Source organism: Adelges cooleyi, unplaced genomic scaffold (genome assembly GCF_023614345.1).
Source record: "Adelges cooleyi isolate 19-005CV unplaced genomic scaffold, UGA_ACOO_1.1 ACOO_flye_CR_arks_rails_tigmint_CR_PRNA_21, whole genome shotgun sequence".
In the NCBI taxonomy this organism is placed as follows: Eukaryota; Metazoa; Arthropoda; class Insecta; order Hemiptera; family Adelgidae; genus Adelges; species Adelges cooleyi.
In genome coordinates, this window is record NW_026095871.1 from 5668433 (window position 1) to 5737162 (window position 68730).

At 33.5% G+C, this 68730-nt stretch overlaps 1 protein-coding gene across 1 annotated transcript; it reads left to right on the forward strand.

Annotated features, from left to right (window-relative positions):
* Positions 1-52468: 52468 nt before the first annotated feature.
* LOC126834774 (transcriptional repressor scratch 1) lies at positions 52469-60734 on the forward strand. Its single transcript, XM_050566939.1, has 2 exons — positions 52469-53133; positions 59172-60734. The coding sequence occupies exons 1-2, from the start codon at positions 52857-52859 to the stop codon at positions 60392-60394; spliced, it is 1500 nt and encodes a 499-aa protein (XP_050422896.1). The 5' UTR covers positions 52469-52856; the 3' UTR covers positions 60395-60734.
* The last annotated feature ends 7996 nt before the right edge of the window (positions 60735-68730 follow it).

Here is a 68730-nt window from a genome sequence, read left to right on the forward strand (position 1 = left end):
GTAAAAAAACTTATGTTACACATTAATCTCAATATAACTATAATTTTTCACAAATCTGTAATATCATATTATAAAACAATATATTTATGAAACATATATTGTCCTTTTATTACTTTAGGAAAATCCAAATAGCATTTTGTTTTCTTGCTAAAGTGAAATAATAATACATTTATATTTAATTGTTTTTCAGCCGATATTAAAGCAACTTAGACAAAGAAAATGTGTTTTTTGGTTATTAAATAAAAACGAAAATTTAATTTTATACGTCTACTCTATGTAAGTTGAAAAAAACAGTCACTACAAATCACTTTAAAGATTTGGGTTTCGTATATGATATCACGAAATAGAGACTATAAGTTAGATTATACATACCGTTTTAAAAAAATAATGTTCACATTCTTATATTCACAGAAAAACTATAGTCTAATATTTTACATTTTTTCTAGTAGCACTAGAATGTATAATCCAATAACATTCTAAATGATAAAATATATTTTGTAATGTAAGCGACTCTATATTGTTTAATTACATACAAAATACGTTATAAATAATTATTTTACTTTAATCTCATTATAAAACTAAATTATTCATAATTGTACAGTTCCTATTGAATATAATTAATATTGTTTATCTAGGTCATGGAATATAAGTAATAAATATTATATAACCTTATATGGTATTATATGTGTACACTGAAGAAATCATGAGTAATATTTAAGTTGTTTATACAAGGACCAATTACGTCTGTAACCTAGATTATATCGTATATAAGACATAGTATTAAGGTGTTGGATTTACCATTCTATTACGGCTGCTGTTATAATTGAAACGTACGTTGTATATATATATTATTCTCTATACTGTGTGTGTTTTTTATATTTAATAATATTGTGTTAAACATATTATTGTTGTGTTTTATTTTCTACTAAAATACTAACTTCCACCAAGATATACAGGCGTATATCGCAATAGGTTATTGGCCCAGACACATAGTCTCAGGCACAACACTGAAGCATCAGAAGGCTAAGTATTTTATGTAGTTAAAATTCACTTATTCCAATTGTTCAGTAAGTACTATTTTTAAGTACGTTATCTTTTAACTATGGACGAGTCACTGAAGATTACAAAGCTGAGTAACTCGGAAGGCTGGACACTTTGGAAATTTCAAATGAAGGTAATAATTAATTCATTTGAGATAAACGGTATAATTACAGGAGATTATAAAAAGCCAGTATATACAATAGCAACCTCCGAGAAAGAAGAGGATGCCAAGAAAAGGTTTCAGTTAGAACGAATAGCGTGGTCAAGGGCTGATAGTAAATGTCAAAGATTAATCGTCACGTCATTGGAAAATGGACCGTTACAATATTTGCTAAATTGTAGTACAGCATATGATATGTGGAACAAATTATTAAGTATCTACGAGCAAAAATCTGAAGCAGGTATACATTTATTACAAAATAAATTTTTCAGTTATGTAAAAGAGCCTACAGATGACATTTCGAGGCATATCAGTAAACTACAGAATCTTCAAAACCAACTCGCTCTATCGGGAGAGAAAATCTCTGACAATATGTTGCTAACTAAAATTCTTATGACTTTACCGCCATCTTATAAACATTTTTACAGTGCATGGGACAGTGTACCTCAAGCAAGTAAAAATTTAAATGAACTTACATCTCGGTTGTTAATAGAAGAATCGAGAATGTCTCAAGGAGGTTCAGAAGTTGAAGCAGAGGAATCCAATGCTTTGACTGTCAAAAGATTTCAAAAGAAATTTTTTAAGAAGAATGGTGGTAATGTTGGTAATGAACGTAATTTTAGTAATAATAATACTAAAAAGATAGGTCCCTGTTTTTGGTGCAAGAAACTAGGTCATCTCAAGAAAGACTGCAAGAAGTATCAAAAGTACCAGAAGGATCAGGGTGAGGCGAAATCAGATTCGCCAAGTACAAGTTTAACAGGTCAAGCGTTCTATAGTGAATCTTTGGTTACTGATCGCAAAGAGAATCAATGGTATTTGGATTCAGGAGCTACTGAACACATGACAAGCAACAGAGAGTGGTTTGTGAACTATAAAAAATTCAGGTCGCCAGTGGAAATAAGGATTGGCGATGGTACAAATTTACAGGCAGAAGGTTCGGGTAATATAAACATAATATGTTATGTGGGAAATAACATGAATACAAATTATTAGTCTAATGTGTTATATGTACCAAATTTAAAGTATAATTTATTTAGTACGGGCAAAGCATTAGATAAAGGTTTGAAAATGGAATCAGATAGTAAAAAGTGTATTTTTTTGAAAAACAATAAGGTCGTTTGCACTGGTGAACGCAAAAACGGGTTATACAATATGAACATTGAGATTGTACAGCAAATAGCCGACGATATGACATTGACCGAACAAGGTAACGGACAAATGGAAGTGAATGCGGCAATCGCGGATTCCATTCAACTTTGGCATGAACGACTAGGGCATCAATGTAAACAGTACGTAAAATCTTGTTTGCTAAAACATAATATAAATGTAAGCGGTGATTGGAACCAGTTTTTTTGCGGTGATTGTGTTATTGGGAAGCAAACGAGAAAGCCATTTAAGAGTCGTTCGACTACATCGGGTAAAACTGGAGAGTTAATTTATGCAGATTTATGCGGACCGATGGTAAATAAGTCTCTGGGCAAATCCCAATATTTTTTATTGTTCAAGGATGATTACACACATTATCGGACGGTCTTTTACTTGAAAAATAAAAATGAGGTCAAAAATAAATTAGAGTTATTTATAAGATCTGTTAAAAATGATTCTGGGAATAAAGTAAAAGCTTTAAGAAGTGATAATGGTTTAGAGTTTGTTTCTAAGGAAGTAACAAGTATTTCGCAGAAATATGGCATTCGACATAAAAAAACAATAGCGTACACACCAGAGCAAAATTCTGGGGCGGAACGTGAAATGAGAACTATTGTGGAAGCAGCACGAACATTACTTCATTCAAAGAAGATGGACTTATCATTTTGGGCAGAAGCAGTTAATACATCAGTGTATGTACTCAATCTTACTGGTAAGAGTACTGTCGAAGGTAAAAGTCCATATGAGCTTTATTTTAACAAAGAACCAGATATAAGGCATTTAAGGGTATTTGGAACAGAAATGTATGTTCATATTCCAAAGGCCAAGAGACGAAAATGGGACGCTAAAAGTAAATTGTGTATTTTTGTCGGGTATTCTTTAGATAAACGTGGGTATAGGGCTTATTGTCCAAAAACTAAAACTATAAGAGATTATAGAGATGTTGTGTTTAAAAAGGAAATAAATACTAATGAATTAACATTTAGCGAAAGTGTAAGTCAAGATTATAATGTCGACGAGGAAACACCTCAGGCGGTAGAGGTACAACCAGAAAAACAACTCGAAGTCACGCCAACAGAACTACCAAGTTACAATCTTCGCGATCGAGGTCAATTGCGTAAACCGGCCAGATATGCATGTATTACGTCGTGTATTACAGAACCGATTAACTATAAAGAAGCTGTGAGCTGTCAGAATAAAAATGATTGGATTTTAGCCATGGACGACGAGATAAATTCATTGCATACTAATGACACCTGGACGTTGGTGCCAATTCCAGAAGGAAAGCAAGTATTAAATAATTCATGGGTTTACAAAATCAAGTACAATGGTAACGGGCAGGTTGATCGATTTAAGGCTCGATTAGTTGTTAACGGGTCTCGACAGATACATGGGATAAATTATAACGAAACATTTTCACCTGTAGTTAGATTTGAAGCTATTAGAACAATTTTAGCCATTAGTGCGGCTCAGAAATTGGAATTATGCCAATTTGACATTCGTACAGCATTTCTATATGGTATGTTAGAAGACGAACTGTATATGGAACAATCGATCGGATATGACGACAATTCAGGACGGGTCTGCAAATTACGTAAGTCGTTATATGGATTAAAACAATCTCCACGGTGTTGGAATACACGGTTTAAGAATTTCCTTTTGCAATTCAATTTAAATCAAAGTAAATATGATTCGTGTGTTTTCACTAATCATGATAATAATGAAAAATTGATTTTAGCTATTTTTGTTGATGATGGTCTTATTGCGTCAGTCAATAAAACAAAAATACAGGTATTTTTGTCTAAATTAGAAAAAGAATTTGAAGTTAAACATGGTAACTTAGATTATTTTCTAGGAATGGGAATTAAGAAATTAGATGATGGATCATTATTTATTAATCAAACTAATTATTCTAGAAATATTATTAAACGATTTAACATGTTAGATGCAAAGGATATCTCAATACCCATTGATAAATCAACGACATTGGATGTTCACACGGATTCGATAGTACTAAAAGAAGGTCAAGTACCGTATCGAGAAGCAGTGGGAAGTTTATTATTCCTGTCACAATTAACAAGACCAGATTTGGCATTTGCAGTTAATTTTGCATCACGATTTTTGACAAAACCAACTAATGCTCATTGGTCGATGGTCAAACGCATTATACGTTACGTTAAACATACAATTGATTATGGATTGGTGTATAAATCTGATAATAATTTAGATTTAAGAATATTTACAGATTCTGATTATGCTGGAGATTTAGAAACAAGGAGATCAACTTCGGGACATCTATTCATGTTGGGTTCATCCACAATATCTTGGCAAGCTCAACGTCAAGCAACGGTCTCTCTTAGCAGTACGGAAGCGGAGTTCATTGCAGCGTCGGACATTACAAAAGGACTAATTTGGTTTAAAAGTTTCTTACGAGAACTCACTAATAATAATATGTATGATAAACCTACATTATTCATTGATAATCAAAGTACCATTCGTTTAGTTAAAAATCTGGAGTTTCATCGAAAAACCAAGCACATCGATGTACGATATCATTTCATTCGTGAAAAATATGAAGAAGGTCAATTCGAAGTTCAATACATAAACACAGAAGAAATGTTGGCAGATATCTTCACAAAAGCACTTCCAAAGGACAGATTTGGGATGATTCGATCAAGCATCGGAATACAGAAGATATCACAGTAGAATAAGTTAATTTAAGGGAATATTAATTAAGGGGGTGTATTGAATATAATTAATATTGTTTATCTAGGTCATGGAATATAAGTAATAAATATTATATAACCTTATATGGTATTATATGTGTACACTGAAGAAATCATGAGTAATATTTAAGTTGTTTATACAAGGACCAATTACGTCTGTAACCTAGATTATATCGTATATAAGACATAGTATTAAGGTGTTGGATTTACCATTCTATTACGGCTGCTGTTATAATTGAAACGTACGTTGTATATATATATTTATTCTCTATACTGTGTGTGTTTTTTATATTTAATAATATTGTGTTAAACATATTATTGTTGTGTTTTATTTTCTACTAAAATACTAACTTCCACCAAGATATACAGGCGTATATCGCAATAGTTCCATATTATAAAACATTATTTATACAGCTGCTGATACCATATCAAATACGACAAACGTTGTTTTTTTTTTTGGTTATTAAAACAAAATCGAAAATTTAATTTATATGTCTAGTCTATGGAAGTCGAAAAAACATCTTCGTTTCACTCACGCATTTATCGGTTGGATTAGTGTTTTTAAATCTTAACAAAAAAAAAATCGCAAATCAGTTTACTTTATCACAAGAAAATGTTTTCCAATGCCATAATTACTTTATTGGTTTCAACTTTGGTATGCAATGATCGAAAATATGTTTTTTGTGCCGACCAAAACGACCCAATTGACTCGCTCAATACACTTTTGGAATCTTCAGGATGGAATAATATTGGCAACCTGCAAGTCCGAATACCATATGTAGCATATAACTATTTCTCTGTAAGTGAACTATTGTACAGAAACGTAGCAGAACCGAATAAAATTGTAAACGAATACAACTACCTATTAAAATATGACATGATTTTGTATACGTTATCGTGTGTGTATGGAAATGTGTTGGTAAAGTATATAAACTTTACCAAAATTATTTTATATGTAAGCAACATGGAGAGACATCGCTTGAGCACAAGAAGGTATCTACAAAAGAAAACCCATTCGACAGACGAAGAAAACACACAAGCCAACGAAGACGACAGCCCTGACGAAAATAATTTTTTCGACAAACCGTCGTCGTCTTCTCATCAGGAATTTGGCGAATATATGGATTCGTGGAAAATGTTTAATTCCGCTATAAAACAATTCCAGAAAAGTTGGTTGATGTTCGAGTGCATGTTTGAAGCGTTGAGTTTTCTAAAAGAACTGGTGCCGCAAGTATACTTTGAAATGCATTTACCCGACTTGGTGTATTTCAGAGCCGTTGTGTCGTTTTATAAAAACAGATCTACGGACATAAAACAAATTTTGTCCGACTACGACGGAGAGGACGACGATTGCTACATAGATAAATTTAGCGAGATGAGTAGAAAATTTTCTCTGTTTCTCAACGACGCGCAAGGCGTAGAACGGTTTTTAGACAACTTTTGTATTATACCGGATTACGATAAGCCACTGGTCGTCCCAGAAAAAGATGTAGGCCGAACTTTTTTCAAAGGACGAAGTACGGTAAAAGATAAATTTCATCTCGTACAACAGTTGGAGCTCCAAATTGAATTGCTCGTGAACATAGTCACTAAAAGTTACTTTAAAGACTTGGGTTTCCTCTATGATTTTACGAAATAAAGATTACAAAACAGATAAAACATACGGTTTTAAAAACGGTAATGTTAACATTCTTATATTGATTTACAGAAAAGCCACTGTTATAAATATTTTACATTTTGTCTAGTGCCACCAGAATGCATATTCCAATAACATTATGAATGATAACGTATAGCGTTCCTTTATATACAACATAGACGTTATAAATAATTGTTTCACTTTAATATTAATATAAATTCTAATTAACCATAATTCTGTAATATCAAATACATAAAATATACATTTAATAACAAAATAAATGTATATTGGTCTTTTATTTACTTTAGGAACATCAAAACCGTATTTATTTTTTGTAGAACATTGTTTTTTTCAAACTTTTTTGTGCTTTTTTGGCATCCTCTACATGCTAACCTCTTATTTTCTGCATCTGTAATTTACAGTTGTTTCAACAATGGCTGCTTCTACTCAATACACTGTTTGGCATTGATCGGTTGGTTTGTTCTTTCGGTTATTGCTACCAGTAACCACTGGCAGAATTCAGATAATACATATACCATAGTAAAAACGTTTGTACAATAATTTTAGCTCTAGAATGTAGCCACACTGAGTTAAGGGGGATTTCAGTTATCAGTAAACGACCAAGTGCATTATCTGGTTTTATCAACTACTTTCACAGAATATGTAAATAATATAATAAACTAGATTTCTAAGTGTGCATTGACAATTATTGAAGTTCCCATTTACCGCCATCTTTATGGGAATTAGAACCTCATCACATGAAAATTTGTTTATGACAATTATAAGTAAAGTTGGTAACACAGAATCACATATACATGTGTATTATTTTATACACACATGAATCTCACAAAATGACCGACGTCGACTTCAGTTCTTATCACTAGTTAGCAATCTAGTTTATTATATATATATCTGTGGAAATTAGAGATGAGATAACAGAAAATTGATAAGAGATAACAATAATTACGACATTGATAACAATATCTGTGATTAAATGTGTAACTCTGCTGGACCAAAGCCTAAGTTTACAAAGGCCTTTTTTTTTTCGTCGTCCCTCAATGACTTTGCTGCAATATTTATCCATTAAAGAAATATCGAATAAGGTCACGGAGTCGTATCGTACAACCGGAACACATGCTAACCGGAAAGTCGTTTTAGTCGAGCCGTTTTCAAAAAAAAAACAACATTATGTATATATGTATATAAGTGTGTGACAACTCGAGGAACTACACCACGATTGTTTGTCTCGTCCGCGCCCTATAAATCACTCGGTTATACTTGGCGTTCTAACTCCTAGGTCTATGTGTGTATAGGTATATATTTGTACGTACACGGCTGCAATCGTCTGCTGTATGGAGTGATTTAGGGTAATTGCGCAGTCGTTATAATGTATATATATATTAAGTGTGTACAAACACGGAGGTGGAAAAAAAATACACACAGAAATCGGAAAAACGTTTGTTTCGGACGAGATTAATAGGTTCTGAAAACTTTTATCCCCAGACGGCCCTAAACTATTGTCAAATATTTTGTCCTGCCACGCGGATTGTGTTTTTCTCATATATATATACACACACCTACACAGCCCACAAAAGCCAGGTGTGTGCTCGTGTCACGCCAAATGCTGCAGCTCCAAATGCTGTACATTATTATTATATGTGAGTACACCCCTTGCAAACACATCCGAAAACACGTGCTGGTTTAGCATTGCCGGCCGCATTCGTTTAAACAGAACAACACCGTTCGCGTACATCCATATATTGTATACATATATGTGTACGATTATACACATAAGGGTGTGTGGGTTAAAGAGATTTGATCTTCAATCAAAGTCGCGGGTCGCTGTTTGTTCTAAATGTGGAAACAAACGAAAAATAATAATAAACGCGTCTGGCGTTGGAGGATGTGCGGGGTGAGAGAGTGTCTGCGGTAAAACGAACCAGTTTAAACACAAGGCACGGTGCAACCCCCTCGGGTAGTCTTCAGGGGGTGTGTTTGTGAACTTACGCCCGACGGAATTCTAAAAGTATTAATATCACTTCCAAATAGAGGTAAACGCTTTGATTCCCATTTTGTACATTTTATATAAATATATGGTACTTTCAGTATTAGAATGGATACGATTATTAGGGTTGATGTAAAAATCGACCACAGTCCACAGTAGCCCACAGCCCACAAGCCCCAAAACTACACGGTTTCCACCCCTTCTAAGAGAGAGAGTTAATGGTTTTTTTTTGTATTGATAGCACTATGCCTAAAAAATATCGCACACAAATTTGGAATGAATTCGACAAATTTTTTTGAAATATGTAAAAAAATGTATTAAACAAATAAATTACAATTTTCATAATATCAGACAACAGGTACAGGCTAAAGTTATATTACATTAAGAAATAAAGAAAACAAAAAATATGTATAATATATTTTTAGAAAAAAATGGATTAACTTGTTGAGTTTGTGTTTAAAATTGAAATTTGAATATCAGATGGTTTCAAATTCGTCGAGGTAAGTACCTTTCCCAAATGGGAATTCGATAAAAAACATTAAAATACAAGATCTGCATTTGACTTGGCAAACACTCTGAATATCTCCTATTGTTCCTAGTTCCAATTTCATGCAACGATACCGATTAATAATACAATATTATGATGACAAAGTATATAATATCTCGGATTTCATACAACGTACATATGAACGGTGTTTAATATGAAATTGTATTCTGTAAGTGATAGTCAACACTTATTGTACAGCCATTGCCTGTATATTGTACACTGGATTTTTATAAAAAATTTAATACATTTTGTGTTCCATACAGAGTGGTCATATTTACATCGTTAACCACCTCTAGATCTCATTGGGTTTAATTAATAATTGAATTTCACGATAAAATGATCACCCTGTATGATCACACGATAAAGCGCTGTTGAAAAAATCAAACGCATTTATGACATCTGTGTATACAAATCCTATATTATAATACAATAACCAATTCGAGAATATATATTGTCGGCTTATGATTTATTACTATAACCTTGGAGTTTCCGAGCTATTATAAAAAGCACTCATGCAAAATAAAAATAAAAACCCCCAAATTCGAACGAAATGATGTCACAAGTTGAAACGATAATATTGTAAAGGCAATAATTTCCAGTTAAAAGTAACAGAGAAACTTGTAGGTTATTTATTTGACCTGCACAATTAACAGTTGATGACGAACAAGAAAGCCTAAAAAGTAGGTTTGCCTAAAAAATGTCAATAACGATTAGCAGTTAGTTATTTGTATAATATTATTACATATGTCGAATAGGTAGTATTAAAAAATAGTGTTGAAAATGTTATCAAATTAAAAAAAATTACATAAAATGATACACATATAGTAATTTTCTAATAATAATTTACACAAGATGTATAAAGATATATTTTCTTTTATGAATAATCAAATGATATGTTGCAGTTGAAAAAAACACCTTAACACACATTATGTCAATACAAATCCTAAAAAATTATATCCGATTCGAGAATTCTTTTAACCATTACTAGTATAACATATTTTGATTTTCTAAGCTATTATAACAAGTGCTCGCACAAACGCAACAAGAAACCAAATCAGACTCAAATAAATAATATATATATATATAAATAATAAATTGAGAATAATTTTTAAAAAATCATACATTTGGCGTGGGATTGGCAAACGTACAATCACCTAATAATGAGTAAAAAATAACCCTAAACAGGTATTTTCATATTAATAGTAATTAGTAACTGTTTTTTTTTTATTGATGACCAGCAATAATTAAAAAAAATTAAGAGTATCCACACTTCATGCAGATACATCAATACATGGATATATCCTGTAATCTAGTATCCCTAATCTATTGTCTTCATAATCTTCCTATATACTCCTCCATAATGTATTTCTTTAAAATAGCCATTTCAATTGTTTATAGTTTATAAAAAAATCATATTTATTATTTGCTTGTATTTTTTTTTATATTAAAATAGTAAATATTTGAGGTATAATAAAATACGTAGTTGTTGACAAAAGTTATGCGCTATTGTATCAGTTGTATGTACTATTGAAATATCTAAACTAATTAAATTTCAATTTTAACACGGATACGTTTACAGAGGATAATATGGAGAAGAGCCAAGTGCTGACAAATTTTCAACTGAAAGGTGCTAAAATTACAGGTAAAAAACCAAAATTTCAAAACTCGAAAGCGACACCGTTTTTGGCGTCTTGGCGTTTGCGGAAAAAGGTCTACTAATCCTATTCCACAGCCGCCGGCCAACAGCTTAAACCGTTTACACAAATGAAGGATCGGTCATCCCCTAAGGCCGCCCGTGTAACATGCTATATCATGGCGGCGGTGTGGCTTCTTCGGTGTCGGTTTAAGAGCATTATATCGAAACTACAGGCGGTGGATTAGAACAGATCCCTTATAGCGGTCCAACCTATCTTCGGCATCGGTGTCGACCCGTATAATTGAGTTGCGCTGCCGCCGTTTCGTTTGGCCACACAATAATAATAATAATACATCATACAAAGGTGGTCGGTATCGCCCAGTCGATATCTTGGAAGATATTATAGACTTGGGTCCATCTGTGTTGAACTGAAATAATATTAATCTTAAAAATAGCCAAGTATGTATACAAAAATCGTCCGAAAATATTTATTAGGAAATCTGTAGTATTTTATGGTGTATTTAAACTTTACATAGTTTAAAATAAGAAAATAAATTTGTATTTTATGTTTTTTCAACGTTTTTATTATAAAAAAAAAGATATTGTTAACAATATCTGATTTTGCCAATTACTAATAAAACAACTAAACAAATAACCAAATAACTAATTCGGCCAATGTTTTTTTCAAAAATATAGCCCCGTCGTTGTGCATTTAAAAACCGTACCGACTTAAGCTATTCAACTGGGAACTACTATAATACACGTATTTAATCAATTTCTTAAGTTGAGAATAATTTTCCAAAAAAAAAAAATGTTGACCGGTAGACAACCAGTTTTAAATAATGATTACTTATGTCTAATAGTTGTTACTCAACTGCACTGCTTGAAAAGTATAATCATTCAAAACTGTTTATCGACCGGTCAAATTTTTCAGGAAATAATTCTTAATTTAAAAAGTCAAGATAATATATGTTATAGTTAAATATTTTAAGTTCAATGGGTTTTTAACACAGCATAACGTCATAATATGTTTGCCTTTGTTAATTTAAGTACACATTACAAACAAATATATACACATTGATCGAGTTAACCATAAAAGGGATTTTTTTTTTCATAGTCCACCGACGCTGAATATACTATTATAAAGGAGTGTGCACGAAATGTACATTTCTTTTTTTTGCGGTCGTTTCTGATAACCGGGGTTAGTTGTTTTTTTTTGGGGGGGGGAGGGGGTAAATAAATAAAGAAAACCGCTCGGAAAAACGAATTAATATCCAAAAAACGCTAACACAAAAATATGTTTTTCGTAGTATATGTATAATAAACGCAATAAAAAATCATATTGTAATAATATTACAAAACGACATTATGGTAAACACAATAACTCGGCAATGGGTAGGCACAACAATAATATAATGATAATATGTATGTGTGATATTGAAATATGATTTATAAGGTCTCCTTTTTTTGGAATACGACACGTTTCTTTTTTTATTATGATTGTAATACGTTCTAATCGAAATTTATATTATTATATTATAGTTAAGCCAGGTTTTGTTTTTTTGTTCTTTTTAATTTCGTTTCTTTCTAAACAATAGGCGTTTGATTCGAATTGACCGTCACGGCCGGCACCACCACACAGCTGTTTACTGAATTAATATTACTATTAATATTATATGGTAAAGCACCCGTCGCAGCCCTTTTATGCATGTAGTCGACAGCGCTACCGTATGTCGCGACAGGCTGTATATTTTTATAAAAGCGAATGTTTAATTTAAATTATTATTATTATCAAATGCAGCAAAACGCAAATAATAGCAGACGAGCCGCTCGGAGAGGAGTCGCCTATTTTGTTTTCACTTTTGTTCTGTCGTTTAGTAATTTAATATTATTTTTTTTCCTCAATGCGAGACGGTTTTCTCGTCGGCCAAATTACTAGTCGAATTTACATAATATTTAGTTACAGCTGTCCCCGAACGGCTGGTCCTGACCGTAGAAACAAAAATATATTCCACAAAACAAAGTAATAATAAACACTGCATCGTACAGTCCTTATCAGCGCCTTATCAGATCAAGAGATGAGTTGGACAACACTAAGAAAGTAAAAAACACGGTAATTTGCGACAGTGATGCCAACAGAAGGACTAAAACCAGTATGGCCACACAAAAGAAAAAATAGCTGCTCATTCTTAAGCGATTGGTGGACTCTACGTGATGAAATCAATTTGTACACCTTATCTTAAAATATTTTTGTTTTTTTCAAGATATATCTAACGGTATTCGTTGTTCTTCTAACTAGACAGACAGGGAAATGCAATTTCGTCATTGTGGTCACACTGCAGCTCGTCTTTTCCGCTTGCTTCATATTCAAATTCGCTGTTTACACAAGTTTGTTGTTTTGGGTTTTTTTTTTTTTGAAAATCGACACTTTGCAAAACGATTATAATAATATGTACAAAACAAGTGGAGCATGTAAGTATTCGACTGAGAAGATTCCTCCGGTCATCATTCAGTGCTCTCTCCTCCTCCTACCCGCGTTTATTGGCAAAACCGTGCTGCGCATAGTGTGTGCGGTTTTGAAAATACAAATTTGAGGGGGGGGGGGAGAGATAGGAGAGCTGTGGGTATTATCGGCGTTGGCCATCGCAGGATAATAAATATATATACATACGCCGCCGTCACGCTTTCATCTAATGACATCCTGGCACGGCGCTATCCGCTTATCCGAGGGTCGTGGCAACCGGGGGGGGGGGCACGTGGGCTGGTACATAGAGAGAGAGGAACCGCACCACGTAGAGATTAGTCCCGAGACGGATCAAAGCGGATGCCTAATGAAGAAGATTGCTGCGGCGGAGGGCTGGCTCTGTTATCGTCGGCTTTTCCCGTTAATGGTGTCGAATCACTCTCGCCCTCGGCGCCTCGTTTCCCTATTCTTTACTGGCGTACGATATCATCTCATTTGAATACCAAAACCCCGTACCACAAACTAAGGGTGGAGGGGGGTGGCTATATAATATACAGTATAGTAGTTTTAATGTGACGACGCGAACGGAAAGACCAAAAAACAGTTTTAGGCACGGTTGGAAGAAAGAAAGATAAAAAAAAAAATACCAAGATAGACCAAGAAAATATACTAAGATTTCAACGAAATTGTTTTGGAGAAAAGGAAAAACGGCTATACAAATGATTAAAATAAGAGAGGTAAAAACTTACAGGTACTAACCGCTCAGCAACAACGAAGACTTTACTAACATGGATATTAAGATATTGAGATATTAGAGCCAAAGATATGTATATATATATTAATGCAAAGTGCACACGCCGCTATCTTTGTTGGAACTAGAACCTTATCACGTGAAAATATGTTTATGGCGATTACAAGTTAAGTTGATAACACAGAATCACAGGTACATATATATTATTTTGTTACACACAGAAATCCCACAAAAATGGCGGACGTCCACTTGAATTCGTATTCACTAGTTAGCAATCTAGCGTATAAAACGATATACAGCAAATCGTACTAAAACAGTTTGTTAGTGTGACAATAACTAAAATATCATGAAGTCAGCGAAAAGACAAGCTGCAGTGTGACCTGAACGTAGGTACAGCAAATAGTAGGACTGAAGACAATATATGGCTCTAATCTCTTATCAAATTTAATTTTTCTCTTATCATTTATATCCTATCTATATGTATAAATGATAAGAGATATCATATCCATCTTTCAATGTTTTTGAGCGGAGCTGAGAAAATAACTAGGTTTTTTTCTGCTTTTGTGTAGTCATACTGGTTTTAATCCTTCTGTGTACTGCAGCCGCCGGCCGTACAGAGTTATCTCTTCGATGAGAATGAGCGAAAGTAAAAAAAAAATAATAAAAGAAACAGACTAGAGCGGTTTCTCGTGAGACGTTTGCGGTTGGCTGTTGTTCCCTCTCGAATTGACCCGGTTTAATTTTGAAGAGAGTCCAGCAGGTGTAAGAAAAAACACCCTTACACGGGATATAGAAAGGGGAGACTAGCTATGAAAAAAACAACCCGACTCTTTGGTGTCACGGGCAAGAGGGCTCTGACTTATGGCTAATACTCTAAACAACCGTCGCCGTGGTAGTTAACTCAACGCTGTGTGCAATCCTGTTTCAGACACCAATGGGTTGGAAAAAAAAAGAAAGAAAGAAAAGAAATCCCAAAGGAAATACACGGCGATATTTCAATTCGACTGCGTAACGTGTGATAAGAGTGAAGTTTATGACCCAAGCGACCGTTTAATTTTCTTTTTGAAATATATAATATATTATATACTTTTTTTGTTTCAAGTGAGACCAGAGACTAGTACATATATATATATATATATATATATATATATATATATATATATATATATAGTAACCTAGATAAAACGTGTGTGTCTTATCCTTAACAAATCATCTTACAAAGGCTTATATATACTTACTTAACGGTTTCTGATATGGTAAACAGATGTAAAATTTCCTACCTGCGATCGTTAATGGTTTGTTAAGGTACATTCCATTAAATTATATTATATACAGGTAAGTAATAATACAGTTTAACGATTACACGGTGTACTGTGTGCATATTTTATCCTGCACTAAGATCACCGCAGTTCACAGCAAGTCCTGTTTGGAGCATATCCTTTCCGGTGTGTAAAACGGTCTCTTATCACCTTCGAAACAGATACCTAATGGGGTTATTTAAGACTATTTAAGATCCATTTGCTAACCGTGTAGATAACTCGAACAAATATATTTAGGATCCGGTTTATGTTTCACAATTGGTTTAATATCTACACCGTTAGGTTAGCTGTTATACAAAGACACGATACTGTAACTATAATATTATGATTTTAGCAACATAAACTAATACAGAAACTATCTGCCCTTTTAAATTCCACATGAACAGTATACGATCTATTTAGATGCCAAAATAATTCATCTTAAAGATTCAAACATTTCTTAAGAAAAACTTTATCAATGTTTGTACCATATTGTAAGTCACAGTAAATCTAAAAAAATATAATATATGTTTGATTTTAAATAACAGTTAGTAACTAACGGTACACATTTTAATTAAAAGTAGTAATATAAGCTAAAGTTATTTTTTCAACATGACTGTTAATGTTTTAAACAAAAATTAAGTTTTTAAAAATAAACAAAATAATTTGCAGTTATAAATAAAATCATTATTGATTCAACATTATTTTATTTTTTCATTAAATCCACAATTAAAAGTCAAAACATTTTCTACTTGAATAAAAATACAATTAAAATGTTTAGTATAGTAACATGTTGTACCTACCTATTTTATTGTAATCAGTCATGGCGTTTACTGTTTATTATTGTTCATTCTATAGGTATATACAACGTTAAGTAAAATAAAAACTAACCGCCAAATAAATATACAAATCACAAATAAATTCTATACATTTTTTTTGAAAAAACCTACTTTTGGTTTTAATTGTTAATAAATAAAACAGCATTCTATATAATTAACACCTGGGCTTAAACCATATTTTTGTCTGTTTTATAAATCAAAAGTTCACACAAGCAATTGGTCGTTTTAAACTCAAGTTACAAAGTCATTTATCAGTATCAATACAATAACAAGTAAAACCTTGAAATTTTACCATGAACTTCAATTCCAGACATAACTGTAAGCTTTATTTTTTAACAATGCTCTTTTGTCAGGTTACTATATTTGTCCATCGATTATTTTTTATTATAAAATTCTGAATAAATTAAACTGTTTAAATAAGTCACATAGTTCCACGACCAATCTTGAATCAGAGCCGACTACCTTGGTAAATAATTACCCACAAACATTCCTGATTAAATAAATGATTAATAAATGAGTGTAATAAATATTCTACAAAAAATTGCCAAATAACATATTATAAAAACTAAATTATTTAATTTAATGCAATAATGTATTAATAAGTATTATTCATTTTTCATCGAAAACATAAAGACGTTAACATGATAAAACATATAAATCCGTCTTAAGGTTTAAAACAATTTTATGTAAAAAAAAAACCAAGTTGTCGTTTTCATTTCAAGAAATGTTTGCACTTTTTTTTGAACCGCCAGAAATTCCTGAAAACGTTCTCGGAAAAGGATATTATATTAAGTTGTAATTCCGAAAAAAAAGTTGCAACTCTAATGCACACAATTCATTACATTTTGACAGTTATATGGGTTCGGTTATTTTTTTTTTTTGTATTGTATAAAACATTGGATATGATTCGGACAAGCCAGTGTAGACAGCTACATATATTTATTGTAAAAGTTTCAGAATCGGTCCAGGATTTATAACGGCTGATGAATAAGCTCATCAATATTACTGTATTACTGTATACCTACTCATAATTTATGTGTGTATGTATTAATAAAACGTTTTGAGCTTTTTCCCGGTAATCCGGAACGACTAATATACATACATAATGAAAGCAGAATAATTGCGTGCTTTGCTGGTTTCCATAATACATAATACACCCCAATAGAATTTTCATACCAGGGGTATGTTAATGGTTAACGTGTTGAACATGTGACGACAAATATTTAATTAATAACCCCATTCAAGAGTGGTAGGTACGCGGTGTACATTAATTAAAAAGTTTAAAATACATTGTTTCAAACAAAACGGACCAAACACCTAGTTTACTGTTTTTTTTTCACCCTAATTGATATACATAAAAAAAAATCCATATTTTAACCCAACATTTTTTTAGAACATTAAATTCTGCAAAAAAACAGTTTATCCCAAATCCAAATTGCTCGAGTTCTGTTTTTCCATTTTACTTTAAGCACAGATCGGATAAGATAGGTTAGTCTGTCTGTGCTTTAACTATGATATTTTTTAGCTTGAGTTGAGAACGTGTTGTTTTTACAACGATCCTAAGCCGCTTAACCGATTTGTGCATGTAGCAACTATTGAACAGACATAGTTCCTGAAATGTACATTACATTGCCCTTGAAAAACACAGATGATTATAGAAGATTGAGGAGGTGAATAAATAGGGATAGTGGAATAAAGATAACAGATTAGAGATACTAGATTGCAGGACATATTCATGTGTTGATGTATCTGCCTGAAGTGTGAATCATAGGCAGAGATTGGGGGGTGCTTGGGGGGCTTAGCACCCCCAAAATTATCAATAGCCCCCCCAATTATTTGATCACTCATCAAAGTAATAAATTCCTTAATTAATGGAGTAAAAACTAAAATTATTAATAAGAATAAATTATGAAAATTATTTCAGTTCCAAAACGGCAAAACATTATAACAATGTTTTTGATAATGTTATCATTTAGTTTTAATTCAAGTGCTAAATAAAGTTATACATTTTTCAAAAAACGCAATAAATATTGATAAAATTCAAAAGGCTCTAACCCTAAATGTATTTCCCAGCTTATTCAAATTATTTCAAGTCGCCTTGTCTTTGCCAATTAGTTCAGCTACATGCGAACGCAGCTTTTCAGCTATGCGCAAAATTAAGACATAGTTACCTACTAGTATGTTGCATAACAGGTTTAATAATTCATCCATATTGTACATTGAAAACGATTTAATTATTGATGTAGAAATAATTATTGATATATTTGGATCTAAGAATAGGTACATTGCCTTAAAATAATATGTATTTACTTAAATAATATACAAATATTATATTATAATTATTATGATTTTTATTTATACATTTGTAATGTTATATAGTATTATATATTAATAATTTAGGAGTGTAAATCCCTTGCTGGTCATTTTAGGTAGAAAAATGCTAGCCTCCCCCAAAAAATTAATGAAATCTCCGCCTATGGTGTGAATACTCTATAACTATTTTTGTCGTCGATAGCTTTTTTTCTGTCTTTATCAACATCTTAAACTATTATTGCTGTTCAACATCAAGCTAGCTGATATAAGCAGATTAAATTTATTCTATATAACTTACTCTTTGAGCGAGAACAGGACTGGATGTGAGCACGGTGGTGTTAATGACAATTGTTGCCTTAAGACTATTTCTCGTATGTGTTTATTTATTTATATCAATCGTTTTAATTTATATACATATGATACGTTAAACGTTATGGGACACATACACAAGGGCTAATATGTTTTCCACAACAGCTGCTGTCACGTTGATAATAATATGACAGGTATATTTTATATGATATAATATAATATTGTGCGCTATTCGTAGGATACCTCTCTCTTCTATTCACCGTGCACTCGTTATGTATATGGAATACAAATATATTGTACAGCGTATCGTATTGACGTAGGTCGTTGAAAAATTACAAACGGCTCACTTATATTACAATAAAAAAATAAGAAAAAAAATACCTACCCATCTCGGCCGACATCTGCTGCTTGGAGGAAATTCAAAGTTAAATCTCGATCCGAGCCACTCGTTTGGTTGTTTTCGCCAACAGAACGGGTCGAACAAAGTATAGTCTCTTTTTTTACCCTCTTGACCCACATTAAGGTGTTGCACAAGTGTAGCAGATTCGGTATGATAAAATAATTATTATTATAATAACGTTTCAACGTTACACAAGGGTAGGTAGAAAATGAGCGATTTAGGATATTGTCAAATAGCATAAACAAAAATGTGTTCAATAAGAACAAAATCAGTGTCTTGTACTTACAACGAACCAGCCTGTACCTATGGTAATCGTTTGAAAGTAAAACTTAACTGGTCATACGTTTAGGAAAATATTAAAAACGGTTTGTATGGATTACTTAATCCGTTTATTTTAAGACACCCGTTTCGTTAGAAATGAATTACAATGTTGTAGATTTTCACGCATAAGACATTTTAGTTTAGACCTTTTTTAAAATCATAGTCAATATTCAAAATATGTTTAACTTATTGGGCAGAGCTCCAACGACTTTTGAAACTTAAATTATAACCTATATATTTTATTAACTTTATAATTTAAGAATAATTTACTAGACATGTTTACTTAACTCTAATCCTGTCTTAAGCTTAATTCTATGGCCAATTTATGAACATTTTATAAGGGATATATATAAACGGTAAATAAATATTTAAGTTTAAATATCATTAAAACGTTTTAAACAGTGTTTAAAAAGGCACCATTTTCAAAAAGAGTGCTTTGTCATTTAGTAACAGGTCAAACAGCTGCGTTTAAGTTGTACCTACTCAAAAATTTGAAATTAATTAGTTGTACAGTGTTATTTAAAGCATTGCGGCGGAAACAAATTTTTAAAAAAATCTAATTTTTAGTATTTTTTAATTGAGAACAACTTCCATTCGGACACTTTTAAGAAGAATAAAAATATTATCCATCTCTAATGGAAGTTTTTTCACGTTTGCCTTTTAGAAAACACCAGAAGCAAATCGATCGATCAAATGAGATTGTCTCTTGTCTTTTCCGCGCAGTTTGTTGTAAAAAAAAAATGAATCAATCAATCTTGCATTATCTATCTTTTTCAAAAATAAAAAATAAAATCCTCTCGACGTTTTCCAAAAAATGATTGTGAGCCATTTCGAATTGATTCCTTTTACACGTGGTCTTGGCCATTTTATAGTTGTATATATAGAACACCCGAAGTCCTCCTGGGCTCGTGCCGAATCTCTGTGTATTATTATATAAACCCTTTACGCCGTTATTGGACTGAAATCAATATTGATAATGTATACGCCTGCCTCCTACCTATAGCTGTATAATTATCGCCACGCCACCGACCGTGAAGTATAATAGGTATAGGCGGGTTAAGTACAATATCGAATGTCGAGGAAACGGACAACAGGCATAGAGGAGATAATGTTATGAAGAAACCTAGCACGTGCTGCCCAAGGGGCTTGACGTAGACCGGAAGGAAATCGCCCAAGGCCACTTAAGTCGTGTAATTTAAGTACCGCACACATAGGTAGGTTTCAAATATTATATGTACAATTTCCAGAATGGAAAAATATATCATCTAGGCAATTTGAACATTTCGTACCGTTATAACTTATATTATTATTTGTACAACAATATAACTTTAGCGGTTAAATAATACATTTAAAATAAAAAAAATTCAACAACTCATTTTGTGTTCCTACATTGAGCCAAATCTATGTCAGGTATATTATTCTGCTATTTTAAACAAATTAAAAATCTAAACCAGTGTGACCTTACTGCGGGTTTTCTGCATGTTATTTTTGAAATATCAAGCTGGATAATAATTTATATTAGACACTGGACTTGATGCAACTATACCGTCCGAATTGATTTTGTCAGTGAAAACATGATGTAAGACTGTTGAAGTTGTTTTCAATGAAAGTCTCCGTTGATTACACACTTTAACGTTTAATTACTGTCAGCGAGCAATGTTTTTTTTTTTTAGAAAAGTAATTTAATTTTTCAAATTACTGTTGCGTTTAATGAACTTTTTTACAAGCCCAACAACAAATATTGATAATTTATGTTTTCAAATTATGTAATTTATTTTCAATTCATCGACGACAGTAAGACAAAATTGATAAATTACCGTTCTGTCGGGTAGCTGTTTCTTTTTTTTTTTAGAAAGACTTCATTTTATTTTTTTTAAGTTTTACAGGCACTTTCAAGCTCGAGTCACCCTCAACGGATACTTTCAGTATAACAAACTAACGCTATAACCAATACGGTCATTTATCATCGGATTACAGCAATTAAATTGAATCTTTCGGTACAAGAAAATATAAAACAACTCCTTACATATTATTATCTAAATCGCAGAGTCTTAAAAAATTATCTAAGAACTAGTTTTGACCTGTTACGGTTACAGATACTGATAAAAATACAATTAGGCAATTCCAGCGTGTTATAGTTTTATGTTGTTCGTTAATTTGTTTGGATAATGACTTATATTTGATAAAAAAAAAACATATTATAAATGCAAATATAATGCACATACTGCGAGACCCTATCGGTTAGTCACGATGGGTCCGCATCATAACAAAAAAAGGAATAATAATAAATTAATAATTGCGAATCGACGAGAGGGATGATTATTCGTTAAAAAAAATATAATCCGAAATTAATTACCAAATCCATTCCTAACATAACCCGTTTAAACTGCGTAATATGGTATTTACAATAAGTGTTGTAAAAAAAAAAAAAATACAATTTTTAAAATAAAAAAAGGTTTTTTTTAAAGCAATGTTTATTTGTTGAAAACCAAATGGATATACTATTGCTTTGTTTTGGCCATTAAAATGAATTTATATTTTATAAACCGTTCTGTTTTTACAACAACTGTAAAATTAAGTCTGATGTTTAAGAATTTTTACCGGTTTTACATGTCCCACAGATTGTAGCTAAATTATTTATACAGAAGGTCAGTCAAATTATAAAGTGATAGTCTATAACCGATTATAAACATCCGACCAAAAGCAACAGCTCTTTCGCCTGTTTATACGATTATTCTTAAGGAATAGCAATTATTTTATGTATAAAATTAAACATTTTGTAATAGGTAAGTGATAACCAACCTTTTCTATACATAGGAGGTACACATAACACAGATGTACTATTATCAACACCGAGGTCTGAATATGCTTGTATGAAAATATTTTCCATACAGGATATCTCCTCGATTCGCCTGCTGCAAAAGCGATGCACCACTACATTCATGTGGTACACAATTCTCCTTTATGTATAATGCAAAATAGTTGCGGTTTCTTTTTCGGTTTAATACCATACTATATTCTCCTACTCTGGGCTTTGATGTTTCGAAGCATTAAAAAAAAAGTTTCCCTCCCCATTTTCAGTAGGTAGCTAATAATATTAATTTTACATGCCGAGCAGGGCACCAGACTTAAGCGAGTTCGCATAACATTAAGCGTAATAGTATAGTATAGTATGTATATGTGCACATTGAGGAATGCATAAATTCCTCTACCTATATTGTACCTACGTTTCTGTATAATAATATATTTACTATACATAATATGCATTTCGTGCGCCTTATAATCGCCAAAGGTATGGGTCATATTAAATCCGAATAATAATAATAATAAATAAAATATTTTCCCATACTTACCGCCGCGACTTGATATTAGCAGTTTTCGTTTGGGTGTGTTTTATTTTCACAGAATAGACGAATAAATTAACAATATCGGTGGTGTAAAAATACGTATATACACACATCAAACGCGGTTTCCAAAATGAATTATGTATGTGTTCGACATAAATAAAAACACATTAAAAATACAGAAGAAAATATACCCGACGGGGGAAGGAAAACGTGAGGAAAATACAGGTTTCTTTTTCTTACCGAGAGCTGATAATATCGACACAGCCAAAGAGATTCGAGGGTGAACAAAAAAAAATAAAGAAACAATAAAACGGACTCTTCCGAGAGATAATAAAAACAAAGGCTCTATCACGGTCGGGGAGGTGCGGGTGTCTCTTGGCATTTTCTTCTTTTTTTTTTTATTCTTTATAAAAATAGATAGAAAGAAAAACCGGTAAACACGTTTCCGCAGAATACATTAAGAGGGCGTCGATTTGAACTTTTGGTGTAAACTTCTCCAAAGTCCGTTTTATGTCAGCCCCGGCGCAAAGAGGGCACCCCACATTAAACTTGCTTTCACACTTGTACTTACTACACTTAAAATAACACTTGCGGTGTATTAAAAATTGCATACAACGTTTGAAACAAAAAGTGAGCAACGACACAACAGAAATAAATAAAACTCTTACCTAAGTAATAATAATAGTGTTAAAATATGTTGACACCTTGTTGGACATGTTGTCTTACGTTGTGTTAACACACTTTCCTCGACATATATAGTCAGTATGTTATATTACAAGTAGAAAATATTAATTATATTTCAGCGTATAATATTGTTACCCTTAATATACTCCTTTTTTTTTTCTTTGAATATTTTATACTTTGTTGGTATAATTTACGTTCGTCCTAATAATATGACTTGAACAACAAAAACATAATAAGAGGGAGGTTAACTTTTTTCCTGTAATACGCCACCGCAACCCTGACGAATTCGTGATGTTACACTCAAATCGATATCAAAACAAAAGTCACTGAACCGTTTCGGTTAAATCAAGTATTAGAAAATGGATTCACGAAAAAAACTGCGAATAATTGGATTATTGTTTTAGATTCAAATATGTACTTTTGGTCACTGTTTTCATAGGTTTTCATTGAAGTTTTCCTCTCCAACTAACCCATTACCAAAAGGCCCAAGTAGTGAAATTAATAAGATGATTTTATCGGTTTAACTAGCAAAAACCAACAACAGTGTAAAACATAACCTAACCATCTCTTTTTGGGATACTCGCCGGCAACCGTCGTCTGGTCTGCTCGGCCCAATTCAAACACCCTTACCGTTATGAGACCCGCTGCTGTGTGTGTAAAATAACGTATTTATTGTTCACGCTAAAGCGTGACATTTGTTCCGGACATACGGCGAGTACCGGACGTGGTGTTTTCGATTATGTTTTTTACAACAATAAAAATAAAATACCGTACTCCAGACATATAAGATTCCTGTTTTAGCTGATTTCTCTTTCATCCCGAGGCAGATGAGGGTCGAACACGCCCACCTTTAAGATTGGTCGTCGACACCGATAACGGCATATAGATCTCAATCTGGCAGCAAGACACGCGTCCTTGAACCCGTATCCCCTTATCCCGTTAACCTTTTTTTTATATTAGTTTTTTTTTTTTGTGTTTACAAACCGAAAAGAAAAAAAAACGTTTCCTTTCTGACATAATACGGTCTTAATGAAAGCGACACCACCCCGGCCGCCGACGCCAACGACCCTTGGGCAGGTGCGCGCCCATAATATTTATACAGACGAGTCCAGAGGTCGCGGGCACGTGGTGAGTCTGCACAGGGGGCGGGACAGATGGCAGACACGCGCGGGTAAGACACCCTATGCCATATAAGACATACCTGCTGCTACCGGTGTTGCTGCTACCGGTTGTGCTGCTGTACATTGCTACCCCGCGGGGTACAGGGTGATCGGTTTAACCCCAATCCACTCAGAGGTATACATGTGGAAATCTCTAAAAACGATTATCGATTTTGTATCGACATTGGTTTTTGCTTAAAAAATACCGCGCAATTTTGCAGTTTTCCCCATTGGGCGACACTTTAGCTGTTTACTTTACAATATGTTATTTATATATGTTTTGGTAACATATATAAGCGCACGGGGGAAGAAGGGTAGAAGTCCATGTGTGAACATTTTAGAGTATAGCAAAACAAAGTTCGTGAATTCCTCTCCCTCTTACATAAGAACAATAAAACAATAACACCAAGTGCTATTCTACTAAAAAAATGTATTTATTTAAACAATCTATTGATTGATATAAATAAAAAATATTAATGGCGTACATTGAAAAAAACAATTTTCATAAATAGACTACTACTCTTCTTCCCCTGTGCCTTTCATGTATATATATTGGCTGATTACTACTTGGAAATTATTTAAGTTTAAAATTTAGCAAAGGTCAAGTGTTTCTTATCTTATTTGTATCTCAACCGCACTCCACCGCAACCGTCCTAAATCTTAAACCTTAAAATTATTCATCCAAAACTGGTTTTCGACCAATCAACATTCTTAGAAAATTATTCTTGGTTTAAAAAGTACAGAAAATATAACCTAACCTAACCCAACCTAAACTAACCTAACCTAATCTAACCTAACCTAATATAACCAAACCTAACCTAACTAAACCATACAAATAAACTGAAGTGTCTCCTAAAAGAAATATTACAAAATTGCACCTATTTTGAGCACAAATGAGTGTAGTGTATCGCTCTGCATATAAGTACGACTGTAAGTTTAAGCGTTTCAATAAAGTACAACACAAATAAATGAACGGCTTATATAACGCACGCACACTACTGCGTTGATGAACACAAGTTTTAGTGAATTAATTTCAAAAGTTATCTCTAAGTGTAAACGTTAGAATTTGGGTTTCAAACGCCGACGATAGAGTTCGATAATGCAAATTTGTAATTACTCGCAGCGAAAACTAGGTTCAAATGGAGCACCCTGTATAAGCGAACGAATACTGCATTATTGTCCTTAGCGCCTCCACCCGGGTGTCACACCTTTGACACCGCCACACGTTGTAGTCAATCCTTTTTCTTTTCTTTGTTGACAGCTATATACCTACCAACACAGTGATCGGACAAGTTCTGTGTAAAGAAAATGATTATTATTATTATGTCGAATCATCTCATCTGGTACACAAGCGGTGTCGCGAATCGGACGCATTCGATATGGACCATTGTAAGAAACCAGTTTTTATAAACTCTATATCCCAATAGACTACAACAGCAGCTATAGAAATTGCGCACGCGCTGTAGATAACAATCTACAAGACGGGGTTAGAGCATTATGACTTAAAAAAACGATACACCTCTTGAATTGTAGACTTTTGAAGTTTGAGTAGTATTGTGTAAAATTCCATAAACTAAAAAAAATGTCTCCCACGAAGTGAATCTACAAAATTGCATTTTTTTTTTTTCAGAATCATTTAAGGTAAGTGTTTAGCGCGACCATTCCGGTCCTTCTGTTTTTACTTCGCTTCATTTTAGAATTCAACTCTTTATACTATTATTACTCAACGGTTTGTTTTTCCAACGTCCTAGCCGACCATAATAGGTACACGCGTTAACAATTAGGTCGCGGGTCTTTGAAGCGCGAAGCAACAGCAACAACACCTTATCCTACCCCTTTGTACGCGCGTCCGGCCAGGTACCGAGCGCACGCTCCCCGGCTAATATCTTGCATAGTATGTGTACATTATAATATGAGGTATTATTATTATTATTAATATGCACCACTATTATATAGGTTTTAGGACACGTTAAACGCGGTCGCCCCGGTCTCGTGATTAATATTGTGTGTTTACCTTTTAAACGTGGGACATGTGTGCGGCTTCCTTTGGCCCGGTGGCGAGCCCCGGTTGACCGTGACGGTGCCGGCAACCAGACCTCTCGTGGTCGGGGTACACATGGACGCGGCACGCGAGCAGCTGACGCGTGCAACCCCCTATAGATCTATACATAGGGTGGTGTACCGACACGGCCGGGAATGGGGTGAGTTCGTTCACCTGGGTCTACCCCATTTGTTGTAACTGCAGTACGCACAGTTATAACAGTGTGTACAATATGTGTATACTTGTATCCGAGTCTAGCATAATAATAATATAATATGCAGGATCTGTGTATTTGGCGGGCCAGATTCGGCAGTCCCCTTCTGGCAACAATCTGCTCTCTCTCTCCTTGTGGAAACAATGCCGGGCGATCACCCGGAGCACCCGGCAAAAGTGTTTTTACTCGCAGCAGCCAGCAGCAGTAGCATACCGTACCTGTAGAGTGTGTACAACAGGCGAACGCAGACCGACATAACAAAAGCAAAGATATTGAAAACAAATTGCAAGCAACTGTAATGAGCACCGTCGAGTTGGACAGAGACACAGCCGCGAGCTTGTAATTAAGCTTGCAAGAAAAACGACGGGGAATACATTTAGATTATGAACAGGTTAACAGCACCTAAGGAAACAGGAGCCATTTAAGAAAACATAATGATGGAAATTGTATTATTCGGGGCCCCATCAAGCCGGAGGCCCTGGGCTTGTGCCCCACGTGCACTTAGGGTAAAGATGGCACTGTAGGTAAATGTTTGTACCCAGCCACAGGGATTTTACGAGACAGAGCGAAGAGGAAAATAGTAGGTGTTATAAATAAAGACACGGAGATGTGTGGGGAGAGAGAGAGAGAGGATTTGGCTGGTAAATCCTTTTTTGCATGAGATACGACGAAGAATAATGCTATTCGATCTGATCTTTAATGTATTATAGTGGCACATCGATGTCGATTTTACATGTCTGCGTCACCGCCATTTGTTAAGAGTTTTTGATGTGGATTTGAAAACAAATGGTCATATTGGATTTTTAGCATTGACCAACAGAAATCGTTTGGAATTTTTACTACATTGATCCGCATTGACTACATTGACTACATTGACCGTCTTATAATCAAGTCACGTGCAATAGTTGGAAAAATGTCAAATTAAATATCAGAATTTTAGCGAAAACTATGAAAAAAAAATGCATAAAACAATTGCAACGTATTTTTTTTATGAAAATAGTTCGGTTTAGCTACATTTTAAACGTTACCGGCTAATTTTTAGCTAATTTCTGTCATTTGTTTCCATATACTAGACCTTTATAAACATTCACGTTAGGCTGTTGTATCTTCCCTGGCAGCGCATTCGTTCACAGATGTGTCATCATAAAATCGTAAAATTGTCATCTCCTCCCCCGTTGACGTTTACGACGGTGTTTAGGGTCATAATCGTAAAACAAAAAGAGAAAAGAAATAATAATAATTCATTTGGAACCGTGTATGACATTTTGTTCGCCCAATAATAATAATAATTGCTACTTCGTGCCGCCAAACAAAATGGCTTAATAATATTAACGATACATCCATTTAGCGTGATGCGTGACGTGTTTACATAATAATACCAACGATATGGTAGTATTAAAAAATAAATGAAAATACAAAAAACAAAAAGTCGACCAGAACTGTGAAAATCGTATAATTTAACGCCCATATTATTATTATTCGACGGTTCGTAGGTAATTTCGATGATTATTCACTTACCGTTTAGTAATAATTAGAGAGCGGATTTTTAAGTTTTAAACAAATTTAAAAATATGATGCTAATATAAACTTAAAATATTCCGTTAAGCACCGGTAAAGTATTATAAGAAAAAACAAAAAAACGCTAAAACCTAATTAATTAATCTCTTATCTAAAAAATAATATGGAAAATATGGAAAATAATGCTTTTTTTAACAAATTTTTTGATCAAAAAATCTTACATCTTTCACGGAGCTGCATAAAGCGGATAAATTTGTGAAAATATGTTAAAACACAAAAATCTACTCTATTTAAAAATGTATGCAATAAAAAAATATAAAAATTCACATTCATTCAATTGAAACAACTGAAAACACTATTTTAATAAAAGAAAAAAATATAATGATGCATATTTTTTCTAATATACTTATTAATACTAATAAAATGTTCAGTTGTAATATTAAAAACAATATTTATTAAACCAAAACACATTTCTAAATAAAACAATAAACTAATATTAGGTTAAAGAATAATATAAATTATTATTATGGCCCAACATTTTTTTTTAATTTATGAGTAGTAACTTTTAAAACAACTTCTCTTAAAATTAATACATATTTAATACATTTTTTTTTATATATAGACAATTATACAAAATATTTTGAATTATGCAAACTAGGTAAAATATTCTCTCATCAGAATTTTTTTTTTTTTTTTTCATCATTTTGGAAATATACTTTAATATCCAAAAATAAAATGTCTTCTCCCAACTCTGTGATCGACAAATCATCCACATCTTTATTTAAAAATACAAAAAGTATTTTAAAACTTATTTCTAACCCATTTTTTTGGTGTGGTTGGTTCATTCAGAAATAATTATTACTTATCGACAATCATATTGTAGTAGTTATATTATTGAGATTATAATTCTTATTTTTTTTTTTTTTTTTATTATATTATTACTAAAATATTTTGTTATTGTAACTTTTTTATACCTTTGACAGAGCATAGAAAAATACTAAAAAAAAAAAGATAAATTTGATAATAGTTGGCACTGTTGAGTGTTATCACTTTTCAATTTAAATGCCAAGACACATTTTGTATATTATATAAAAATTGTAACCACGAAGTTTCGTGTGTTAAGTACTAAATTCATAACAATAAAGTTGTCACCCCGCAGTAATTAATTTAGTAATTTTTAGAATATTAATATTGTAAAATAACATAAACAAAAACGAGTGGCGGATTCACAAGGAATCGCCCTGCAGTACAAGATTGAAATGTTTTTAAAAGAAAACTCAAGTTCGTACATACTTTTGATTTAATGTATTTATAACAAGGGGTTTTTTTTTTTTAAAATCCTTAAAAAAAATGTGTATGCCTCAGTGCTTTGGCGACGTTAAACTTTTCGGTTCGGTACTCGTAAATCACTTGCAATCGTGGTAAGTCAAAATGCACGGCCGAGACAATACTAAAGTATTGTGTTCTTAGGAAATCTTAAGTTAAATTAGAGAGATAAATTTAAAAAAAAACATCCGCGTGTCAAGCATATTATTGCGCCAGACTCAAAAGCAATACAGTTTGCGCTGAAACTTGTGTGTAAAAAAAGAACAAATTATTTTGTCGAGTAGAATCCTTTACCGACGAAGGCGCTTGTTGACACAAAAACGGTCATGTGGTTTAAGTGCAAATACTTCAAAATATACAGTATTGGTTGAAACACAACACTACAGTGCTGAGATGCTATTTTTTACTGCGGATAACCTCCTCAAGAAACATCCACATATTATTCAGTCTTAGCTTCTGAATCTTCCACACTATCCGCAAATATTTATCCGTAGCTGTTTATTGACATACATCCACCGAGGGCATACAACTTTATTCGCTCTGTAAAAATAGAAAAAAAAATTCTAGTATGTTATAAGCAGTTAAGTACATTTTTACACATCTATTAATCGTCACATCATACCCATAGCCTTCTCAAGTTAATCATAATATTCCCTTAAACGGTTCACATTCTGTTTCTCAATGCCCATCACTGGCCATTCGACGACAACTATCCCTTACTAATAGATTGTACCAATCATCTTTTTTTATGGACTTCATCAAATTTTAAAAAAACCGCTCATTAAAAAACCAATACCTTCTCAGCTCCGCATCAAAGTCTAAAGCCAACACAGTGAGCAGTATAAGGGTAGAACGATTAGGGTTGGTCATCTGTCTATCCAAATAATTCGTTGCTGTCCCAACCGATAAGCAAATAGACAACATGATAGCGGTTGGGAAGATATCTGAATTTTCACTATTTTATTGGCAACGAGTATTATTATCATCTTTTATGACTGAAACGCACATTCGACAATTATTTACACTGATAATTACCACTATATTAACCCTGTACAAGAACTGTTGTCAACACAGTAGTTAAACCTCGAATAAAACAATAAAACTACAGTGAATGAAATTCATCCGTTTTGATACACACACGAGTAAAACAAACGCTAAAAAGACGGGAAAGATTTTATTTTTTTTATTTAACGATAGTATAAAACAATTTACTGTCGTTTTAGAACCGTGTAAAACATTTTCCATCGTAAAAAAAAAATGATGAAAGCTACTTGTTTGTGTGTGTGTGCTGTTTTTTATTTTACAAATCTACATCTCGTCCTTATTTTATATGTATACAAGGCGAAAGTCGCTCGTTGGCTGTGTATGTAACTTTATTGCCACTATGCGAAATGTGTGTAAAAAATAATAAAAAGATTTATACCACAATTTTGTAATAAAACAAAAAACACTCGCGTACCGGTCGCGTGCCAAATCAAACACAAAAAAACCGGTTTTGAACTCAACCCTTCATGTTATATTATAACGTTTGCATAGATTTAAATGAGAGTATATTATGCATCGGCCAGGTGTAAAAAAAAAAAGGTAGGTATGTTAGGTAGCCTCGAGGCATACACCACCCTACAAGGGGCTCAGTGACCTATAGTGAATATTCAAATCGGATACAGGTTTGTGTTTGATGTGTTCAGTTGAAAACCCAACCCTTACCCGGAGGGACCGGATTATTTTGTTCGCAATGAAAGAAAATACACAATGATTCATGCAATTTCATTTTAAACATATACCAGCAGAATATTTTTAGGGATTTTTCGGATGTGAGTTTTAATTTCAGGGTTAAACGGACATATCCATTTAGATATATTATTTAGATCAATTTTTCTATCTGCGCAGTGTAATTCGGTATATAGACATAGGGATTTACTGTTGTTTTAAAAACCGTTACTAGATTCCACTATATGAATCTTATTATATACAGTTGGCATTAGTATAATTTATGGATCATTACCTTTAATAGAAGTATAATGCGAGCGCTTTTAAAAATATACCCATAAACCACCCCCATTAAAATCATATGCACCCCCAACCGCGTTTTTATGGCGCACTCAAAACCGAATATACCTACTTTTGTGTTTCCAGTCAAATATAAAATTTAAATCGCGTTCGAAATATATATATATATATTATATATATATTTTATTTTCATAAAACCCTAGAAAAAATGATGTAAATATTTATAAGTATTGCCAATATTAGTACGATGATAATAATAATAATAATATGGTTTTATTTTCATAATAATTAGCATATTATTACAAACACAAAAAATAAATAAAAAAAATACAAAAGAAAAGCAAACGAGTCTATTTTCCGAAACTTTTAGATTATAACACATTATATTTGCATCTAAATAGGTTTAATTCCAAACATAATAATATTATATTATGGTACACGCCAGTACTGTTTCATACTTACACATAGCTTCTATGTTAAAATTGAAAATGTATTTAGCCATTTTTTTTGTATTAAAATACAAACAAATTTATTTTTTCCAACCAATCCCTCTGGTATTCCCTGGTTAGTTCTGTTGATCTCATTTGTCTCTCTCAAATTATTTACATTTTTTTTTTTGTAAGCAATCGTTTTTATTTTGTGTTCAGCTTTATCACAATTATCGTTTTTTATCTGTTCGGATTTTTTTAATGCTTATTTTTTTTTCGCAAACGGGAATATATTTGTTTTACGTCAATTAAAAATGATAATATTATTTGTATAATATTTTTTTTTTATTATTACTCTCCACGCCATCGACGCAATCGCCTCACACACACACACACACACACAAGATAATATCATTACAAATCGGTTGATCCAATTAATTAGTTGTAGATAACGTTTTATACACGGTAATACCGTTCTGGAAGTATTAAAAAGCCATAATAGTGTGTAGTACACACACAACGTGTTAAGCCCTATAACGAGAACGTACCCTGAAAATGGCGGTTACAAAATTAAATCGGTATTCGCACCTGCCTCTACCGAGAGGGGACGACCTAACCCATGTAATGTCGTTTCCACCTTATATGTGCATAATATTATAATATATATACATATAAATTTGTTTGTATCTATAATTTTAACAAGTATTTCTGCGACCGAAAATCCGGGCCAACACATACACACGTATTTACACAAAATCTTATTATTATCATCATCTTACCTTGTCAACAAACGTAACGGCAATCCTTTATTTATGTTTCACACGTCCGCTCGTCACCTAGTGCAGCGGTCGATAATTATTAGTATTTCACCTAATAGTTGTCACTGTATTATTAAACACTTTTTGTTTATATAATATTAATTAGAAATATTTATGCCGGGTTGCATCGAATATTTACAAAGAGATAAAAATGTACTTTATCACGAGTTAAATTACAGGGTCATAAGTCATTTATCGCTGTGTAAAAATGTATGTATAATTTTCTTATCAATGTTTTGCGGTAAAGTGGTGATAATGAAAATGTGCGTTATCAGTTTATCATTGATTAGACACTGATGGTAATAATATTAACTCTGCTGCTGCTGATACCATATTTTATTCGATAACCAGTATACTGGTAACAACCTGAATATAAAACAACGACTGAGCAACACTCGAAAACTTAACACATGTCAATTTAACAACAGATAAAGTTTAACAAAAGTTAGTTTATTACGGTGGTTAATAATTTACCAATAAATAAGGCACTGAAAATAAATGAGGTAATGCATTTTTAAAACAAATTTATTTAATATAAGTTATAGTTAGTTGTTAAATAGGATATATTTGTTAAAACAAAAATGTGTATTTATATTTTGAGTGTTAAATAAATACATTTGTATTTTCCTAAGTTATTTCCTTTTTTTTCATCAAATAACGTCCGGTTTTGGTTTAGAGTTACAAAATTTGTTTTTAAATGAAATCACTTAAACTAGTACCTATAGATTATTATTTTTGTACAAAATAAACGTTTTCATTGGTAGTTCTGAATACGTCTCCGGGGTTTTAGTTTGAGAATTACTTTCAAAACATTTTAGAAATAAAAACTGAAGGGAAAGCAGCTCGTGTATTGGAAGTAGACAGGGTTTCCCTTGGGTTTATCGACGTCCAACATGATATAGGGTGCACCAGACCATGACCAGGTTGTTGCGAGGCATTATTGCATCGACAGACTCATAGTTATAGCTCTCAAATATATTGTTGTTGTATTTATTATATCGGTTTTTTCAGTCGCCCAACCTTTTGGATTTTTACAATGTTCGGTCGAGACGAATTTTGTGCACAGCTGATTTCAGCTGGAACTATGATAACCCTTGCCAAACCGAGTGGCACATGTGTTGCACACCGAGAACAGGCGTTTGTGTATGCACAATTTATAATAATATGCATACTATAGGTACATAATTCACAAGGTCAGCGACAAAAGCGACATTCAATCCCTTTTGATCCGATAGAAAGCCATTCTGTCAATAATCATATACACTTCCTCTCTTCCTAGGGGTTCCGTTTATCGTTTATATCGTTATAAAATATGATTTAACATGGATATGTTTTTGGGCTCGACACAATAAATTTCATGTCGACATTTTCGAGTTACACTTTTACTTTCAGTTAGTGGAATAAGAGATTAGAGATAAGTGATAAGAGTTTAATGATAAGAGATAAGAGACTCGAGATTAGTTATAAGAAATAAGAGAGAAGCGATAAGAGATTAGGGATCAGACACAAGAGAAAAGTGATAATAGATTAGATATATATATATATATATATATATATATATATACATATATTACTAGATAGCCGACTTCAATTTTTCATAGAAGCTTGGCGGCCATATTATGCAGTTTGGTCAATGTTTATATGGTGTTATCAATATTTCATTCTGATATAATAATAGTAATACACCTTAGGTTTGTTTGTTTTAAAAAATTGTTCAGTATTAGTGTACACTTTTTTTCACACCGACCGTAGAATAGGTGTGATACCTAATTTTCGGTGTTGGTTGTTATCATATTTCTTGTCAACTAATTTTTATAATCAATTCTACTATCAATAGAAATAAATTATCAGTTGATTGATCTGCACCAAAAGTGTTTGTTTTGAAATACCACACCTGCCCCTTACACTTTACCCAGACACTAACCTAATTAGTGTACATTTTTTTTCAAAACGAACAAACCTATTATACAAAGTAAACCTTGTATCTCATTACCATAATTAAATATTGGTAACATAATGTAAACATTGACCACACAAAATATGGCAGTGATGCCAAGCTTCATTTTTGAGAATAGATCTAGAAAATAGATAAATGATAAGAGATTAGAGATAAGATTCAAAATATAAGTGATAAAAATACAGTGATAAGGGGTAATTGGTAAGGGATAACATATCAATGATTCAATGTTTTTCCTTTAAGAAAATAACTAGATTCTTATTTTTTGTAGTCATTTCTCCGATGTCCTCCGCCTGGCAACTGAATCACTACACACGACACTCCTACTGGACTGCATTTACTTGCAAAATGATTACTGTCAATAAAGATTTACCGGAGAATAAATCTTCGTTGTGCATACGGGATTACTCCACCCACAAAGGAACAGGACCCTGTAAATCAATTATACGGAAACGGCACTGTAATCGTATATCATTATTATTCTGTTGGTATCGTCGACCGAACTCGATTGAATTAGTTTCAACTTGTTTTGAGTTGAATGCACTAGTCTTATGCACTACAGTGGGGTGTGTGTGTTCGGCTCTTAAATCGATTACGTTTAATTGACATTAACAAATTCGGTTAAAGTGGTCTTGCGTTCCTGGTCATGTTTTCCGGAAAATATAAATAATAATATTTCTCGAAACCCGCCTTAATAATTCCGCTTTGTCGTCGAGTCCTTCAATTTTTTCCCTCGTCCATAAGCCCACCACTCACCACCCGTAGAGGTATTGTGTAGGGACAATATAACATTTGGCTTAATGCGTGCAATCGTATCTAAAAAAAAAAAACCCCCCTCAAGTATTATTCGGTGTTAATAACATAATATAAATACACAGAATAGCTGGGTCGGCAATTTCAAATAGGACGTATTGATCATGAATTATTAAAACTGAAAGTGATAGAATCACTTTGAAAGAAAATATCTCTGATGCGATTAGTTGTAAAAAGTATTAGATAAATAACAGTATAAATCATAATATAAGCAATAAGGTTTTTTAATGGTGTTATATTGGCATTCGATTGGAACAAAAAAAAAATTTCACCACAGATTTATGAAATTGTTTCATAAGTACACATCGCTATCAGACCAATTTCGAGACCCTAAAAACTATTCCCAAAAAATGATAAGTCTTTATTCTTGATAATTTTAAAATGATCTGTAAGGATTTTCCCCAGAAAGTTTACCACAGTTCAAAGAAAGACTTAAAACAGTTTTGTTCCAAGTAATACGTTAATAATAATAAAAATGAAAATATTTAAAATCGGTTGTGACTTATTACCTAAGTACCTTATGTAAATTAAGTCATAAAAATATCTTGCTAACATTATGTAAACATCTCTAAACATATTATGATGATATGTTCATGATGTTGATATTAATAGAAAAACCGAGTTTGTTTTTTAATGTCATGATTATTATGTTTTGATTTATCTTAATTTAAAAACAATTATTTTTAAAAACCTTTACTTATTTTAAAAAATATACTTGATTTGTTAATAACAAGTACACTAACATAGTAAAGTAATATTATTCGTTACACGTTAAGTGTATTATGTATTGCAGACAAAGAAGACATGTACAATGTTTGACAGAATTTAGTTATCCAGATTCTTCTCGTTTTATTTTTTAAATTACCATCAATAATCTTAGAAATCATTTAAATCAGGCAATCATAATATGTTTTATTGTTGCGTGTGTAAAAATGTTAAAAATTGTGTTATAATACATATTGTTAAAAAATTAACAGTTTGTAGTGTTTCCTGTAAAATTCGAAGCCATGTACATGTCCTCTTTCTGTGCAATAATTAGCACATTCATGGAGGTCGGGGACCTAAGGACCTAACCTTTACAGGTTTGTATTTGTTGTAATGGAGAAACACGATATTTATATGCAATATTATGTGTATGTATGTTTTAGGTTGTAAATGTATTGCGCGGTATAATACACACATAAATACCACTCGAACGAGCGGGCACAAGGGAAAAAAAACAGAGCTAAAAAAGTAGGCGTAAAATAAATACTGTCAAAGAGGGAAAAAAAATATATAAATATTATAATATATATTATATTGTACACACAAGTATGGAAATGAAAGCGAACCGCGGCCTATGGCTGGCACGCGTCCCACACGTAGTTCCCACAATAATTATTATGATACGTAATTAGGCGCGTGACGGTAACAGCGTCGGTTAAGTCCGGGGCCGGGGGGGGTGTTTTTTTGGGGAGGAGGGTTGCGAGGGCAACGGTTCGTGGCGGCAGCACGCGTCCAATTTGACTTGCTAACGAGTCTTCGGGGACAGATTATCCCTGGGGGGGAGAGGAGAACGAGCACAGATGATTAGCCACGGCGACCAGCCGCGCCTGTGTCTGGCAAATAATAATAATACCATGCGTTTTATCCCTCTATCGTCCACGGGCCGGTGGTTCGCCGGTCCACGTTGGAAACGCACTGCCCGTCGTCGCTTTCCCGCACAAACGGCAAAAGGATTATAATACAATATAAATTATATTATATTTATGCGCATAAACCCGGTATTGACTTAAGATTACTTAAGGACAAGACGTAATATTATTCAGAGCTCCATAGAGTTGCAATTGAATCATGGATATGTTATCTCTTATCTCTTATCTCTTATCTCTTATCACTTATCTAATCTCCACAAATATAAATAATAAACTAGATTGCTAACTAGTGATAAGAATTTAGGTCGACGTCCGCCGTTTTTGTGTGATATATGTGTGCATAATATATATATAACTGTGATTCTGTGCTAGCAACTTAACTTGTAATTGCTATAGGTACTGTAATACGTATAACTAGGTAATGGGTACACTTATTAGCGATACCACGTGTCCTAAGGTCTCGGCACATAATTATTTTCGTCAGTATCGAGATGTTTGTGTATTTTTAGTGTACCTAAACAAACGTGGTGTTCCACTGTTTACACTGCCATAGCCCAAATATATGTATGTACAACGATACTGCTGATTTTGGTCTTAAGAGTTTTCTCTTAGGATTAATATATATATCGTAGAAACAGAACTTGTGTCAAACGACAGTCGTGTAATTTAGTTTAACGCGCATTATTTTATATTGACAATAATATAAATTGAGATAACTGAAGTTACCGTTTTCCAAACCTTATCACATGAAAATATGTTTATTAAAATTATGAGTTAAGTTGATAACACAGAATCACAGATATAGTAGATGTATTATACACGATTATAAAGAACTAATACATAAGTAATATTATTTTATACACACACATACATCACACAAAAACGGCGGACGTCGACTTAAATTCTTATCATTAGTTAGCAATCTAGTTTATTATTTATATTTGTGGAGATTAGAGATGAGACAACATGTCATAAGGTGTACATGGTGTCATAAGGTCAACGTGTATAGACATGTCATAAGGTTCTAATTTCCACAAAGATGGCGGCGAAAAATGGTAACTTCAATTATCGCTATTGGCGGCATGTACACTTCAGCAATCTAGTTTATTATATGTGTATTGTACGTGTAGATATGTTTACAATTTAATTGGCCTACACACACTAACAAGTTCCCCTTGGAATATTTCAAATGAAACCCTTCATTCTGATCTCCAAATTAATTATGTAAACAAGATCAGCAAAAACTGCCTACCAAAAACTTCATAAAAAATTCAACTCTCACCCTAACCCTAACATAAACTACCTCTCTTCTCAATCATATCCCAGATAATCCGCCAAGAAGATTAAAAAGGAACTGATGCAGAGCTCTACTATAAATAAAAAAACTAACACTCAAAAATCAAAGTAGGTAGCTCCATTTTCAAAATATTTTCGCCTATATCGATTTAGACTATGAAAAGTTCTAAGATATTTAGTTCTAGGATATTCGGTCCTCACTCTGGACACCTTCACAGCATGTCCAACCACCTATAGGGATTTATTAAACCGAGGGCAATAATTTGTAAAAATTCGATATGAAGCTAAAATTGTCATAGTGAGAAATCCTTATTGATGTTTGGTATGGTGAGAACCAGAAGGGTGTACCAAAGTAAATTTTACAAAAATGTAAAGGAGAGCGAAACTATAATGATATTTTCAATGTATTTTTATAGGTAATGTTCATTCAACAACCCTTTCAGAAATTTATGAAAACTTAAAAACAAACGCGTGATTTATTATGTGATCAAAATATACTTATTTTTTGGAAAAAAATCTCACTAGTACTCTTTTGGTTCTTCACTGTTCAAGCTTTAAGGTATAAAATTCTTTCTTTACAAAATAAAAGACCAAAACACTGTACACAATTGATTTTTTTAGATGCAATTGTTTTATTGCATTTTAATTTTGTAACACATTTTATTTACCATTTTTTTTTTGTATAAATAAACAACTTGTACAATGTACTACGTTTATAACTATGTAATAAAATTTGCCCAAAGTTTTTGGATAAACCTTTGGTACATTTACTTGTTGGAAAACTTTCAAATTCGTGTTTCAAGTTTTGTGCTGCAAAGTGGTGTACCTTTCGGATCCTTCATTTAAATTACCATATAATTTACAGTGACTTATAACTAACTTATTTCATATATATATATATATATAATATATATATAATATATATAATATATATATATATATATAAAGTATTTTTGGTCTTAAATTTGCATACTCCAGAAATGCACATTTCAAATATTGACACTGTGTGATTCCTGGGGATCTCATTGGATCACTTCTTTGATAAATACAGCATCTTGGCAACCAATAATTGTCCATTTCTTTTATTTTTGATAAGGAATCAAATAGTGTGGTTAGATACAATTTTATTATTTATTCGTCGTGAAATAATTTTTAATTTGTGCTTCGGTTCACTTTAAACAAAAATGTCGTTTTTAATTTATTTGTAAATATGTGCACACCTGCTATGTCAAATATTTAACCATACGGCAGTGTTTATTAGATAAATAAGAGCCAATGTGTTCCTCTAAGCCAATAAAATAATATTTTGGTCACAAAATCAAAACTACACGGTAAAGCTGTTGAAAGTAAATATGACATCAACACATTCGACCAAATAGTTCAAGAAAACAAACATCACAAATGCATTATGAACAGTATTGTAAATAATCAAGCCAGTATGATAAACACTACCATTTTCAATTTATCAAGTAAATGTTCGTAGATATTTTAAATAATATTGAAAATAAGTTTTCTCAAAGTACTCATTTGTCGCACTCAAAACAGATTCAATAAACTACAATTTTATCTAAATCTAATTGCACTCATTTTAAATAATATTAACAATTATGTTTATTATAATTCCCACTTACCTTTTACATTAACACAAATTAAATATTCTATATTAGAATCCGAATTTGAACTTGTGTTAATTACTTTAGGTCATTTTATTTTAATTAACTAATAACTGTATTACCACTATATGTTATGCTCAATCTGTCGTTGGGTAAATATAATAGTGTTGTTTAGCTGTTATAAAATCATTGTACAGGTACTTAATTGATGATACCATCAATGAAACTCTATTGTTTTCCGTTTATTAATAACAATAATATCTTGTGCTCTCGTCAGTACATTGTATATTCCAGCATGTCGCTGTTGCTGTGTGATAAACTTGCAATTGTCAAACAAATAGAATAAGTAGATCATAAGTCATTTAACAGAAAATTATAAACATGGAAACATTTTACATTACATAAGTCGAAACAAGAAAAAAAATAATTAAGGAAAATCAACAGCTGATAAGATGTATTAAAATAGTGATAAGAATGATAATTGATAAGGGGGAATAAACAGCTGTTAAGAGTTATGAAAGTAATAAGAATGTCGAATAAAAATATCAACACAGTGCCGCAGCCGCTTGTGACGGAAAAAAATAGTTGCGTTAGGCTGGTAATATTGCTTTAGGTAAGGTAAGGTAACCAAACCTACTTTTGGTAACAAACTAACAAAGTAGTACAAATTTTCTCAGTCCGACTCAAACTCAAACCCCGCTATAAATTAAGTCATTGTTATTGTAAATAATCCCTTTATGTACACAGAATAGATTAAACCAGAGAGGACGTTCATTGTAAACAACGGTTTTCAAATAGAGGCCGCCATCTTCTCATTTATCGCCTAAGATTACATCCATACATAACAAATGTAGATACATAGAAATAACATTATACTGATTGATGAACGAGAAGATGGCCGGCACGTTTATTGTGAAGTTTATCTGGTACGCGTTAAGGGTTAAATTACTGTTGATATGACAACGCACCAAAGTGGCCAATTTTGCCAAAAATGGTTTTAATTGAACAAAATTACACAACACAAAAATTATTTTTTTTTAAAAATACAAGTTTATATTTATGTTATCTTATATCTCTTATCTCTTATCACTTACCTCTTATCTCACCTCTAATCTCCACAAATATAAATAATAAACTAGATTACTAACTAATAACAAGAACTGAAGTCAACGGCCGTCATTTTTGTGGAATTTATAAAATAATACCACGGTTATAAAGAACTTATAATTAGCTTACAATATCCTTAAGTGAATAATATATATATATTATATTTATATATATATCTGTGATTCTGTGCTATCAACTTCTTATATATTCACGTGATAAGGTTGTAATTCCCACAAATATGGCGAAAAATGTACAATCTAGCAATCTAGTTTATTATATAAATCCGAGTTTGTAGATTAATTTGTAAAATTATTCTAAAAAAAATTAGAAAATTTCTCAAATTTTGGGCAACTCAATTTTAATAACTACTTTCTGTTGCTCGAAAAAATCAATCAATTTGATTTTTGTCGGAAAGCTGAGATTATTTTTACATAATATGAAACCGATTTTAAATCATTTGTTTGAGACTTTCACACATCCTTTGGGAAGTTTAACGGCAATAAAGTTGGACTTGTTGTACGCGGACTACACAGAAGTCGCTGCGGCGGGTACGCGCCAACCCCCGTCAGACCGGATTTCCACGGGCCGGACGTGGAGGATTTCCCGTCTGGACTCACCCCTTTCGACGGGATCGTTCCCGTCGACCAGGAGAGAGGAGACCGGCAGGGGGATAAATAGGGATAATAGGCACAGATACGGAGGGGAGAGGTGGGGGTGGACTACGGCATTGTAACGGTAAAGACAAAGAGGTCGGACGTGCCGATTGTCGGGTTAGGCGAAGCACAGGGACCTGTCTGTCACGTTTTATGACACGCACGGCTTCCCGTCTAATTAGCGACCACCTCTCCTGTTGTAAGCACACACACACATACATAAGCACAGTGTGCTTCCACGAAGTTCCCATTGTCGCCGACGAGCTGGAAACGCTTGGAGTGAGCACCCCGTCGAGGACTTTGGAGAAGTCTCTACTTATTAAAAAAACAAAGTCAACTTAAGCGAAGACGTTTTAGAAAACTTTTCTATTATTTTTATTATTATTATTATTATGGCGTTATATACGGTCGAACGGATTTAATCGTGACATCATTAAAGGGCCGTCGCGATAATAGTTTTATATTAATAATAAATAGTATATACAAAAGACACTTATACATATATATATATATATGCGCAAAAACTAAGACAAAGTAGTTTTAACAGAGTTGTGCATCGTTCGAATAAAACTTTATAATAGCATAACTAAAATTTTAATTAAGATAACAGCATTATTCAAGACAGAGTTGTTGAAATAATATTTTATTTCAATAATATTTCAACACCTTGACGTGAGACGCTAATAATCACTTAAAATAATCACATTACGTACGTTTTCTTTTTGGAGGCTTTATATAAAAAACCTATATATATATAGGTTTTTATATATATTTTTTTAATTAAACCATTTATTATTAAACTGTACAAATACATGAAAACTAATAAACAAATGGTTTATATACCTCTTGTAAGCAAATCTCGAGTTAAAGTTTACTACAAATGAACAAAATCAAAGGAAAAATACTAGTACAAATACAAAAAACAAAATTGGTTCATATTATTATTATAGTTATTCAAACCAGGTTATCAACCAGTCAATATTTAAAAAAAACTACTGTAAATTTTAACATTGAATCAAGTATATATATATATATATATGCGTTACCATTGAAGTTTCAAAAGTTAATAGCGCTCTGGAAAATAGTATTAATTAAGATAAAAATTTGATGGTTTTTTAATAAAAAGTCATACAAATGTTTTAAAAAAGAAAAACTATGAAATTATTATTATTTTCCAGAAACTTTGTATTATTTTACATTTTTTTTTTATAGAGTTGCGAAAATGTTTTTTACATTTTACTATAATTCCAATTTTTTGCCCATAACAGTGATTGTGTTTTTTATAACATGGTATTATGTTCAAATACAAAAGTACATATTAGTTTTATTTCAATATGACATATGGCTAGTCTATATAACATCATCGCGTTGTCGAATCGGGCAAAGGTGTTTATTTTTTATTCGAAACCATAAAAAACCGCTTCTTCGTCAGATAAGAGACGTATCGAAAGGAAAATGCGTAGCTTTTGGTGCAAACAAATTGACCAAAATAAAATATAATAAATTGTATTTTATTTTCGAGGTGGCACGTGCAATAAAGTCGATTCGAAAATAATGGAAAAAAGTAAGCCGGCAAAAAAACATCCTCGACTTAAAGTTATTACTCTATTTAGCATTTAAACCGCGACGGTGAAAAATATTCACAGCAATGCACAGTTTAAATTGAATATTTACCAAAAAAAAAATAATAAAATAATAAATCCCATACCTTATGCTTATTCCACACAAAGTGTTCTCCTCATATTGGCTACAGTAAAGTTTCCGGTATTTTAGTGCTGCTTACTTTTTTTTTTGTTTCTCTCGACAATTTTATTTCTTTCTTATTATTTTTTCCTACAGTCTCTGGGACATATATTTTTTTATTATTACAGCTTGCACACCGAAATGCATAAACGTATACAAACACTAAAAGGCACAATTACAATAAAAGTTATACATATATATTTCCAATGTTATGTGCATATATAATGATATGTATTTTTTTTTTTGTAAATGCTTGTAGCCAATACTGACCTAAAACTCTGTCTCTCTCTCTGTTGATTTCATCCTGTCTCTAAAGTAACAAACCACAATGGTATGCGTTCCTGAAGAGTATTTTTTTCAAGTGCACTTTTGGGTTCAAGTATTCCCTTCAAAGCTCCTTGACAAGAGCTTCACTACCTCTCTTCCTTTTTTTTTTTGCTTTCTGTCGTTTTCGCACGTTTTAGGTAGTCAGAGCTCAGAGTTTTGCTGACGTTTGAAATATTCAAAGAACAAAAGACCAGGGGTGTGTAGATGTAACGTTGTTCATGAACACAAGTTTTAATGGGATTCGTTTTGAGTAGGATAAACGGACGAGCAAACACTTTTTTTTTGCTTAATTGACTCAACAAAAAATAAATTATAGGTATATATATATATACATTCGATTCGCTTGTCGTATAGTATACATCAGTTCCTTATCGTTTCCTTATATTGATTCGATAGCAAAATACAAAAAAAATCAAAGAACTTTTGAGACAGTAGGATTAAAAAAAATAAACTTAATTATTTTCTCAGCTCCATGGAAAAACATTTAATCACAAATATTGTTATCATTGTCATAATCATTGTTATCTCTTATCTCTTATCGCATCTATAATTTCCGCAGATGTATATATATATATATATATAATAAACTAGATTGCTAACTAGAGATAAGAATTGAAGTCGACGTCCGCCATTTTCGTGGGATTTATGTGTGTGTATAATATAATACCATTTCTTATTAGTTCTTTATAATCGTGTATAATACATATACTATAACTGTGTTTCTGTGTTATCAACTTGACTCCAAATTTTAATAAACATATTTTCATGTGACATGGTTTGGAAAACGGTAACTTCAGTTATCTCAATTTATATTATTGTTAAAATAAAATAATGCTAAATTTGAATCGTGTAATTTAAACTAAATTACACGATTTTCGTTTGACACAAGTTCTGTTTCTACGATATATATATATATATATATTAATCCTTAGAGAAAACTCTTAAGATCAAAATTAGCAGTATCGTTGTATATACAGTGTAAACAGTGGAACACCACGTTGGTTTAGGTACACTAAAAATACACAAACATCTCGATACTGACGAAAATACTTATGTGCCGAGACCTTTTCGACACGTGGCATCGCTAATAAGTGGCATAACCCCTTGTATAGTATAAATCTTCAACGGGGTATAACTGTGTGGTGGTGTGTAATGTGTGATTTTCCCTAAAAATAGGGTTTTGCACGTTTTTCGGTTGCACCTTTCATCCGCCGGAAGTATTACACAATGATTTTACGCAAGAAATTACCATGTCAGGAAAACGATAAAAATACAACAATTATTTAAATACTTACTGTAATCGACGAACTATAGCTGTAAGAGTTGTCGTATATATCATTATATTGATAACAGTAATCAGTACCATATTATACGTTCATAAAGCTACAAATTGAATTATTAATAATTAATAAAGCAAATTATACTTATAATTATTAGTAAAATCAAAACACTCTTACATTTTACTTTTTTTACGCGTGCATTATCACACTATCACACTATCACATTATCATACTATCACCTTATCACATTATCACATTATCACATTATCACATTATCACATTACCATATTATCTCACACTATCACATTATCACACTCCACCCACCGTCCTAAATTTTGAAAGGTAAATATTGTAAAATAACACAAACAGAGAGATGTTTCCTACATAAAAAAAACAACTTTTTGAAGAAAAATTGTCTTTAACGAACCGCTCTGTATTCAAACTTAAGACGTTATATGTATACCTTTTAATTACCTTTTTTTACACTGCAGCTATAATGTTATCATGTAAACGGTTTAGTTTTTGTAACACGGTGGTTTTGCCCAATAACAACGTTCCGTACAGTCCCGTTTGACACGCACAAAAGCACTGATAATATTTATTATAGAGTGCAAAGCTCAAGTGTGTATTCTCTAATCTAGCACGCAAATCTGGACTTTGGCTAAAAAGTGGGTTTTAAAGCACACCAAATCATGAACGTTTTCACACGAGTATTTTACATTTCGATAATCGTTTTCGAGTACGATTCGCCCACGCGAATAACGTTTAAAACAATATATATACACACAATGTAAGTACAATATTAACATTTTCTGTGTATGCTCTTGGTATAGCAGTTTAAATAAAAAAATTCCCAACGATAGACTTGGCAGTTTTAATTTTACTACCAAACGAGCGTTCACATATTATTTGATAACACACAAGTTAATTTCCACAGTGGTTAAGTGGCCAAGTAAGTATAAGGCAGCCGCCCGTCTGATGTAAGACATTGGTTTTCTGGGAAAACATGTTCAGCAAGTCAAAGCAAACTAACGGATTGATGAAAATTAACAATATATAAGTATGTGTAAATTTGATTTGCATGTGGTTTATATTTTAAAGAGGTGTAAATCAGAAAAATATGATACAAGTAATTGAGTAAGTATGAAAGTAGTATCGATTCGAACCGTTGTTTAATCAAGACCTGGACCTTGAGTGTAAAAATAGATTATTATAGATTAGTATACAAGAAATCAGGGCTGTTTTTTCGCCCTTGGCCCCTGGGTTTGCTCGGGAAAACTTGTGACGCCGTTTCAACCCTCGTCATGAGTATACACAGTGCTCTGTTCGGATGAACGCCCGACTAAACTGATACAAAATCCAAAGTTATGACTAATTACACTGGCATGCCAACTTATGGCACACAACACACGGCCAAAAACCGTACCGGGGTAGGTAACCAAAAAAAAAAATACCCACAACTTTTGTTTACACCTGTTATGCGATACACTATATCTCACCCTCGTCGATTAATATATATGCACATTATACGTGTCGATTCCCATGCTCTCTCAGCACTAATATATTATTATTATGTAACAAATATTATATTATCCATCCCTCTCATACAGAGTAGAGGTACATATACATGTACAATACGAGTGTGCGTTTGTCAGGACGACCGCCGCAGTGCAGAGGAAATAGTTTACCGTTGATTGATTGCACCACGACCTCTCCTCTTCTACTGCTGCACTCTGTATACACACACCCCCGTTTGCAGCAACCTCTCTATACAGGCCATATTATATATATATTTTTATTATGTAACGACATCCGACTGTGCTCTTTTTCCCACGACCTATGGCGCTACTGCGATATAATTATTAGGTATGATGATTATTTTTGTAAACGATTACAACACAACGTGTGAGTTGTCACATACAAAAAACAATAATATATTAATATCATACCACCAGGGGTATCATATTGTTATTATTATTGGTAAACCGGAACACGTCCTGCGACCTAAGTGCGGTGGTCTATGTTTGGGTGTGTGTGTGTACTTATACCTATATATAGCGAAAAGAACCGACCGATGTATCCGCAGATAACCCTTTTTGTCGCTTCCTGCGAGGCGGCAGATGACGCCGATTATATTTCCGGCGAGTATCCGATGTCCGAGCACACATATAAGTATAATAATGCTTAGGTCCGAAAACCACCCCCTGTACCGTGGCCAAAGGGGTAGAGTAGCGAGGGGAGGAAACAATACCGGACGTTAGGTTGGAATCTGCGACGACCACCACCATCACCACCGCCACCACCACTACCACTACTACTGTTGTATACTTGTGACACACCGGCGGCCTTGCTTGGACGGTTTTGGATTTCTGTTGAAATCGATCTAGCCGGTGTAAACGGCCGTATAATGGACACGGGTTTTTGATGGAAAAAAATATATATATTATATTATAGAGCATCAGCTAGGGAGAAAACCCTCTGAAATCGCACCTTCAACGTCTTCGGGAATTATTATAACGTGCAAAGACAATAGTGAGCTATTTAAATTGCAATTCAAGTATTAAGGTGCGTATCGCATTAGGGTTCTGTCTATTCGTTTAAGATGTAAAATATTTTTTAAAGGGTTTTTGTCGATTTTCAAAACGGGAAGAGGTGAATTTTTTCGACATTTTTGATCCGACAGAGTACTTCTTTGTACTGCGGTTTGGGAAATACACACTCGAAAATGACGCGTTTTACATATTTTAACAACTTTGACGTCATAACTTCCCCCTTCTCCCCTCCCCTCCCCTCCCCTCCCTCCCCCCAAAAAAGGCAAAATAGTTCTCAATTTGTTTGCTGTGTTTTTTATCTGTAAAACGTTTAATTAAAACCAGGCGAAATATCATCAATCATTTCCCTCAGTCCTCACAAACGGATTGCAACTGTTTTTATTTAACTTTTTCTAGTTTTTCCACTTGCTATCTGTAAATTGAAACAACTAATTAATCGGATAAAAATATTTGTTTGTTTTAATTTCCTGATTAATTAAATTCTAAACGGTCACAAAAGATAGAATAACAAATAATAGAATATAGGTTAAGACAGCCGTTAGGTTAGAATAACATACAGGAACAACAGATAGAACTTTTTAATATTAAAAAAAAAAAACAAATAATAGTCAATCGAATTTGCCATGTATAAATTCTTTTTCAAATCCCGTCTATGATTTTCTCAAGCTTTCTTGTTCTACATAGATAACACATAATGGTATAAGCCATTGGCCGACTGTGTTACATCTTGATCTTAGTAAATTTCTACATTTTTTTTTTGTATCAACTGCTATATAGAAAAATAAAAATATATACCTAACCGTTCTTGTATGAAATATTTTTTTTATTTTTTTCATTTTTTTGTGTGAATATAAAAAACACCATAATGTTTTATCGAGACAACTTTGACGTGTGATCGTTGCTCGTTATTGATGGAGGGTCGGACAATCGCATGATGGTAATACTATTTCCGTTTTAAACAATTTCTATCGAGTTGGTTTAACAGGTGCGCAGGATGTGTATTGGGTACACATTTTCACTTTCACATAATTTTTTAACGCTTTCCATACCGCGTGTGTTGTCCCGCGGGTTCGTGTCGGTTTTCAAAATGATATTCACCTAATAAGCTCTCACTGGTATATATTATTGCCTGATGATGATTGATTCGCATTTTAAGTAGGGCACGACAAACCCCCCTACGTATCCACTATACCGGGATACCCCCTGGGACTAACCGTATCTAAAAAAAAAAAAAAAAAAGCAAACCACTAAATGCGATTATTCCATCAGGATGTACATCTATCTAATGAAGGTTCCTGTCAAAATAGACCATAATGCTCTCCAAAAACACACAATGATGATCGACCGAAAACGGGCAGGTGTTATATTATTATATTTAATTTGTTCCAATAGACATGTTAAAAATTATGGGGACAATAAGTATTTTATATTTAGTTATTATATTTTAATTCAAACTACCATTTAAAACGATAAATAAATTATTGTATAATAACTCGGACGAATATGCAAATAATAATTAAAAACAAATTTGTATTTGAACGAATTTCAATGATACATATGAAAAACTATTTATATTTACATTTTGAATTTTAACTTCATCGTTTTTTATTCAAATAAAAAAAAACCGTACAAAAAGATAGTAAATACACACTTACCATAATTCAAAAAAATTATAACATGTACAACTTTTAATATATAAAAAGAAAAATATTCATATCACTTTTATTTCGACTATGTATTTATCTTAAAGTAGGTGGTAACTGACGCTTTAAACTGACTAAATCAAATTCAATTAAATACTTATTTCATATTATTAACACATTAGCACATTGAATTAGGACTTAGGTATTGTCGTGCGTTCTTTAGTCGTCTAGTAAAGTAAACAGACAAACTAATTATCATCAAAGTGTGCCCAACCCTTTCCCCGGGTACTTACCTATTATTATTATTATTATATTTTTTCCCCTTTAAGTCCCAAATCAGTTTTGACGTCTCAGAGTTATTTATGTGTAATTTATTTAAGTGTGTGTGTCTTCGAAGGCAATCGAAAACCGACATTATTACTATTGAAGCGACATTAATAACATAGTAGAGAATCCTGGGGCAAGTAAATAATATATACCTACTATTCCGGTCGGTCGTAGGTACTGCGACACGTTTAAAAACAACTTTAAATTTTCTAAGTAAGTATGTATGTATCGACTCAGGTTTATATTAATAAAAAAATAAAAAATATAAGTACATCGGTTATTAAATCGATAGCAGTCGCGGTTAAGGCCAATATAAATCACAAGACAGACACCGCTGACGGTCTCATAGTTTTGGCTAACAAAAAAAAAAAAAATCACCCCTCTGCCCACCACTCCACCAAGTAAAGGGTGGCTTTTACCCCTCGAAATTCACTAGTTTTTTTTACGCGGGGCGAGAAGGGGGAGGTAAGTGGCTTTTTCAGTCGTGATGTTAAACCTGACAACAGCCAATAATAAGTTACTAAGCAACTCCAATGTTTGTGTGTAATAATAATATATGTAACGTGTAAGTAAAGTAAAATAGGCTATTAGGAAAGACATAAAAAACGAATGGTGTGTATAGATTGAAAAATTAAAAAGACAAAAATTAATTACCTCAAAGGAAAATATTTGACCCGTTTGAGAATGATTTCTGACCCGGTCCAAACGTGTGCACACGGCTGAGATTCGTTCAATACTTCACCAAAAACCAAAAATTTCAATAATATTACCCCGGCGGATTAGATTTCTATCAAATAATATCTATATATTATTATACATTGTGGAAAAACATGATTCGGTTTTTGATCAGCTGAAAAATACATTAAGGAAGACCGCCCCGAGTTTATTGTACCACCGGTATAAAAGGCAACATAATAATAATAGAATTCTACAATATTATTATTATTATTATGTATGTTATATACTGTTATAACTACCGATTTATACTATTCCCTAGCGATTGCTGTGCCGAGCACAGGAAAATATTAGAGATTATAAAATAACCCTATTTTCGGGCACGCGGTAACTCAACAGAATAACATGTACCTAATACTGTATTATTCCATATAAGTCCATCTATTGGGTAATAATATTTTTGGAATCGTCCAATATCGTAAGACAAAAATGATATTCTAGATTTATATAGAGTTGAAAATATAATTTATCAAACTTCAGACAAAATATGTATAATTCAAATTCAACACGTTTTAGGTACAACAAACTTATTTGCTATCTAATTTAATTAGCCTTTTCAAACAGCAAAATATGATGACGAGGATTTTTGTTATAAATAGTTTGGGATTAAATCAAACGTCTGGTTTTCAACTTTTGTCCAGTAAAATGTTATATTAAAAAAGACTTGTACAACTATTTGTGGCGATATTTTTTTAATCATTCACCAAAAAGACTCTAAAAAAAAATTTCAGTTAGCAAATCTGGATGACACCATCATAATATTATGACGGTAACGTTTAATGAGGAACAATATTTGCCAAACATTTATGTGTGAGCTATTTTTAATATTACAACTAATTAAAGGACAAATGAAAATATTAACTGTTTTTATTTCCAAAGTTTTTTGCTAGGTATTTTTGCTGATTCGTGGCCAAAGAAGAAGTCACTTTCATTGAAAGTAGAAATCTACTTTCTCTATGGGAGGCAAAAAGGCCGGATTTTCGTTTTGTTTCGACAGTAGACAATTTTTTTTTTGAATAATTAGAAGAACTATAAAAACTGATAATGTAAACGCAATGTTATTACATGGAACGCGTTGTTAGTCTATGGTTTTAAAGTCAGTTAAGCCTTACAGTAGTAGTCAGCAACGAAACCGAGACAGTATTATTTAACGCTAATATTTAAATTTGTAAAAAATGCATTTTTTCGTTGCGCTATGATATGGCACGGCATTGATCACCCTGCATACACAGACACAAGGGTGTATAATATTATGTGTATGTGCGATTTCGCCAAAGCTACAGGGTAGGCGGCGGCGTGTTGCATGTACGAAATAAATAGCGGACAACGGGGGGCGGGGGAGTGGGGCGGCGTTCTACTGGTGGTAGTTTAAAAATGCGGCACGGGGGTGAGTTAGTATAATGTGTGCGTGTGTGTGTGTGTCGTGCCACCCCTTGCCGCCGCCGCCACGCAACAGCGGGCAACGGCAACAGGCGCCGTCGGTGGTGCGGCTCGCGGTGCGCGCGCACCCAATAATAATCACCCCCTTTGGATAGGGCTACACCCACGGAGTGTCCGCCGGGGACGGAGGGTGGCCGACGACCGCAGCGTCTGCAACGGCGGCGGTATAAGTGCTGGCCACCGAACATTTCCAAACGCACTCGCGTACCGAACACTCGGTCTGGTCGCTTCGGTGCTCCTCTTCGCGCTATCTCTCTTCTCTCTTTCTCTCTCTCTTAACTCTTTTTTCGTATATTTTTTTTCCCTCACTCTCCTCCGTTCTCTTATCTCTCTGTTCTCGGTTGTTTAAAAAAAAAATTAATTTTTTGAAAAACTTATATTTTTTTTCACCCCCATCGCCCGCGTTTTGTGTGCCGCCGCGGTTTTCTAAGACTGTTTTTTTTTTTTTTTGTCGTTCTTAAATACTCGCTGTCGGGCCCTTCCTCGTCGCCCCCTTGACGACACGCCGTGAATACTCGACACGTGAATTTTTATTTATAATTAAATAAGTTTATTTTAATCTACTCGACCGGTGCCAATCGGATGACGGTTGGCCATGCCCCGGTGCCTGATGCCGAAGAAGTGGAAGACCGCTGTGGCCAACGAGTGCTCGTGGGTGTACGACGGGCGGCCGGTGTCGCCGACGAGTAACGGCGGCGCGCAACGATGGGAACCGCCGGTGACCGTGATCTTGCAACATCACCATCAGCCGCAGCCGCAGCCGCCGACGCCGCATCACCATCAAGCGTGGGCACCGTCGAGCCCGCCGGCCGGAGCCACCGCGCCGAGTCCGCCGCCTTGTTGCACCGGCACAGCTTTCCATTACCTGACAGGTACCTTTTTTTTTCTATAGACATATTTTTTACACTAGTTAAAAAATCAAAAATCCAAAATATAACACACTGTAACAATTTTTTTTTTAAAAAACACACTACTTATAAAAAAAAATACCGCCTTAGCAGCGAGTGGTCGACGTTATTACCGCGATTTTTTTTGATTTTTTATTCCCGGCCACGTGCCACCACAATAAGCAATCGAATATTCGTATCTTTGTCATCGCTTAAAAAAAATATATAAAATATGTAAATATATCTATTTACTTAATCCTAGTCCTGACCCGTGGATGTAGGGGTCACACGCCATGGGGTCGATTGTCAATGGTCTCGTGTAAATAATTGAATAAAGCTAACAAAAAAAATGTCTTAAAATAAACCTTTAATAACAGTAATTATTACTGGTAAATACATTTTATATATTCAAATCGATCTGCGTTTTTTTTCAATCGAACAATACAGTTAATTAGTAATTATTCCGATTTGGTAATTCGTTAAAATATTTTTTCTGTACATTTTTGTCGGTTTTGAAAATTCTCATCGAGTCGCGTTCACTTGTTAAATTCACTTTGTTAAATTATTATCTTTTAAACAAGTTATAAAAAATAAAAGTCTAATCAAAATACAATTTTCTGCAACGCATTTGTAGGGAAATACTTAAAAAAACATATCACCGGACTTAACTTCGGATAAGTATCATATTATGTAAGCAACCGAAGACATGTACTTCCAATCAGACTTTTCGTTCATCGCACAATAGCTGATGTTGGCTGTGTTAGGTAAGGTTAGGGGTTTTGATGACGGTTGGAAGATTGTTTAGGTAATTTAATTACTTGTGACGGAGACCTATTTACTTGTTATTATATTCTTCTTGATATTGGCTATGGACGTTTAGGACACGGTGTATACTATTATTGTGCAACCGACTACATTGGTCTACTTGGACACGGTGTATATGTACATAACGATAACGGGGTGAAAAATGTATTTCTAGCTGTTGTCAATTGGGGTTGCCGATGACGGATGATTTATGTGTCGGTGGCACATTGAAAGCTTGCTTGTACACACAATAGATGTAGGTATTATTTTTTATTATCATTTTTTTTCTACTCCGACGACGGATAAAAAATACAAAAACCGTATTATTATTATTCAAGGATTTCTTAATGTTATTAATTTTGAATAAATAAAAAGTGAAAGAGAAAAATACCGAGAAATAAAAAAAAAACTTTTAATATCATAATATAAACATTGGCAACATCGTTAAGGAAACGGCTCGGCTCGGCGTGAATTGATTTACAATAATAATTGTTTATCATTTCCATATTTTTTTTTTTTTAAACAGGTATACCTTTTAAACCACGCATAAATATCATCCGTATTGTATACCTATATATTATATGCTATAATAAAAGTTTTTTTTATCATCGACCAACCGTGTTTAGGGTACCTCTACTGTTATTATGTTTATTTTATGCAAAAGGGGTGGGCCTGGGTTGGCGAAGGGGTTGAAAATAATGTTTGACGGTATAAATATTATACAAAATCTATGTGAAAGTGTGAAAAGCTTTCACGGATTAAATGATTGTGCGGATCATTTTAATATGTATTATTATATGATTAATACACACGGTAAAGACACGGCTGAAAAATCATAATCTCCACAATAATAAAATATGTAGAAAATATATTTTATGTACATAATATTATGTAGATATTATATTATTATATTTTTATCCTCGCCGGTTAATAATGGCTAGGTGCGCTGTTATATAACGTTGAGATTAGCCCGGTGCGAGCGTCAACCAAAGGGTAAAAAATTACTAAAAAATATTATCAAGGGATCATACACAAGTGTGGCTCTTGTTTAATTTTCCGCCAACTTCCAACTTTTTTACCATATCTCGTTTGTGTTATACAGGGTGTATCAAAACGAGACTTTCGATTTATCCCGAGCGGCTGTTTAGTGTTTTTGTCAATAAATAATTGCTAAAAAATTGACTCGAAATCAAACAAGTGGCCCCGTTTTTAGGGTAGGATTTTTCAAAAAAAAAAAAATATGAATTTTTTTCTTACTCTTAGATAATATGTACATGTATATTTGCCAAACATATATATATATAATATCTTATTAGCTAATGGATTTTCTTTCTGTGCGCCACGTTGGAACAATCGGAGCGGAAGAACCGTCTGCCCCGTCGTCTCCAGAGGAGCAGAAGAGATAACATTGATGCGATGCGCCATATATATAGATAGATATTATTATTATACAGCCAACGACGGATATGGTATAGGATTGTAGACCTAACAAGCACAATACCGTTGTGCGGCGGATTATCGTCCGGTCGTGCACGTCCGATATTCGTTCCTATGTATTCCAGTGTATTGTTTTCACAATGATTTGTATATTATACACATAGACTATTTTTTTTTATCTGCCAACAGACCGGCAAGCTTCTTACGCTCGAGGGGTAGAAACTTTGTGGTACCGCTTTAAGGCTGGAAATCTGTAGATGATAAAACCGGCCCCATAATTTGACATAAATATTTTAAATAATTATTGCTGTCTGCGTGCGACAACGGTTAGTACAAAATCGATTTGCCTAACAAAAGATTTGGAAGTCGAATATAAAAAAACGAAAATTCGCCTATTGTCGCTGAACCCCCCCCCCCTCGTCGCCGAGGGTCATCCAAAACGGTATTGTTCGATGAACTGGTTTTTTTTTTTTTAACAATTTTTTTTTTGTCACGGTCTATAATACATATATATATATAGTAGGGCTGGCGCGTGGCTTTTATGCGCTTGTTGCACACACACACACACACACACACACACTGGTCTACAAACCGGCAACAGCTGGCCGAGGGAGACCCTTAAGGGTGCATGTGTGTGTGTATAAATGAACTTTATCGCAGGGGTCGAGGACAAAATAGACATTTTTTTGAAGGGGGGTTCAAAACCGGTAGCACCTGGCACGCGACCACCGGAACAATATTGTATATTATATTATATATTTTATTATTAAACAATAAGCAGCTGGACAACCGGTTGGTGGAATCGTGTAACGGGAGATCTGTGGAGTTCCCTGTACCCCCCGCCTACCTGTACTTACCCGGCCGAGGCAGGAAGGACACGTGCGAATGGCATTATATGTATTTTGTCTGTGCAAAAAAAAAAACACACACACACTTAGACATTATTATTATTATTATCAACACCGGTTTAGAAGAGGTGGTGGTGCTCCAGTTGTTTCGGCTAGACACACGTGTGCAGCAAATCCTACCCCAAGGGCTAAGATCCAGAGTCGGGATTAATAGCTAATATAATATATATTATTATTATTTGTTGTTAAGTTTGAAGAAATCAAAATAAAAGGGTAAATTCGATGTCATTATAGTTTATATATATTATTCTGGACGCGTTCTGGCCACTTATACCACATTTTTTTTTTTTGTACAGCACCGACCATCCCCCTGTAGTTTATTGTGCAGTTTTACCCCGCACAAGGGGTGCGGTGCCTAAGGGGAGGGTAGAAGCTCTGACCGGCCCCCATTTATATAATAAACGCCGGATTATTTGGCTATGACATTTTTACCAGTTTGCCAAAGGTCATCCAAAGCAGTTTATTCGGAGAGAGAGAGAGAGAGCCGTTTGGAAAATATTATCATTATTATAACGTTATACCGGCGCACACCGTGTATTATATAAAAATAAAAAAAACGTTTTCTTCTGTATATATAGTATACACAGCCGAGGGGTATAAATAAAAAAGTAAGAAACGGGCGAAATCGTTGTCTGCGTTTGGAGCAATTTAAAAAAACCAGACACACGGACTTGGGCGGAAAACACAAGGGTGGGGGAGGGGGTGACAATCCTATATACGGGTTTTCCCCGGGCAATCTAAGAAAACAAGATTTTCTTCTCGCCGAATTTATATATAAAGTTTTTTTTTTCCTCCCTTCGCACACCTCCCTCCCCTCGACCACCGAGGGCGGTGTGTACCTTAAACAAGTCTGGGCAAAAACGACGGTTTTATAGGTAGGTACCATATGATATACATAGAATTCAACTCCACCCAGGGAGACGACCTAAGATAAAAGAATTGAAAATCTTATAGAGCCAGGGACGACCCTAACAAAGTTTAAGTTGAAAATTTTCCATTTCTCGCTATTTCTATTGTTGCGTGTTAACGCGCGGTTTTGATTGTTTCTTTTGATACAATTTAATTTCGGCGTTAAAATTGTGTAAAAAAAATATGAAACCCAAACGTGACAGGTATCTCACACGTGTTGAACACTTGCCACCTGTTAGAGGCCGCATAATATTATGTTTTGTATACAAACGGATTGTATGTTTAATTTGCCCGGCCAAAGTATCCTGACCCGCACACCGAGAACAGATTAATTACAATTTGTCAAAGTCAAAAAATGTGCCTTTTTGAAATGTTAAATGGTGTTAAATCTTTTATAATAGTTTTTACATCAAAATGTATTGCAAATCGGTGTCCACCATTTAATGCAGTCGATGGCGGCCATCTTGTCGTTTTATCAATCGGTATGATATATAATTCTTATCACTACGCGTTAGTGTTGTTTATAGATAATATAATATTTTGTAGGATAAGTCATCGGGTTACATTGAGTGTCCTATCCGATTTAATTTACACTCTGCCATACGATTTTGTTTAATATTATATTTTATTCGCTCTCCGTCCGGCGCAAATCAAACAAAGGTAAGTCGGCAAATAAGAAATACACGGCCGCCCGACCGGGCCGGCGGCCATTTTGCCGTCGCCGACCTACCTCTGGCCTTTTCGGTGGCGGCCGGCCGATGATCCATCGATGGCCGCGGCCGGGTCCACCGATGACCGGCCGTCGACGCCGTCCACCGCGACCGTGAGATAACGACCTGCCGGCAGCAGGTGCTCGCTTCTTCCACACAATCACTTGTTAATAACGAAAAATACTTGTTGTTAAATCATTATTATCATTATTTTGGTTTTTTTGATTTATTGTCGTCAAGTTGCTCAAAAAATCACAGCCTGCCGTTATGATGTCTTTGTTTTACTACAAACTGATGTACAAAACAGGTAAATCACACAATCGGCCCAGTGAGAAAATGTCACAATTCGTTTATCAGCTATTATGACTTAATATTATTATTTTTATTATTTAAACGTGTCTGAGCGGCCATCGCAGACCGAAAAAACTAATAACAAAAACTAACTGTGTGTGTATATATTTTTTTATTCGTCGTTCGCCGTGACCAGAATGATTTGTAAACAGAACAAATGAAAGAAATTCCATTAGGTCCCCGCTTTGGTATCAAATATTAATAATTGTAAAATATCATTAAATAATGGATTCGATGTTGTCTATTACTGAATACCGGACTATAGAAATGAAATCAATAATCCTGTTTACCGACATTGACAAAGTTTGACTGTGTTCATAAACTGTTCTCATTTAAACGGTTTTGCCTTTAAGTAGTACTATGGGAAAACACAGGTTTAAAAAAAAAATGTCCCCTTTGTCCTTGGACCGACCAACGGGCGCCTTCGACTCGATAAAAAAAAAATAACCGTTTTCTTTTAGATATTGTCTTCTTGCCGTCGAAAACCCATTAAAATCTTCGATTACATTTGTGCGACGTTTGTGCCGTATTGTCAATAATAATAATAATAATAAAAAATTACAACCGACCGCCAAACCCGCGCTGTTGCTTTTAGCTAGAAGTTTTCAGCTACAAGTCAAAAGCCATTTGGTCGGAAACGCGCAAACAAAACACAAACAAAAAACAATAAACATTACACTTGAGGTTTTTTTTAAGATGATTTTGGGATTTTTACGATTTTGATTGATTGACAATTAAGTTTTGTTTAATGATTTTTTATGGAAATTAGATTTGTAATGTGTTTGCAATGCGTTGAAAAGTATTAAAATTAGTGTTAAATGCGAAAAAAATCGGTTACAAATAGAAAATATTATTAGGCTTTACAACGACGCTTATTTATTTATTTTTTTTGTTTGTATTGCAGAGTATGCGGGAAGCGTTAAAGCGGAATACACGACATTGACCGACACGCAGACACCGTCTTCGGCGGCCGCCTCCCAAGACTCGTCGGCCGGTCCGTCGCCGCCGCCGCCGTCTGCAGCCTCGCTGTTGTCCGTTTTCCAGTACCAGAGGCCGCGCACCTACACCAGTACGGGTGTGGCGTTGTCGCTGCCACCGAAGAAGAAGGACATTTACCGGCCGTATTCGCTGGACGACTACAAACCCAAATGGCCCAGGCCGGAAGAGGACATAAACGCGGCCCACGCGATACTCGACCTGAGCGCGTCCACCCCGGCGGCCGCCGCCGCCCAACACCACCGCAGTATTCCGGCGGTCGCGCCGCCGCCGCCGCCACCGGCACCGTCGCAACAACAACCGAGCAACCTCAAGGTCGAACAACTGAGCGACCTGAAGGCTGAACAGCTGAGCAACCTGAAGGCTGAACAACTCGAGCAGCCGGCCCAACAACAGCAATGGACGGCCGCCGCACAACCGGCGTCCAACCGCGGGCCCACCGTAAAGACGGTGGCGTACACGTACGAGGCGTTCTTCGTTAGCGACGGCCGGTCCAAGCGCAAGTCTTCCGCGTCCGGCGACGAGTGCGCGGAGATGAAGCCCAGCGCGGCCGAGCTCAAAGCCGCCAAGTACACGTGTTCCGACTGCGGCAAGCGGTACGCCACGTCGTCCAACCTGTCCCGGCACAGGCAGACGCACCGCAGCCTGGACTCTCAGTCGGCCAAGAGGTGCAACGTGTGCGGCAAGCCGTACGTCAGCATGCCCGCGCTGGCCATGCACCAGCTGACGCACAAGCTGACGCACGCGTGCGACATTTGCGGCAAGATGTTCAGCCGGCCGTGGCTGCTGCAGGGCCACCTGCGGTCGCACACCGGCGAAAAACCGTACGGGTGCGCGCACTGCGGCAAAGCGTTCGCCGACCGGTCCAACTTGCGCGCGCACATGCAGACCCATTCGGGCGACAAGAACTACGCGTGTCCGCGGTGCTTCAAGACGTTCGCCCTCAAATCGTACCTCAACAAGCACCTGGAGTCGACGTGCCTGCCGGCGGTGTCCACGGACGCGTCGTCCACGGTCGCGCAACCACAGCCTGTGGCCGTTCAACAGCCTCACCATCTCCACCACGCCGCCGCCCCGTCCGAAATCACCAGTCTCAACCTCCTGCGCCCCACCGTATTACACACAGTTTAAATACTCAACGCAAACATATCCTCCACGTTCCTCCGCGTCTCAACACACAATTGTCAACAAAAAACAATACTTGGATTTTGGATTTGTTTTTTTTTTAATAACTATTCTGGTCGATTAAAATATAGTCAATTTTGCAACTAAGTCTTCAACGGAGGTAAAAAAAAATCTAGTTCATTAATTTTAAATTATATACCATTTTTTGTCGTTAGGTCGAATAATAATAACTTTTGATTGTACACAAAAAAAAAAACCACACACCAACCGGACGCTAGTCACGATTTCTAGTCAATTGCAGGTCAACAGAAAGAAAGAAAATGTTCCATATATATATATATATATATATGTATGATACAAATCAAAAGAAACACACACACAAGGTAGATAATAATAATATTTTTTTTAAAAAACGGTCTCAAGTTTATAATTAGTATTTTTTATTTTCACTTTCGAAGGGGTGTGCAATAAGCGTGTTTAGTTTTTTTTTTGTAATATCGTTTTGGCAACAGTCTGACGAGAAGTCGTTTTTATTTTCTTTAAATATTATTATAAAACAATTTTTTTTTTTTTTATTATAAAAATGTTTATTATTTATATTTAGTTTCTATTTTTGAATAATTATTTTTTGATTTTTTTCTTTATTATAAATATATTTTTATTTGCGTGGAATCTCATAATATAAGGTATTTTTTAATTTTTTTTTATTTTATTATTTGATCTTAAATTTTTTTTAATTTTTTCTTTTCATTAGAAGTCATTAAATGTCTATTAGCATTATATTTATAATCGATATTATGTGCGGTCGGTTCCTAAAAAAAACCTTTTGCCCGGCCTCGCGCAACTTAATAAAAATTATAATAATATATATAATTTATTAAAGCCACGGGTCGACGACATAATAGTATACTCTTTTGTCTCATTTTAGTATAATATTTCACTAGCCCTAGTTTTTGATTTTATTATAATAAATTATGTATATATATATTTTTTTTTTATATACTATTATTTATTCGGATTGAAAGTACATTTCTTTTTTGGAAATGTATATTTCAGAGTGTGCGATCTAGTCATTGTATCGTGTAAGGTAGGGGTTTTTATTATAATTATTATTTTTTTTTAATGTATACTTTAGATAATACTTATTAGTCAGGAGTGGTAATATATTTATATATATAGATATATATATATATATATATATATACTATAAGAGTAAGCGATCTCAAAGTAATAATAAAATAACTAGAAATACGAAGGAGAAAAAACATAAGACAAAAAAAAGATCCATTCGATTCTATTAAAATAATTAATTCATTTAAATATCGACGCGTAGAATTAAGTAATTTTTTTTTTTTGTAATTGGAATATTAATATATTAAAAGACTAATGAAAACGCTTAGTTGCGAAAGGAACCATTTTATTATAACTATTGTATTTTTTTTTATTAAAATCTAGACAAATATACATAAACATATTATACAACACACCGAATCCATAATAATATTCGACGTTTAGACGGGAAAAAGTGATTAGAGTACAAAAAAACTGAGACACCAAAAATAATAATTTCTACTATTTTTCCTTTGTTCTCGTTTAAAGCGTTATTATTATTATTATTTCTACCCACTATTATAGAAATTAAATTATTATATTATTATTATAATAACGTTTAAGTAATATGTAGTGGAAAAGCAATAAAACACAACGTTTATCGTGACATATTAATAATATTTTCGTCTGCTCAAAATCAATGGTAATAATATTAGTCGTTTAATTTCTTTGTTTTTGTTTTCACAAAGGAGAAAAATTCGTACTTAATCACGTTAGGCTACGTTTGGTTAGGTTAGGTTAGGTCGGGTTAGGTTAGGTTAGGTTAGGTTAGGTTAGGTTAGGTTTGGTTAGGTTTGGTTAGGTTAGGTTTCGGTCGGGTCCGGTTAAGATTGCATACGGTCCTCGAACAGTCAGGTTCGTCGACCTAACCTAACCAGACCCGGTACAGATTTCTGGGAAATCCCAAAGAGCAACGGGTCCGGTTAAGATTGGGAAATTCCAAGGAGATTGCGAACGGTTCTCGAATAGTCATAGGTATTAGGTTCACGGGCTAATATTAAAAAAATATATTATATTATAATTATATTCATTTATTATGTTCATTAATTAATAATTTCCCATTTTTATTGTCATCGAAACATTATTATTATTATTATTATAATTATTATTAAGGATATTCCATTTAAACGCTATTTATAGCTAATTTTAAGAGACGACTTTTAAAACATATTAAATAATATGTGTTAATAATATTATAATATAGATAATGTTTATCGTAAGAAACAAATAATTCTTAAGTAACGTATTCGAAAAGCAATAAAACTGTAGAGGGAGAAACGGGAAGTGGGACGAAAAGATTTGTGCACTTCCGGACTGCTCTCGGTAGAGCGTAGAAGCAATAAATACATAATATATATATTATTATGTGAAATCTAGAGCAATATTTTATTGTGTACATTTTTCTTTTTTTGGATTTATTATAAAACTTCTTTTTTTTTCCCATTTAGACCATACTTTTTTTTTAGAATAAAAAAAATATAAAATAAAATTGATTTTATATAGCTCAACGTGCTGCGATTTAGAGGAGCATAACAAAAAAAATGTCGGATTTTTCCTTTTTTTAATGTAAAAATTTTTAAAAAAAATATATATATATTTTTGATTTGTAAATAACCTAAGATCGGTAGGGTCTGGTAAAACATTTCTTTTTTTTTATTGAATAAAAATATATTTAAAAAAAACACATAGTGGCCTTGAAACATATTTTGACGTTAAATTTATTAGTCTTTTTAAAACAATATTTTTTTTTTTTTTGTCCAACTCAAGTGGTCTTTTTTTATGAGATCGTTGCTTGTATTATTATTATTATTAAGTGATGGACGTTAGGACATACCGCGTAGGTGTGTTATTTTAGAATATTGTTAATATTCACATCATATTTAATAATAATAATTATTATTATTATTATTATTATTGTAATAAAGAAATACCTACGCTTGAGTTAACATCGGAAACGCGCAGTAGTTTTGCTCAATACGTACTATTATAATATATTGTATACTTATTATTATAATTGTGTAGTGATATATAATGGAACGGATCGTTTTGAGAAATTAAAAAAAAAAAAAAATTGTATTTAGATTTTTAACTATTATTATTAAATATTATTTATATATTATTATATTATAGCGAGCGGTTATATTTAATAGAAGCGCGTCGACAGTGTTTTTTTTTTTTTTTTAAGAAAAAAGTTGTATTATTATTATTATTTTGTAGTGTTATTCGTACATGATAATAATATTTTTATTATTATTATTATTGTATATTTTCGTAAATAAAACATTATTAAATAGTTAAAAAGAAAACACACCGTATAAGAAAATGTTTGTTTTTATTTGTATTTACACCTGTCCAACATTATGGAACAGCTATAAGTCGTTGATCTGAAGATGGGAAAAATGACACAAGTGTGTGGTTAGGTTGGAGTAGGTGGTAAGCAGAATAACTCCTTGAGTGAAAATAAACATTGTTCAAATAAATTTTACACACTTTTAAATGATGCAGAGCAAAAAAAAAGGTCTAGTAAAAAAATGTTCCTACTCCATAAATTCTAATTACAATGTAATAGCCAAATGAAAGATACAACTAAGTAATAGTTAGAAAACCTAGCAAAACTATCCATATTGCTGATGGTCTAAACAAAATGTAAAATATAATACTCCATAATGATAACGGTGAACGGTTCCATAATATAGCCACTGTCTTAAGTCCTTCCTGCATTAGATTGCATGTGAAAAAACAAAACAAAACTTGTCCATAATACATTTTTTTTATTACTTATAACCATTAACTAACTAATTAACTACTCAATCATTCTCAGTCCGGCAGAGAAATTAAAAATGATTAAACTCTATTTTTGTAAATATCTCGTTGAACTAGACAGAGGCTATTATTAATTATTATTTAAATTTTTTGGCGTATAAAAAACAACACCCGTGTAAAACTGGTGCCAAATGGAAAATTCGAAATCAACGGATTTTAAAATTGCAGTCCAAGAGACATTAATTTCCAGCTGCCTAGCAGAGCCCTTCAGCCTGCCCCGGATTCCAAAATCGAGGAGCTGACTGAATGTATAATTGCAGCACGGTCAATGGTCACGGTTTTTAGCGGTCTTATAATCCTAATGTACCCTGATTCCTTGGCCTGCAGCTTTAGCAGCAGGTAGGTAGGTGGAGCTGTGTGTTAATTATATTATACCGGCAGCAGCAGTCAACAAGTGCTTTTTGCCGACCGCCATGATGATGATATTTTATTCGCGTGCTTTTGGCAACAATATTATTATATTAAGTGTGCGCCCAAGACAATTGAAACGGCCTAGCTGCGAAGGCAGAAATCTCGACTTGCCCGAGTCCTTGCCGACCCTTTCCACGTCGGGGACCGGCAACGGGTAGGGGCGGCACCACGCTGTTTATGGCATGGGGTCGAGCAACCCCAAACAACCATTAATTCGACCCTTTTGCGAGATTGCCACTTTGACCATTTTTCAAACGCCTTTCCGGCTCCATCTCTCTCTCTCTCTCTCTCCCATACCGCATGCGGCTGACGTCTCACTCCGGATGTTTTTTTCCCTCTCATCCTATTATCACCGCTGCAGCCGTTTTTGTTCTCCAGATATAAGATGATCATATTGTGTGGCGGTGTCGCGGCCAAAAGTGTGCGAGACGAGAATACGACGGAGAGAAAACAATTATAATTTCACCACGATAAAAGAAGAAGAAGAAGGTTTAGGTAGGGAAAAAAACCAACACACGAGCACCGTCAAACGACACAAAGAAAAGTGTAAAAAAAGGGAGGGGCGGTGAACAGCCATTTTATTACTACTCGTGTCGAAGGCGGCTAACCGTTTGTCGTCGGTAATACAAATATATTTGAAAGTCCTGCGACGACCTGATATTATTGGCCACGGTGGCGCACAGTTGTCAATTTAAGATTATACAGTTAACAGTTTAGCTGCATGAAAGATAATAATGGCCTACCACATGAGGCGTCTTACCACTTGTTTTCACTTGCTAATACTTACATAAGTCATTAAATAGTTTTTTCTACTTACAATCTGTATTTTTTTTTTCTAAAATCTATTACATTATAAATTAACTAATATAATTAGAGACTAGTTGAGTAAAGACTGTAACTTAGATTTTACTATTACTCTAATAAATATGTAACAAATATGAAAAACACAAAATCACAGTATTTGAAAAATATCCAATTTTTTTCACTATTGTTCAAATTTTGGTTTTATTTCGTATATTTTATTTGTGTTCACTTAACAGGTCATAATATATATTAAATTTCGTATTTGTAAACCCATATTAGCCTTGAAAATACACATTTATAATATTTGAGTCACTTTTTGGGGTCTTTTATTATAACAAAAAAATATTGTTGACTACAGAGTTGTTTTTTTTTTTTACACAAGTTATAGATATAATATGTTAGACTTATCTTCAGACCGATGTTCAGCCCTTAAATCTTACAAGTGCACACATTTCCAACCCCCTGTGAGGCAATTTGTTTAGGTAATGGCATACCTAATAAAAATGTCGATTCAGTTCTATCGTTTTATGTCAAGTTATAGTTATAACAAAGTTGAAGTGTGAAAAACCGGCCAATTTGTGTTTGGGTTTTCCCTGTTTTTTTGTGGCGAAAGAATTTACTTTTTCAACTTTGAACCACGAGCCACTTTTATGATACAAAAAAAAATCTACAATGACAGTATATTGTTAGTAACCCCCCCCCCCACCCTTTTTCATTTCTAAAAACACAACTAAACCTAGCGTGCGACTATGTTTTTTAAAATTAATATAAAATTTCCCCCATTAAGCCAGATCTATGATGTATTTATCATAAATTGCCAGTACTTCAGCAGGGTCGGCTGTGTAGATACTGACTGACATACTAAACGCAACAGGCACGCGCGCAGGCTTATGAACCCTTTTGAATAATATATCATGACGGTGGTATATCCACAAAAGTGCACATCATATTATTATTATATGTGTACACGTTGGTCGTAGAGCAGAAAAAAACCAGTATGACTTAAAAAAAAAAAACTGTTCACACGGTAAACTATTAGGTCAGACTAGTGGGTATAAAAAAAACTGCATAGATACAATGGCTGAGGAGTGAACCGCTTAATGTGTTTTCATACAACGCCAATAGGACAAAAGTATAAAATATTCACAAAAAGCAAAATGATATTGAAATTAATAAATTATTTACTAATTTTCGGCGCTCGCGGTTGTGCAGGTTATGACTCTTGCAGGCATGTCTCATCGTGGAAGAACAAATAAAAACAAATTAAGCTGACATTTTTATTATTATGAAAAACTTATAAAAACTGTTAAAATGTAATTTTTGTAGGCTATTGAAGTGTAAGTAGGTTATATCCAACAGGCAAGTTGTATAGTAAATTTAAAAAAAAATAGAATAGGCGTAACTCGATTTTATGTGTTAAATCAGTGCATAATTATTATTCAACCTAGGTGTAAGACATTTATAATAGATAATAGATACTATTTACAAATTGCTACTATATACTCATTCGACAGACATGTTCATAATAAAAATATCATTTAGACAACTTTTAATGTGGTTTCTACTCGACGTGCACCGGGCAAGGCTTAGCTAGGGATATTTTTTTTTTTGTAAATTATTTTATATAAAACGTTTCATTTCCGTGTCACAAGTCAAAATTAAGATTAAGAACAATTATTTAACACTCAGTTCGCCCGTGTATACCTCACTGTCGAGCAAAAGGAATACCCAAGGCTGTAATTTCGCTTGCACGCCACATTTTGCATGTCTTAAGTGTTACTTATAATGTTATACACTTAGGCCTGACCGTGCAATAAACATTAAAGCTCGGATCGGTTGTATTTGACCGAATCGCCCCCCGTTTGGGTTTATTGTAATTTTTGTTAATTTATTTTACTTTTTTTGTATGTTTTTTTAACCGCCGGTTTACAATAATGTTATGTGTAACTCTAAAGCCTAATAACCCGTATTATATTATACCTACGCGATAAGCTGTGCACACGGCTACGGTTGTTGTATACCTACCATATATATTATTATACAAGGTGTAATTTACGGTTTTCCTTTACGTACGTTTCCGCCTGAAAATAATTGATTACCATTAAAAAAAAAAAAACTGCTGCTCTCAAATCGTCGGCACATAATTTCTTCAAGACCCAATTGATCCCATTTGATTATACTCTGATGGTTATACCAAGTTTAAATATTGTATTTCACTCGTTATTGTAATTTTACAAATCTTAGCATATATAAAAAAAATATTTTTCTTAGTACTCTTTGTAAATTATTTTGAACATAATACTTTTTGTCGTTTGTTCAGATGGATAATATTGTCATATTTTAAGCAGGACATTAATTTGAGTAAAATTTTGAGTTAAAATGTTATAACGCGTTATTTGTTTTTAACGTTTAATGATATCTTTTTTTTTTTTAGTATCATTTGATTTTATTGTTTAAACGTTAGTTATAAAAAAACCATTATTGACAAAAAATGCCATAAAGTAAAGAGTAAATTGTTGTATCAGCTTAACTGAGGTTCTCACTAACGTGGTGGTATTTAATTTTTAATTAATTTATAAATATTTATATTTTAAATACTATTCCGGCTTTTAGGTATAAAAATTAAAAAAATCGAATACTGTTAAGGAAATAATAATTAATTTAATTTTAAATGAATGAGAGGAGATCCAAATGTGATGCTCGTATTGGTTATCATATTAATATAATTTTTAGACAAATTGATGAAAATTATAAAACAAACGCCAATAGAAAAAATGTCTCATTGACAATACTACTAAATTGTATTCACAAAAACTAGATTTTGGGGCAAAGTTTACTTATATACTTTTGTTTTGATCACTTCGAACAATGACAAATAATTTTTATTCGGCATATATTATAGAACAAAAATTGACCAACTACACTTCAATCAATCAAAGTAGGTATACACTATTCATTGTATACAGGGGATATCCTATCGCATGTACTTGCGAATTCCTGAAAAGTTTTGCGGTCGTTTCGCCGCAATGTCTAAAACTTTTTTCACACAGAATTCCACAAGAAGCACTTAAGCTGTTATCCGCACAGAAACAAAAAAAAAATCAAATTTATTGTCTTTGCTGCGTTCAAGCACCGACGCCTGCATCCGATTTACGAGAACGCCATATAGAACTTTTAATAGTAATATAATAATA

Bases quoted from the DNA above. Each gene is read 5' to 3' on its own strand.
- LOC126834774 (XM_050566939.1), top strand. From the start codon at position 52,857: ATGCCCCGGTGCCTGATGCCGAAGAAGTGGAAGACCGCTGTGGCCAAC. The intron at 53,134-59,171 runs GTACCTTTTTTT...TTTGTATTGCAG, and splicing joins AGCTTTCCATTACCTGACAG to AGTATGCGGGAAGCGTTAAA.